This window comes from Capricornis sumatraensis, chromosome 2, assembly GCF_032405125.1.
Source record: "Capricornis sumatraensis isolate serow.1 chromosome 2, serow.2, whole genome shotgun sequence".
NCBI lineage: Eukaryota > Metazoa > Chordata > Mammalia > Artiodactyla > Bovidae > Capricornis > Capricornis sumatraensis.
Genome location: NC_091070.1, coordinates 76381142 through 76449944, shown reverse-complemented (window position 1 = coordinate 76449944; position 68803 = coordinate 76381142). Strand labels below are relative to the sequence as shown.

The 68803-nt window shown below is 46.2% G+C and overlaps 4 protein-coding genes across 6 annotated transcripts; 1 reads left to right on the top strand and 3 right to left on the bottom strand.

Moving 5' to 3' along the window:
• Window positions 1-486: 486 nt before the first annotated feature.
• Window positions 487-2411, bottom strand: TPPP2 (tubulin polymerization promoting protein family member 2). Its single transcript, XM_068966470.1, has 3 exons — window positions 2236-2411; window positions 1836-1989; window positions 487-675 (listed from the first exon to the last, which is right to left on the bottom strand). Exons 1-3 carry the CDS (start codon window positions 2406-2408, stop codon window positions 487-489), a joined length of 516 nt encoding a protein of 171 aa, XP_068822571.1. The 5' UTR covers window positions 2409-2411.
• Window positions 2412-7014: 4603 nt separating this feature from the next.
• NDRG2 (NDRG family member 2) lies at window positions 7015-14914 on the top strand. 3 transcript variants are annotated; one of them, XM_068963583.1, is made up of 17 exons: window positions 7015-7076; window positions 8058-8124; window positions 8847-8927; window positions 9259-9300; window positions 9681-9786; window positions 10002-10122; window positions 10304-10366; window positions 11230-11290; window positions 11485-11571; window positions 11752-11808; window positions 11983-12086; window positions 12552-12596; window positions 12884-12935; window positions 13320-13367; window positions 13624-13659; window positions 13813-13864; window positions 14105-14914. In XM_068963583.1, exons 3-17 carry the CDS (start codon window positions 8853-8855, stop codon window positions 14269-14271), a joined length of 1116 nt encoding a protein of 371 aa, XP_068819684.1. In that variant the 5' UTR covers window positions 7015-7076; window positions 8058-8124; window positions 8847-8852; the 3' UTR covers window positions 14272-14914. The 3 variants fall into 3 exon arrangements, with proteins under 3 accessions (XP_068819684.1, XP_068819685.1, XP_068819686.1); XM_068963584.1 differs by lacking the exon at window positions 9259-9300; XM_068963585.1 differs by lacking the exons at window positions 7015-7076; window positions 8058-8124; window positions 8847-8927; window positions 9259-9300 and having other exon boundaries at window positions 9727-9786; window positions 10019-10122.
• An 8031-nt stretch (window positions 14915-22945) lies between these two features.
• On the bottom strand, window positions 22946-25198 carry SLC39A2 (solute carrier family 39 member 2). The gene is made up of 4 exons (XM_068966562.1): window positions 25084-25198; window positions 24763-24893; window positions 24478-24528; window positions 22946-23578 (listed from the first exon to the last, which is right to left on the bottom strand). Exons 1-4 carry the CDS (start codon window positions 25196-25198, stop codon window positions 22946-22948), a joined length of 930 nt encoding a protein of 309 aa, XP_068822663.1.
• A 13744-nt stretch (window positions 25199-38942) lies between these two features.
• On the bottom strand, window positions 38943-45164 carry METTL17 (methyltransferase like 17). The gene is made up of 14 exons (XM_068965191.1): window positions 45084-45164; window positions 44782-44939; window positions 44565-44695; window positions 43610-43688; window positions 43274-43355; window positions 42885-42958; window positions 42336-42430; window positions 41941-42011; window positions 41641-41748; window positions 41298-41366; window positions 40552-40602; window positions 40227-40319; window positions 39817-40001; window positions 38943-39741 (listed from the first exon to the last, which is right to left on the bottom strand). Exons 1-14 carry the CDS (start codon window positions 45162-45164, stop codon window positions 39636-39638), a joined length of 1383 nt encoding a protein of 460 aa, XP_068821292.1. The 3' UTR covers window positions 38943-39635.
• Window positions 45165-68803: the final 23639 nt, after the last annotated feature.

Here is a 68803-nt window from a genome sequence, read left to right as displayed (position 1 = left end):
TCCCTGGTGTCTATTTCTTCCCCAACAAAACATGGACTGCAACAGACGAGGAAGGTGGAGGGACAAGGAACGGTCTCATTGCTAGTATTCGGGCCGTAGTATGTCAAATCGGGAATTGCTACTCCCCTTTGGGATGCTGGGGGGGGGATGGATACCGGTAATGTGTGAGCACAGCTAGCAAATACTTTTGCCTCCACAGCTAGTTTATCTCTTATCTCCAAATATATTCCTCAGCCATGGTCTTAGAAGCAGCTGTTGAAGGGGATGCTACCCAGTGATGAGGAGGCCAAGTAGAATGAAGGACGTGCTTCTGGGAAGTCCTACCCTTGGGTTCCTCGGCTCTTCTGTTTCTGCACCAAGGGTCCCTCATCCTTCCGCGGGTGGAAGACAGAGCTCGTGAACTGCTTGCTGCACACACAGATGTTTATTGTCCCCCCACCCCAAGCTCCCTGGTGTTCTAGATGCAGGCGAAGATGAGGCTACTTGCTAGTTGTTGCCCTTCTTATCATACGTGCCAGCACCCTTGTAGCCACTCACGTAGCCTGAGTTGTCAGTCACGTCTTCCCGTCCCGCGATGCCTTTCCCCTTGCCGCTCTCGTCAAAGCGCTCCTTGTGGGTGCCGGTGTACTTGCTGGTGTCCGTCAGCCGGCTCACCCCGCCCACTGTTGTCGCTTTCTGTGGGCCAGAGGGTGAGGGGCCTGAGCCTGCTCCCTTCCTTCCCCTCCACTGTCACAGCCCTTCTCTAGCAACGGCCTTAGAGAAGTTTTATTAGTTGTCCGAGCTCATGTTCAACCCCTGGCATGGTGCTGCTGCCTGCTTAGGGCTCAGGTGCAGATGAGAGGAGGAACTGTGATAAGAGCCATCCACTCGTGAGAAAGGAATCCGGGGCATGGGAATGAGTAGGGAGGTGTGTGTGTGTACTTTTCTGCTTCCAGAGAAGCTATTTTGACTAGGCTGCAGCAAGAGGACTTCAACCCCAGACCTAAAACACAAGTTCTGTCCTGCTGTGCTGTGCTTAGTCGCTCAGTCTTGTCCAACTCTTTGTGACCCCACGGACTGTAGCCCTCTAGGCTCCTCTGTCCATGGGGATTCTCCAGGCAAGAATACTGGAGTGGGTTGCCATGCCCTCCTCTATGGGATCTTTCCAACCCAGGGATCGAACCCAGGTCTCCAGCACTGCAAGCAAATTCTTTACCATCTGAGCCATCAGAGAAGCCCCTCTGTCCTGCTGGGAAGGCCCTATTTGAAACCCACAGTAGAAAGAGATTTTAGTAGAGAGGGGATAAATAGGGAACCGAAAGGTGGGTGCAAGGCAAGAAGTCGGATATTAGACCTTACATAACCAACTCGATGGACATGAGTTTGAGTGAACTCCGGGAGTTGGTAATGGACAGGGAGGCCTGGCGTGCTGTGATTCATGGGGTCGCAAAGAGTCGGACTGAGCGACTGAATTGAACTGAAGAGTGCGAAGAGGGTAGGGAGCAGGTACCACGTGCTCTGTGCTCAATGTCCCCCCAAAGCCACCTGGCCCTGGTGGCCTGGCCCAGATCCTGGATACTTGGGAATGAGTCTAAGTTTCACTATTAAAATAGGCGTGAAAAGAAAAATAAGTAAATAAATAAAATCGCTGTGGACCTTGGCTAAGTCACTGCTTCTCACAGTTTCCTCACTTCTGAAATGACTCGATGATCTCTAAATTAGTCTGTTTCAGTATCAACAGTGCCCGTCTCCCCACTGCTATTGAAAAGGGTTGGGGACATCGGTGCAGAGGAGGGGAGATGAGAGCAGGGACTCAGGAAGCAGCGTCAGGGTTAGGAATGAAGTCTGTCACTCACAGTAACACCAGTGGTAGCTGGGTCCTTGCCCTCCATGAGCTTATAAATGTTCTCCAGGGCTTCATCCGGGCTTTTCTCCTTGAATCGCTTCTGGCCCAGTTCCTTCATTGCTTCCTGGAACTGTTGGAATGTGATGGTTCGGGCATTCTTGGCCCTGGTCAGTAAGACAGAAATCCAGGAACTGGGGAACATGAAGTCATCACTTTCCAAGGCCCAGCCCTCCTCTTACTCAGACAGGGCCTCTACACACTGAATGTCTTGAGGTCAGGGACTAGCAGAGCCAGGCACCCAGTAGGTGCTCAGGAGACCCGCTACAAATGCTCTACTGCAGAAACCCTGCCACATCCCATGACCTTGCTTGTTCTACTCATCACTCCCACTCCTGTCCTTGGTCCCTTACTTGACTTTGCTGAAAACGATGTCCACGTCAGTGGAGGTGACTGTCTTGCCATCCATGATGCCACAGTCTTTGCACAGCTTGGAGAAGTTCTTGTTGTTCATTTCAGTGCCACTGGTTGAGGATTCTCCAAAGACAGCAAACCGCTGGAACGTTCTTTCTGCTTCTGATGCCATGGTCAACTGGAGGTGGGGGAGGACAGTAAGGGGGGAGGCTTGGGGGTGAGGGAGGAGGGGAGGGGAGGACTGAAGAGTAAGAATGACGAAGGTTACAGTAAAATCAGCATCAGCAACAGGAGCAAACACACCCGTCTGACCTACTGTTCTCAGTACGAGGGATACTAGTGTGGATCCTACACACTGAATAATCGCCACTGCCAACCACTTCCCCACCACTTCTGTGTACCTGAGAGTGCCCGGATGGTGTCTGACCCTAACCAGCCTCTGTAGGTAAGTGTGCAGATCTGTGGGAGCTGGCTGGCTGAGGAGCCGGGGGTGGGGGCGGGGAAGGTGGTGGTGGGGGCAGTGGGGAGGGGAGACAGGGGAGGACAGGGAAGTTTCTGTGACCTCAGCGGTGTTTATGTGACATCATTTCCAGCCCCTGTTACAGCTCTAATCTTGGGGGAGGGGTCTTAGGTCCCTACCTCACATGCTGCATTGAACACGTTACCAACCTCCTGATCTCTGCAAGTGACCAAGCTTCCCTCACTGGCTCAGCCCTGCTTGAACCAGTCCTCTGGTCCTAGTTAAACTGTCTTATGCTCTGTCCCTCAACAAAAGTTGAGGAAAGCTCAGGGAAGGAGTTAAGGGAAAGAGGTTGATATCAGTCCAGCACTGTCCTTTCTTTGTCTCCTGGCCGGGTTAATGACACACATGGAGAATCCCACTGGCTTTGGCAGACCAGGCTCAATAGGAACTTGAAATGGCTTCCAGTTTGGGCCCCACACGGAAAGAGCATGGGCCTTGGAGGGTCACACAGCTGGCTGGGTTAGGGTGAGGGTGAGCCTCAGACTCTCAAAATCTTCCAGATAATTTTAATTTTCTATGCAGGTCAGGGATTTTTTTTTTTTTTTTCCCATGCCACATGTCTTCTGGAATCTTAGTTCACTGACTAGGGATTGAACCTGGGCCTTCAGCAGTGAAGGCTCTGAGTAACTACTGGACCACTAGGGAATGCCCTCCCCTCTCTTTTTAAAGTAATGCTGTAATTTTATTCAGTTTTCACTGCATGTGTTGTGTCTTCCTTCAGAAGGGGTTTCTCTCTGGCCTTTTCTCTGGCTGGACACCATTTAGAGGAATGAACTTCATGGCTCCTAAAATAGAGCCACTAGGTGACTTCCCTCCCCATCCCATCTAATCAGTCACCAATTTCTGTAATTTCCCTTGTCTTATAAATCCACTCCTTCCTTTCCATTCCTTTACTCCCACTCTTTATTCAAGTCCCTGTCATCTCATATCTAGTTGATTATTCTGGCTTCTAAATGACCTCTTTCCTAAGTCAAATGCCTTAGCCTCAACCACTCCACAACCCATTTCTTCTTAACCCTCCACTCCCAATCAGATTATTTTCACAAAACAATTACTTATCCATTGCTCCTGATCAAGAATACTCTGGATCTTCAAAATTTTTTGAAGAGTCCACCCTTTTTACCTGTCATTCAATTCATTACCTTCACACTTGGCTCCAATTCACCTTACCAGATGTCACGTTTCATCAGTATTTGTGGCCATAATGACCTAATCACTCTATGCTGCAGAGGCTACCTGAAGCCTGGTAGAGACAGAATAACTTTGGAGAGGATTGAATCCAGGGATTTAAGTCCTAGATAAATCATTTGCTAGTGAGTGGCCTTGAGCAAGAGACTAAACACCTCTGAGCTTTAATTTCTTCACCTGTACAGTGAGGACAATAATATTTATCTTATAGTATTGGGGGGGTACTATGTGAGAATTACCTTCCACACAGTAGCTACTATGGAGTTCATCAAAGTAACTTGTGTATTTCTGTCCCTAAACTTTCCCTTATGGTCTCTCTGCCTTGATAGAATGCCCTCCTTCTCATGCAAGTACTGTACTGTACTTCTCATAGGATGCTTTACCCTAAGAACAAAACCCTTTCCTTCTCTGAATTATACTAAGATAATGGTTCTTAGCCTGTGGGCTGCAGCCTCTTTGGGCAAGGGTTTCTGAGTTATTGAGGGCCTGTGGAACCTATATATATATATATATATACATACATACATACACAGAAGACTGGTCATTGAGTAAATAATAAACTTTGCACATGTAGGTGCATACATGCATAGATGTTACAATTATCAGAAGACTGAACAAACTTACCTGAAAGTACTTGCTGAATTCACAGTTGGTCTCCATCAGGGGATTCTAAAATCATCATTTGGGAATAGAAGTCTCTGATCTCCCACTTGAAAAGGATGGGAAACTCTTACTATAGGACTTATTGTGTAAATAATTAATCTTATATTACATCATTCTGAACGTTTTCTATCTCTGTATCTTCTCTCAACTACTGGATCCTAAGCTCTAGAGAGGTATGCCTAGACTCATACTTCTTTGAATTCCATCTATACAGTGGCTTGTGCAGAGCAGGTCCTTCTTGTTGCCAACTGGAAGGTATAGTTTGAAGCTGCTTCTTGGCCCAAGAGAAGAAAGTTAGGGAAAATGTTCTTGTTGGGCCACTGACACTGGACCAGGCTGAGACCTGCCCTGATAAGGAGGGACCCCATCTTAGAGCAGAAGCAGCCTCTTACTGCCTGTGGCAGGTTGAGACCCCTAGCCTAGGAAGCAAACAGATCCCAGTGGAAATTTCCCGACTCCTGCCTGCCCTACGCCCCTGCGTAGGCCCCTTATCAGGTTCCCCCTGAGTCATCCTGACCCAGAGACGAATTTAGATGCTGGAACCTCCAGGTCCTTCCCTCCCCCACTCCAAGTAAGACCTACTTTAGATACATCAGAAGAGGCAGCAGGCAGAATTTCTCACTGTAGGCTCTCTTCTCCCCCAGTTCCAGCTGGGCTGGGAGAGCTCTCTTCTGTCCTATGCATTTTTATCTATGGTCCCAATTCCAGCAGGCATTTCCTTGTCCAGGAGAGTGTTAAACTGGCATCCAGAGGGGAGAGGGGACTAGGCAAGGAGCCAGGGGTGCCCAGCTTCTGTGTCAGTTTCTGGGTAAATGGTTATGAAGGGAGTGGGGAAGGGAATGGAGGAAAACTTGGGTGCCCCAAATTGGGGGGCCTAGAGGGAATCCTTTAGGTTTGGGGTTGTTAAAAGCTGGATTTGATTAGTCGGGATCTACTCTGGGTCACCTCCTCCCTCTTGGCCCCTCCTTTCCAATAGACCCTGCCAAGTGGGGATGAAAGGGGCATTGATGTTCCTTGGATGGGAGGGGGTGGTGAGGGTGATTGTGGGGGGTGGTTCCCAGGCAGGAGGGGGAAGGCAATTTAGGGGTCTTGGGGGGGCAGTCTGAGCTGGTGTTGCAGTTGGCAGCTCCAGTTCCATTGGCCATTGTTCCCAACTGGCCTGGTGCCCAGCCCCCGAAATGGCAACTCAGGAACCCGGCTGAAGGAGGATAGGGTGGGGACCTCTGGGGGAAGGGAACCTGGAAAGGGCGCGGGTGGGGAGAAATCCAGTCTGTGTCCTTTTGTGTAAGACAACTTTGAATCCCTTTAGCCTCATAACTATCCCATTCTGAGTGACTTTTCCCCGAGGGGCACAGGGAGGTGGGGCATATAGGTGGGGAGAGAGCAGGGTGAGTGAGGGATCCAGGCCGTCACACCCACCCAGGCCCTGAGAGACGCAGCAGCCCCTCAGAAACCATTGCCTGGGCTGGGCCAAGCGGGCCTCCTTCTCTGGGCCAGAATAGAAGGGGTTAGCACTGAAGCCACAGGGTCTCTTGGGTCCCAGCCCGGGACACTGCGTCCTCCCTAACCCCCCACCCCACTTCCACAGAGTTAACTCCACCCCTGTGCCTGTTTACCCAAGAGTCAGCACCCCTGGGGGTCCTGGCCCCTCCTCCGCCCCTCCTTGGGCCCTTGACCCGGGAGTCTCCGTTGGCCATCCTCTCCCCCCCCTCCCGCGATCTCCCTCTATTTATAGCGGCCCCCCGCATCCCTCCCCTCCCTCCCCGCCTTGTTTTCCAACTTCTCAGGGAGCAACCCGGAGAGCAGTCGCCGGGACACTGCAGACAGAGGAGGTACCAGGACCCTGGGCGCCCCGAAATTGTAACTCCCGCGCCCTCGACGCCCCCACCCCCTAGTCGGTGCAGGCACACTCCCCCTGTCCGCGGTCGAGACCCTCGCCTCCTCAGCAGCGGTCCTTCTTTAGCCTAGCCCTGTTTCCGGGCGGGTGGAGTCAAAACCGTGGAGTGCCAGCAGCCTGGCTCCGTCTCCCTTTTACCCGTTCCCACCTTGGAGTCGGGGCGCAGGAAGAGCCTGAGTGCTACAGGCAGGGCCAGATCACGGGTGGGGGCGGCGCTGAGAGCGGGCGCGGGGGTCCCCCACGGGACTAAGGGACCCCCCCCCTCCCACGCCCGCAGCCGCCCGGTTGCTGGGGGCGGGGGGCGGTGGTGAATGCTGTGGGTAGCGCGGGCAGTTGGCTTTCTTCAGAGTTCCCCTCGCGCCCCCAGCGCTGCCCCTCCCGGAGCTGTGGGAGGCTCCGGGCGGGGTGAAGGGGGGCGTGTTTACCAGGGGTCTGGGGCGGATCTGCGGGGAGCTGGCGGCCCGTGGGCGGGCCGGGGCGGGCCGGGGGCGGGTCTGCGGGGAGCCCAAGCCGGGGCGGGCCGGGGAGTCAAAGGCAAGTGAAGGTGGAAGCGGCCGCGGCGGCAGCAGGTAGGGGGAAGGGCGGGAGTGGGGCCGCGGGGCCAGGCTGGCACCGGGGTGTACCGGGAGGCGCTTGGATCCCAACCCCTCGGAGTGCACGGCTCGTGGGCAGGAGCCGGTCCGCAGGGCCGCGAGGCCGCGGCGCACAGAGGCGGAGGCTCCGCGGGCTGCAGGGCGTGTTTGGGGCGTGCACGAAGTTGAGTCCGGGGTCCAGGGCTCTCCGCGCCAGCCGTGCGAATTGTCAGCCTCCACGCGGATAGCAGCGAGGGGACTCGGAGGGACAGGTTCCGGAGGCTGGGCCCAGTCAGTCCCATCTGTCCTCCCCATCCCTTCCCAGCTGGCTCTCTGCCCTTGTGGGTCGTCGCGGCACGCTGGGGAGAGAATGTGGAAACGCCCCCCACACACTCCTTCTCCACTTTCGGGACCCACACCGAGACTGGGTGGAGGAGAGAAGCGAAAGCACGAGGCTTAAAAAAAAATTTTTTTTTAATGGTGGAAGAAACGGTCGTGCTCTGCCACCCCATCTCACTCGAGAGCTGTCAAAAATCTTGGGGATCCCTTAGTCCCCACTTTAATTTGCAAATAAATTGAGCGCAAAAGTAGTGACAGACGGAGCCAAGGTCACAGTGGGAGCAGCAGAGCCTGGGGTAGAATCCAGAGTTTCTGACACAAGACACGCTCTTTCCTCCACATCAGCACTTCCTTCTCTCCTCTCCCCGCCCCGCCCCCGGCCCCCGGCCCCCCGCCCCCCTTCCCCAAGCCTGGACTGATACCTGCTGTGTTGCCCGGCAGACCCCTCCAGCCTGTACTGATTCTAGCTGAAGCCTGGAGAAGACTTGTTCACTGGACTCGTGGGTACAGATTGGGAGGGTTAGTGACCTGGCAGGGATTGGTGACCCAGATAGTCCAGGTCTTGGCTTAGGTTTTCTGTCTCTAAAAGACCCAGGATCTGTCTCCCATGTCATTCACCTCATTGCCTTGTTTTCTCAGACCCCAGAGCCAGGAGGAGTGAGAACCCTGACCCCTAACCCTACTTCATCCAGCCAATAGGAGCCAAGTAAGTGACCCCACCTCCAGGCTGCTGGCCCTTGACTCTGCTGGTCTGCACAGGTGCTCTGCTCCTCACCGGCCCCAAAGGTTGAATACATGTTACTTTATTCGAAGTCAGGAGTCTTAGGAGGAAGGGAGGCATTGGGTCTGTTGGACACAGATGTCCCTTGTCCTTCTTTTCTGGTTTCCCCCTCCCCCTCTTGGTCATGTTACTCAGGTCATTTTTAGCCCCTTTCTCTTTGCGCTGCTGACCTTGGCGCTTTAGTCGAAGGTCACAGTCAGTGGTGAACTCTCGATACCCATCCCTTGGTATCTTTAGAGCACCCAGTCACTGAGCCACGAGTTTCACCCCCTACCTAACTAGGAGTGTGGGGTGGCCCCTAAATATAGCCTGGGAAACCCGAGCTGCCCTGCTGCCCCACCCTGATATTTCCATCCAGGATAGGGGAGGGGGTACGGAGGTGAGGTGTCGGTGTTGAGGGGTGTTGGGATGGCCGGGCTGAAAGGAAGTGGTGTCCTGAGTCCTCTTCCCCAAGCCCTCTTTCCCAGCTGCCTGGCCCTGCAGCCGGGCGTGCCGGACTGCCTCTCTCTGGGTCCTGGAGTAGTCTTCAGCTCCTGGGGCCCTCCGCACCCAGCACTCTCCAGTGTTGAGAGAGGAAGCCAGGGGTTGGGGGAGGCGTGCAGTGTGGGGGCAGCCTCCTCAGTCTCTGTGTTTCCTCACCCTGCCAGGTCACCATGGCAGAGCTGCGGGAAGTGCAGATCACGGAGGAGAAGCCGCTGTTGCCAGGGCAGACACCCGAGGTGGCCAAGGTTATCAGAGACCCCTGACTCCCAGGCCGGAATCCCAGACCTCCAAGCATAGCCCTCACTTCTTCCCTTCCCAGACTCACTATCACTCACACCCCCCTAAGCTCTCCATATCTCCCCATGTTATCTCTCCCCAAACACCACGACTGAGAGTCCAGGCTTCTTTCCTGTCACTATGCTAACCTTCATCCTCTCCATGTCTCTTTTTCGTCAATCTCTTTCTGTCATTGGTCTCCGTTGGCCCCTTTACCTGTCTTCCTTTCATCTGTGTCTGTCTCTCTGTGTGACTCTGCTGTGTGTTTCTGTGTGTATCTGTCTGTGTGTATCTCTCCAGGAGGCTGAGTTAGCTGCCCGAATCCTCCTGGACCAGGGACAGGTAACAGCTTGGGGCAGCCCAGGTGGGAGGAGGGGCTCTTCTCGCCCCAGGAAGGAGGGGCCCTGCCTGGTTTTCTTCTCTCTGCTTCTTCTCCTTCTATTCCAGTCCTTTCCTGTCCCCATCTCCCTGCTTTCCTCCCGTCTCCTTCTTTTCTCGGAGTTCCCTGATGCTCTTCGATCTTTCATTATTCTTTCCCACACCCTAAATCATCTTCCAGTGTTGTTTGTACCTAAATTCTTGCTGATCCTGCTTCTACTTTTTGGCTCCAGTTTCCTCTCTTTGCCCCACCCCTGCAACCCCCCGACTGTTACGGAGGTTCCTCTCGTGCCTCTTTTGCTCTCAGCCTAACTCCTGCCTGATGGTGACCTGTTTCCCTGCAGACTCACTCTGTGGAGACACCTTATGGCTCTGTCACTTTTACTGTCTATGGCACCCCCAAACCCAAACGGCCAGCGATACTCACCTACCATGATGTGGGACTCAACTGTAAGGACCTTCACTTCCTCTCCCATTTCTTTCTGGGAAGAGGCTGGAGGGGCAGGGGGAGGGGAAGGGCCAGTATGGGAAGGGAGCCACGTGGCGTGTCAAAGGGGTAGTTCTCTCCTAGTCTGAATGTGGCATGAAAGAAAGAGGGTGGATTCTGACCTGGGGACATTTTCCCCGTCTGACTCTACTGTTGGGGTGATGGGGATTCTCTTTAGATAAATCCTGCTTCCAGCCGCTGTTTCAATTTGCGGATATGCAGGAAATCATTCAGAACTTCGTGCGGGTTCATGTGGATGCCCCTGGCATGGAAGAGGGGGCTCCCGTGTTCCCTTTGGGGTGAGAATTAGCTCCTTCCCTCCTCATCAGGCTGTGAGGCACATGGCAGGTATGGAGTAGATTGGGTCAGGGAGGAGGAAGGGGAGGGCAAATGGTGACCCTGGGAGAGAATGAGTAGCGCACGGAGGCGGGGGCCGTGGGGGCAGGTTGGTGTTTTCCTTAACCTTCTTTTCCTCCCCAGGTATCAGTACCCATCTCTGGACCAGCTTGCAGACATGATCCCTTGCATCCTGCAGTACTTAAAGTGAGAGGCCTGGGGACCCCTCCGAGCCAGAGTTCTCTTTCCAGCACAAGGTGGCCCTTAGAACTCCTGAGCGAGTTCTGTCCGGACTAGATATTGTCTATTCCAGTTGAGAGGAAGCGGGTGGCTTTGGAAAGCTGACTTGAGTCAGCAGAGTAGCTCTGAGGGAGAAAGAGAAGAGAAGGGAGCTGTGTGCCTGGCCCTGCCTCAGGCTGAGGAGGGTCTTCTCTGATCTGGAAGCTAGAGAAGAAGAGGAGGGGGCGACATAGTCCCTGAGGAACCAGACAAGCCTGTCTTTCCCTCCCCCTCCCTGTGCCTCCTCCAGAGGCAGAGGGGGTGAGAGAAGGAAAAGAAAGCCAGGTGTGGCCTCTTCGGGGCATACTTAGTGCTGATGACACCTGGGCTCTGTCCTTGACTTGGCTTTTCCTGGGCATCAGGGCCCTGGGCAGCTGTGGTTCACCTCTTGGGCTCTTTCTCCTGATACTTCCTGTTGTTCACCAAACTTGTATCTTTTTTTAATATCTTGCTTTAAGTTCCCCCCTTCCCAGTTCCTCTAGAGGAACCAGGAACTAAGACAGAACTAGTTGAACTAGCTCCTGAAAGTTGAGAATGGACAAAGAGCTACATAGGAAACAGTGTCTAGTTGGTTGGCGTGTGGGTGTTTCTTTTCAAGACACTCACTCTCTCGGAGAGAGCTGGGAAAAGACTAGTGTCCATTTTTTAGCTCCTTAGCACCTTCTTTTTCAGCATCCCCCCAAAGGAAGGTCCCTTTCTGTCCTTTGTGCCCATGGCCTTAGGAAGGAGGAGTTTGGAGAGTCAAAGTTTTGGATACCCGGACCCTTTAGACCTACATTTATCTTTCACAGTTTCTCCACAATAATTGGAATTGGTGTTGGAGCTGGGGCCTACGTCCTGTCGCGATACGCTGTAAGAAATTAAAAAAATAAACCAGATAAGCAAAAGGCGGGTCCAAGGCCCAGGCAGTGTTTACTAGTGTGTGCTTGGGGGGAGGCTGTGAGTATGAGGGTGGGCAGCAGGCCCCGTGGAGCCTGGAGTGGGCAGAGCTCAGTGGGGAGGGGATAAGTCATGCCTGCCTCTGACTTCCCTCTGCTGCCCCTTAGCTTACCCACCCTGATACCGTCGAGGGTCTTGTCCTCATCAACATTGATCCCAATGCCAAAGGCTGGATGGATTGGGCAGCCCACAAGGTTTGGAGGGGCCTGTGCACTAAGATCTTGGGGGGCTTCCCCTTGTGTGGGTCCATTTAGGCTCTAACAACATAACTGGCTGGCCTGTGAGCTTCAGGGATGGGGGAAGGAGCAGGAAAGAAACTTGGGTCTCTACTCCTCATAATGTCCTGAGCTGTCTCACCTGCCCTGTCCTCATAGCTAACAGGCCTCACCTCTTCCATTTCGGAGATGATCCTTGGACATCTTTTCAGCCAGGTAAATGGTTGTGGAAGATGGAAGTAGAGGGAATCAGCAGGGACTGGAATGTGTGGGGTGATTTCCTTACTTGGGACTAATTTGGGGAGGAAAGAACGTTTGCCTCTTTGCATCTCGTAACTGTTTTTGAGTTCCCTTCCCAGCCCTATTTCTTCTCCCTCTATTTTCCTTCAGGAAGAGCTGTCCGGAAATTCCGAGTTGATACAAAAGTATAGAAATATCATTGCACATGCTCCCAACCTGGATAACATTGAACTGTACTGGAACAGCTACAACAAGTGAGTGGGCATGGGAGAGAATTGTAGAAGCGGGAATGGGGGTCATGGGAGGCGCAGAGGGCCAAGGGGAGGGGAAGCAGGCTGTGCGAGGTGGGCGGATTGTTGGGCAGTAGGGGGCAGCTGCAGGACAGATGGGGGTTGTGGAGGGGAGAATTCTGAGAAGCCGGCCCCCTCTCTCTTGTTACTTCCTTAGACTTTTGGATTCCCTGAAGTAAGATGATCTCCGGTCCTCGTGCCCTTCGTCCCCTTCAGTGCCCTCTGACCAGGGACCTTGGGCACAAGTGACCATAGGGCTCATGCTTGAGGCCTGTCTGCCACCTTCTCCTTCGGTTCTCACTTGTAATCACCAATATTCAACTCTAATTTAGGGGAGGAAGATTGCTTCCTCATGGGGAAGCTGGCTTACATATGTGTGGGTACCACTGCTTGCCTAAAGTTTCTACTCTTCTTTTAAACCCTCTTTAGTCGCCGAGACCTGAACTTTGTGCGTGGAGGCGATACCACCCTCAAGTAAGACTTTAAGGGATAAAGCTCTCCCGCTCTCCCTGGATCTTCCCCTACTAGATGCTTACATCCTTCAGAAGGAGAGTCTTTTGCCAGGGAATTTTCTTGTCACCTCCTCCCCTATCCTGTTTAGCAAACCACCGCCCTCTAGGTCTTACCCCTTTGAACTCTGTTGGTGGGGTCAGTGGGGTTCAGAAGGTTGTTTTCTCTTTGGAGCCAACTGCTCTTCTGGGAGGAGGCGGAGGAGGGAGTGCCAGGGGCTCACCACCTGCTCCCCAACACTGTGCCTCTAGGTGCCCTGTGATGCTGGTGGTAGGAGACCAAGCACCCCACGAAGATGCAGTGGTCAGTAGGGAGTCTTGGGCTGGGTGAAGGAGGGTGGCAGTCAGAGGGCTAGCTTGCCAAGAAGCAAGCTCTGTTGGGGACGGGGAGAGTAACTTTGGGGCATAAGAGGTTGATTCCTTACAAGAAGGAAATGGGCAGAGGCTTGATAAGAAAGGAACTTGGAGGACTCTTCTGGTGCTCCAGTGGTTAAAACTGCATGCTCCCAATGCGGGGGGCATGGGTTTGATCCCTGGTCGTAGAACTAAGATTCCATATGTTGTGGGTATGGGTGAAATAAAATTAAAAAAAAAAAAAAAAAGAATTGGATCTGGGCCCCTGGGTCCTTTGGTTGGGAGGGGCCACTGGGAGTGTGACTTCATTCATTCAACCTCCTCCCTACTCCAGGTGGAATGTAACTCAAAACTGGACCCCACCCAGACTTCTTTCCTCAAGGTCAGTAACCCTATTCCACATTCAGCCTGACTCTTGGCCCCTGGTCCAGAGCCATAGATCTTCTCCAGATTCAGCTGCTAGGCTGGCTTCCAGGGTCCTACATGGGAGCAAGTGGGTGGGCGGAGTAAAAGAAACAGAAAACACCCCATCGGCCTGGAGTGGGAAGCCTAGGGAAGAGGGCCCTCTTGTACCTCTCAGCATGGCTCATTGGTTTTATACGTTTATCGCTTTTTCTGGATGACTCTCTCCTGAACAGATGGCTGACTCTGGGGGGCAGCCCCAGCTGACTCAGGTGAGCGCCCCTGCCATTCGTGGGGTGGGATATTAGTGGCCCTGAGCTATACCCTTCGCTACACACCCCATCTCCAACCTGCCATGGCTATGGGCTACAGCTCAGTTTCTAACCTCACTTTGCTGTCTCCCTTTCCTCGTTTTACTTTCACAGCCAGGCAAGCTGACCGAGGCCTTCAAGTACTTCCTGCAGGGCATGGGCTATAGTGAGTATGGGGGTCAGAGGCTGTCATGAGGACAAGAGGTTGCGGCATAGGAGGAGGGAGGGCCACGGGGGCAGGAGCCACTTGAGGCTAATTCTTGGATTTACCACTGTCTGTCAAATCAAGCTCCTCGACCCCTGGCCCCATGTGCAACTCCCGTCTCCACCAAGCACCCCACTCTGAGTTGCCTGCTTCTCTCGCCGCCTCCGCTCTGACTGCTGGCTTTCCCTTCCGTCTCCGCAGTGGCCTCATCCTGCATGACTCGCCTGTCCCGGTCTCGCACGGCCTCCCTGACCAGCGCAGCGTCCATCGATGGCAACCGGTCCCGCTCTCGCACCCTGTCCCAGAGCAGCGAGTCTGGGACTCTCTCTTCAGGGCCCCCGGGGCACACTATGGAGGTCTCCTGTTGAGTGACCCTTGTTGCCCGGGTGTGGGACCCAGCCCTCACCTCCCCCAGTACTAACCTGGGAGGCGCACAGGGCACTGGGCCCAAGTGAGCACAGGAAGCTGGGCAGATCATGTGGGGAGATGACCTTGATCTTTGATTGCTACCCTAACCTTGACCTCTAACCTGTGATTTCCCTCAGCTCCTGGGAGAGATGTCCTAATATCTCTTAGGGACCCAGACCCCTAAATGATCCCTCTCCTTCATCTTGGTGTTAAGGCGGAGAAGGCATGCATCCCTGCTCCCTAATCTGGGTGTCTGTAGCTAAGGGACAAGAGGTTGTAGAAGCTGTCTGTGGTGACTCCCCCAGACTCTCCCTCCTTATCCCAGATTGCAAGGGTAAGGGGCTCCGGGCTGGGGCTCCTCTCACCAAAGCTGACATGGTGTCGCATTAATCCTTCACCTCTGAAGGGTGTGGGCCTAAATGAATGTGTGACAGGGGAGAACTGCTGGTGGGTTAGTGGTCCTCAGGACATGCCAGAAACGTTGAGTGTGGAAATGGAAGTTGGAATGGGAGGTGGTGGGCGGTGAACAAGTGTGACGGAAGGGCTGGAGCTGGGCAGTAGTAGGAAGGGGACTGGGGCCGCTGGCTGCTCTAACTTTGGTAGCTATCTAGACAGCGTGTGTCTAGAGGGGGGTGGGGGGGAGCCAAGCTGGGCATGGCTGCTTGGGGCTTGGCATGGGGGTGGGAAGGGCTGCCTTGGGGCTCTGACCACAGTGTGTTATATGTGGGGGGTACCCTCCTGTCTCCCACAACTTCTACTGTAACAATAAACTATAGAGGAATCTGAGCTCCATTATTCTTCTGGGTCTGAATATGCCTGCCTTGTGCCCCTTTTCTGCCTTTCCCTGCTCAGCCCTTACATTTCTCTTCTCAAGGTGACAGAACCACAGGAGAGGGCTTGTATAGCAAAAGTGTTAGTCACGCAGTTGTGTGCAACTCTTTGTGGACCCCATGGACTGTGTGTAGCCCTCCAGGCTCCTCTGTCTATGAAATTCTCCAGGCAAGGATACTGGAGTGGGTTGCCATGCCCTCTTCCAGGGGATCTTCCTGACACAGGGATTGAACCCCAGACTCCTGTACTGTAGGCAGATTCTTTACTGTGTAAGCCACCAGAGAAGCCCCTGTATAGCATAGACACACTATAAAATGTGACCTCGTGGTCACTGGTCCCTACTCCGATAGCATGGTATTGCCCTTGATATTGATAGGATATCCCAGTTGGGGGCCAGAGGAGGGACTCACATCTTAGGAGACTTCCTTATCAGTGGACTGGCCCACTGAGAAATGCCATAGGATTTTAGAGACATCACCAACGTCATGATTTAAAGAAGGAAGCATAGAAAACTGACACAAGTGTCCAGGGGCATCTTTTGACTCATTTTCTGGCAGGATCCTCCCTCGGGTTCTGTAGATTTCATTTTTGATTGATCAATACAGTCAGACCAGGCCTCATGCAGTTGCTAGCGAGGTTGATCCCAATCTGAAGACTCCTTCAGGACAGTTACAGCAAAAGAGAGGACTTCCTCTCAGGAATTTCTCCTCTTCTGTGAATCAGGGAGTTAATTAGACTATGCGTGTGGTTCTCTGAGAAGCTTTTCAAGTAAGAACAGTGATCAAGAGGACTTCCGATAGTCTGTGGCTGTTGCAGGCTGATTCTTATGCTCTTGGGTCACAAGAAGTACAAATGAGAAGGCACCACGTAGCGTTACTGGCAAGAGGATTGTAGATGGATTGTTACAAGGTCATTTGTTAGATTACTTCATATAATAGAAATGCCATAGGCAATTGCACTTTCCTCAGTGGAACTGAGCTAAGGACTAATGTAGCTTGAGATCTGGTGCTGACACATTGGCATCAGAGTGGAACGTGGAATGTATGCTTGAATCTTGAGCATTTCCTCACTGTCTCACACAGGGTGAAATCTATCTTCAATGCAGTAGGCCAGGATCAGAAGGGGGAAGTATTAGGTGACTAGCAGAGATACAGACCCTGGAGAAGGGAATGGTAACCCACTCCAGTATTCTTGCCTGGAGAATCCCATGGACAGAGAAGCCTGGCAGGCTGCAGTCCATTGGGTTGCAAAGAGTCGGACGTGATGGAAGTGACTTAGCATGCGTGCACGCACACAGAAATACAGAAGTTACAGAGCTGGCTATGGATGGTGAGGGTGTTGACCAACCACACACAGGGTAGACAGCAAGCAGGGCTTAAATGCCATGCTAAAGAAACAAAACAGCATAATTGGAACATTGGACCAACCAGCTCCTAGATAAACATGCAGATAAGGCAGAGAACTTACAGCCTTGACCAGCAATACCCATTATGGAAGGGAAGGCCAGTCTTCTCAGGACATTAACCTACAAAGATAACACTGTTATCAGGGTATTCTTCAGAAGAGGGAGTAAATTACATTTGTGTATACATATCAGAGAGTGTGTATCTGCCATGGAGGTGGGTGTGAATGGGTGGTGACTGTATCTCTCTCTGCTACAGATGTGTCTGCATCTTTAGGAAACCCAAGAATTAAGTAGAGGGAGAGATGCTGTCTGCTGGGAGCAAGGGAGAGGGGCTTTGCTGTCCTTGACTGACCTCTCTGCCTTGTTGGTCCTGTACACTCCAGGCTAGCCCATGGGGATGCAGTGCCCCCCTGTGGTTGGCATGGTTCTTCCCAACTTTCTTCAGCTCCCAGGTCCCTTCCAAAGTTTCCCATCAGTTCAGTTCAGTTCAGTTCAGTCGCTCAGTCGTGTCCAACTCTTTGTGACTCCATGAATTGCAGCACGCCAGGCCTCCCTGTCCATCACCAACTCCCGGAGTTCACGCAAACTCACGTCCATCGAGTCAGTGATGCCATCCAGCCATCTCATCCTCTGTTGTCCCCTTCTCCTCCTGCCCCCAATCCCTCCCAGCATCAGAGTCTTTTACAATGAGTCAGCTCTTCGCATGAAGTGGCCAAAGTACTGGAGTTTCAGCTTTAGCATCATTTCTTCCAAAGAAATCCCAGGGCTGATCTCCTTCAGAATGGACTGCTTGGATCTCCTTGCAGTCCAAGTGACTCTCAAGAGTCTTCTCCAACATCACAGTTCAAAAGCATCAATTCTTCAGTGCTCAGCCTTCTTCACAGTCCAACTCTCACATCCATACATGACCACTGGAAAAACCATAGCCTTGAGCAGACAGACCTTAGTCGGCAAAGTAACGTCTCTGCTTTCTAATATGCTCTCTAGGTTGGTCATAACTTTTCTTCCAAGGAGTAAGCGTCTCCCATAGCTCTTTGTGATTCTAGTGGTAGCTCTGGAGGGAAGGCCTGATACCGTGGTCAGCAGTGGTCTGTGGCTCTTGCCCATTCTCAAGATCAGAGCTTAGAGGAGAGGTGAGGGGACTTGATAGATGTCAAACCACAAACTACCGCTCTTTTGTCTTGGCTTCAGGCTTAGGGCTCTTGTTTCTCTCTTCCTCTTGTTCTCAAGGAATGTTTCCCTGACTTTAGGGACCGAAGCCCAAGACAGCTAAGCAAGGGTGCCATGGGAAGGAGATTAAAACTAGAACACAGTGATGAGAGCCCTTCAAAATTCCGGAACTGCTAAAGACATATGAAAGGGTGATTCTCTGAAGGAACACACAAAGCAGCGAAACTGCAGCGGGAGGATAGACGTTGAGCTTTAGAGAGCACTCCTCTAACAGGGAACAGCCAGAGTGGGAGACACCACCTTTCTACAGAGATTTTAGGACTAAAGTGGAAAGTGTGAGTCAATTCTGACCACAGGCCAGGGGTGTGGTCAGGGTAAACAGTGCCCAGAGCAATGTAAGTCACAACATGACCTTCTTTTCTCACCAACATTAGAATTTTCCTCCAACTGGATAAATATACAGCAAAAATAGAATGCTTCTTTCCTGTTTTTTCACTTTCAATGAATCTAAAGAAAGTAACTCAGGGACTTTCCTGGTGGTACAGTGGATAAAAGTCTGCCTGCCAATGCAGGGAAACATGGGTTCAATCCCTGGTCTAGCTCGTGTGCCACAAGTACTGAGTCCGTAGAGGCCAGGAGCTGAAACCGCTGAAGCCCACGTACCACAGCTCTTGCAGCCAGTGAGTTTAGGGCCTGAGAGCCACAACTACTAAGCCTCTGTGCTGCAGCTGCTGAAGCCCTCGAGTCTAGAGCCTGTACTCCGCAACAAGAGAAGCCACTGCAATGAGAACCCCGGGCACCGCAACTAGAGGGTCGCCCCTGCACTCTCCGCCGGAGAGTCAGAGAAAGCCCTCACACAGCAGTGAAGACCCTGCACAGCCAAACAAATAAATCTGTCTGTTAGCTGCTCAGTCGTGTCCGGCTCTTCGCGACCCCATAGACTGCAGCCCTCCAGGCTCCTGTGTCCATGGGATTTCCTAGGCAAGGATACTGGAGTGGGTTGCCAGTTCCTTCTCCAGGGGATCTTCCCGACCCCGGGGTTGAACCTGGGTCTCCTGCACTGCAGGCAGGTCCTTGACCATCTGAGCCACCAGGGAAGGCCAAATAAAGAAATGAAGTTATCACCTCCACTCCCAGTCTGTGGAGATTATTAAAGATGCCAGTTGTCAATTATTTCCTTTTTTTCAGTTTTTGTTGTTACTTTTTAAGTATAATTTTATTTATTTAAACAATCATTTAAATAAAGTTATATAAAAAAAGTAACTCACAACCAAAACTGAAATTAAAAAGGACATAATTGACAACTGTTTTTAAGCGTCTGCACAGACTGGGGGTGGGGGTGGGTGTCACCCCTGTCTGTACCCCTTTTTGCTTCACCTTTGCTGGTAACTATGGGCTTCTTCCTCAGGTTGGGGGCTGGGGCGGGGGGGAAATGTGAGGGTATCTGGCTGATTGGCACACTCATGTTACCAACACACCCCAATTAGCTGTTTCTTACTCTATCACCCAGAGCCAGGAGCAAGGGACTGTTTCCTTTGGCAAGACATTGGAAAACTGTCCTTCAGGGGAGGGGTGAAATGGCATGAATTGCCTCATGAGAATTAGTTCAGAGCGCTTTGGTTTTTGTTCCTGGGTGTATCTTGTTCACATGTGTTGTTCTCTGACTGGCCTCCCACCTGGCTCTGAGGTATTCACTGAATGATGTTCAGTATGCTCTTCCCCATCTCTGTTTTTTCATACAACAGCAATAGCTAAACCCAACCCTTAGCTCATAAGCAAAGGAAAGGTGGGGAGCTCCCAAGGATTACTTCAAAGAATTATTTATTGTTTTAATTTGTAATTAATTTATTTCTTGGCCACTCCATGAGACTTGTGGAATCTGTTCCCTGAGCAGGGATTGAACCTGGGCTTTGGCAGTGAAAGTAACCACTAGATCACCAGGGAACTCTCCCAAAGAATCATTTATTGGTACAAAAATGGAAAGCTGGCTCAAAGTGGGAAGCAAGTTGGAGGTTTCATTCTTTTGTTTCAGATTTTTTTTTCCTGTTTAAATATGTAAAAAATGGATGGCGTGGAGAAGACGGTTGAGGAAGAGACACAGAAAGAAAACTTGAGAAGATTTGAAAACTATTTGTATAAATCCTCTTGTGATTATTCCAACTAGTTTCTCCTCTTATTCACTCTTCCAACCTGTATATCTTCCCTCTGATTTTTATATTTCAACTCTCATGACTCTAATTTTCTTCGGTTACAATCTATCTTTCAAGGCTGTGTGAATCAGGGTTCACTCCTGAATCTGGCTTCTAGTCACCAGGCCCCAGTTAACTCAGCTCTCCCTCCTGTCCTATGGTTCTTATTCCATTCTTTCTCATTTCTAGCTCATTCAGAAATCACACTCATCTTCTGCTCCCTTAGAGCCTTTTCTGGCTCCTTGCTGGGGATTCAGAACTTTTGAAAATGATCAAGATTGTTCCTTTTCTTCATCACAGTGTTCTCTCCATGTGGCATTCCCTAGCTCTATTCCAGCTCTTGATACAATATGGTTCAAACTAAAGATGGTTCCTGGTTGGTAAGAATCTTGAGAAAGGAAAAGGAAATGGACTTTGGAAGGATGGCTGAAAGCGGAGGAGGAGAAAGGAAATCTAAAGGCCCGTGGGTTGGGAGGAAGAAAAAAATGCATGACCCACTCACGCTTGAAATCTCCAGCCTCTGCTCATTGTCGTCAAATGCTGATAGCATCAGTGACCCAGAAACGTATGGAGAGCCCTAGAGTCTAATGTACTCCTCCTCAAGCCTCCTTTCTGTAGTCATACAAATCCTCAGGACCAGAAATAGCTAACTTCCATATAATCGTGTCCCTTCCAAAGTCCTGGCAAGATCACTGGAGTTGAAGGCAGCAGAGAATCGATGTTGGGTGGAATGTCTTCTGTTTGCCCTTCCAGAGTTCTTTAGGACCTGTGCCTCACAAGGCTGACCTATGTGCAATCACCCGTAGACATTTCGTCCTTGGTTTCTGTTTGGGTATGGCCAGCAGGAGACACTGGCTGCCGGCCGCAGAGGAGAAGGAGAGTGAGGATATTCCTCTGACTTCCTCCTGGTCCCTGCAGTTTGGCTGTATCCCTGTACCAAGGCCACAGCTCTTATTGGACAGCCCTCTAGTTTCTGGTTGCTACTCCCTCTGTTCAGCCCAGGTAACAGCATTGTTATTACTCAGCCCCAAGCAATTGCACCATTCCTTGTTGCTCTGTCTAAACCCTGCCCACACCTTTCTATATACTCCCTTAATTAAGCTTGCCTCACTTATCCAGTATGCTCTCTGCTTTCTTATGAAACCCTGACGTGGAAGATGGGGAGGGAAAGGTAAGGTAGGAGAAGAAAAGCGACATCTTGAGTTTTTCTTAGAATCACAAAAACATGGGTTTGAAGCCCAGTTAGCTACCAAGGTATTTAACTTTTCTAGTACTTTCCTTGACTTACCATAGGGATAATATTTACCTGGTAGAGTTGGGAAGGTGAGATAATATATGTGAAAATAATAGAACAGTGCCAGATGCTCAGCATAGAAATTCTATCATTACTACATTGGAGTGTACTCCATGTGAGTGCAATTAATACCTAAGGGAAAACAAAATAGGATGATGCTTCAGGGAAATTATTTCCCTTGTTAGACATTTTTATTTAGCTTTGCCCGAGGCTTGCCTTCTCACTGATCCTTGTGAGTGTAAGCTGGGTTGGTGCGGAGTTTTGTGTATCTTAATTTACGGGAAAGGGAATGGGATGGACAGGAGACAGACTGAGACAAGAATGAAACTCAGGAGACCTTGTCTGTGTTCAGTCCAGTTAAATACCAAAAATATGAGAAGGAGCAAACTGGTGAGCAGTTGAGCACACAGGGCATACCTTCTCTTTCCCTATTTCCCCACTAAGTCTGATATATTCCTCCATCCCATGGGTCAGCGGCTGGGCAACGGTCATTTGCTCCCCCTCGGTTTTAGATAACGTATATGTCCTTAGCAGCTCTTAAGAGAAACAACACATTGTAAGAGTTACTCAAACTGAAAGGCAAACGGTCTAGAAAGGAGGGGCTGCAGCCATCGTGGCAGGTAAGGCAGGGAGAAAGAAAGTCATCAAGTCACGGTTTGAGCCCAGTAATCACCCCAGACATCTATCTGGCATCTCTCTCTCTCTCTCCAAATACACTGCTTCTTAATCCCTCAGCATGAGGCTGCTGGAAGGAGACAGAGACTCCAAGAAGAGCAAGAGTGTCCCTGAAGCCACATGGGGCTCAGCATGAAACAGGAAGCATATGGAAATAGCCTCCATTTAGCTCTATCTCAAGAGTCTGTTGGATACTTTGTGGGAGGCTGATAACAGGCACTGGGAGTAGGGTGGGTGTGGATAGCATAGGAGAAAAATCTAGATCCCTAAACCTCTTCTCTCTGAATGTGGGAGCTCTGGCTCAGTTTCTCAAATCTGTGCATAAGGAGGCTTCCCAGGTGGTGCTGGTGGTAAACCACACTCCTGCCAATGCAGGAGATGTAAGAGATGCAGGTTCAATCCCTGGGTGGGGAAGATCCCCTGGAGGAGGGCATGGCAACCCACTCCTGTATTCTTGCCTGGAGAAGCCCCATGGACAGAGGAGCCTGGCGGGCTATGGTCCATAGGGTTGCAAAGAGTTGGACATGACTGAAGCAACTCACACACACACATACACACACACACACACAAAGACATGCATACGTGCATAACGTGGTAGTGAGTTGTTGGAATTTCAGCAATGTTCCCATAACTGGAGGGGCTCGGCCTGCAGCTGACAGAATGAATGACTGGGGGCCCAATTCCAGAAAACAAGACCGTGTCCCACACTCACCCTTCCCGCCTGCCACTCCACCACCTCCTGACCAGGCACCTCCTAGGCAACCCAGAGAAATGAAGCACAGCACAGCTGAAGGGGAAGGACAAAATGACATTTTATTACACATAACAGCACAGACGGGACAAGAGTCAAATCCTCTCATTTATAAGTGCTCAACCAAAACAACTTTTTCTCAGTCCTGTATGAGAAATGGCATCTCACGTGGTGAAAAGTTGGGGTCCAGGTTATGGCACAGTGCCTAGTAAATGTCACTGTGTCTCAGGAAAGAAATGTCAGAGGGCGAAGTCATTTGAGCAGCTTCTTCTGGGAGTAGGGAGGTCATCTTGGGTCCATCAGAAAAGTCAGGAATCTCTCAGGCCCACAAGGCAATGACAGCCATAAACGCAAAACCAGCAGCTACACAACTCCACTTAGCCAGAGGGGCTTCAGGACTTGCAAGCTCCCGGGGCAGAATTTCCAGGAAGGTGACATACAGGAATGTACCAGCTGCCATGCCTTCTAACACAGCCTGTGCCAAACCTTGCCCAGCTTTAGAGTCTCCTTGAGGCACGGCCAGCCCTATGGCTAGGCCCAGGGGGGACATGAGAGCTAAAGACAGAATGGAGAGCACGGCCCAACGTGATTCAGTGCCTACCTGCACCAGCCGCAGTCCTACGCCAAACACCACGATCCCCTTGTGAGCCAGGACAGCAAGACAGAGCTGCACAGTCGATGCGACTGTGAGCTGGAGCCCCACAGCTAGACCTTCAAACACGGAGTGAAAGGAGAGTGAAAGCAAGAGGATGAGCGCTCGAAAGGGACCCCGTGAGGGTGAGGGTAGAAGTCCGTGGCTGTGAGGTTCAAGCTCATGAGCTGTACCCAGTTCCTGCTCCTGCACTTTGGGTGTTTCAGCAGTCCCAGGACAGCACTGCAATGCCAGCGACTCCAAAAGGAACACAAGGAAGAAGCCCAGAGAGATGACGAGCTCTCCGTAGGGATACTCCATCTGGTGGGAACAGAAAGCTGTTGTGAGATGGCAAAGTGTGCTGCGCTTGTGCTCAGTCATACCTAACTGTTTGCGATCCTCTGGACTGTAGCCCGCCAGGTTCCATGGGATTTTCCAGGGGTTCTTCCCCACCCAGGGATCGAACTCGAGTCTCCTGTGTTGATGGTGGTTTCTTTACTGCTGAGCTCTGGGGGAAGTAAGGAAGGGAAGAAATTGCACAGGATTGGGACTGGGCTGACGGAGAAGGCAATGGCAACCCACTCCAGTACTCTTGCCTGGAAAATCTCATGGATGGAGGAGCCTGGAAGGCTGCAGTCCATGGGGTCACAAAGAGTCGGACACGACTGAGTGACTTCCCTTTGACTTTTCACTTTCATGCATTGGAGAAAGAAATGGCAACCCACTCCAGTGTTCTTGCCTGGAGAATCCCAGGGATGGGGGAGCCTGGTTGGCTGCCGTCTATGGGGTCGCACAGAGTCGGACACAACTGAAGTGACTTAGCAGCAGTAGCAGCAGCAGGGACTGGGCTGAAGAGAATGGGAAGTGTGGTAACAGAACATAAAAAGGGGAACGAAGCCAAGAGGAGACATGGACGTTTGACCACAAGAAAACCTGAGGAAATAAGGGAAAGAAAATCAATAGGGTTAGAAATACGGGGAAATGATATGAAGCATATCAAAGGGTCCAGAGAAAGAATGGAAGGTTAAACAAGAATTCTCTCTGGGTTTCATAAGCCCAGAAGGATTGAGTGGCTCCACCTTTCCTTGCCAACAACAATGTTAGAGCTGAGGGGCAGGAGGAATTCTTAGAATTCCATACATAAATCCTCAAGGTCTGGGCATGAAAGCAATCTCTGGTTCTCCTTACTGTCCAGGTAAGGGATGGTGGGAGACACTTACATAAGCTGAATCAGCATCATCATCAGAATGCCCCTCACTCTTTGTCCTGTTCTAGGGAGAAAAAAAGCACAAATTAGATGAGGGAAAGCAGCTCAGCATCCTGTTCTGTGCTGTTGGCTCTACCACTTTCCTTCAAGGCCAATCTGACCTGTTTCCATCACTCCACACAAGAGCCATCATTTTCCTCGTCATTCCTTCTGTCCTTGACCTTGTCACTTTCCGCCCTTTCTTCTCCTCGTTCTGTTCATCATTCTGGCCTCACGGCCTTGGAGGTCTGATGCTCACCTGTATCACCAAGTTCTGGATCTCTGACTTAATCCCCTCCAAGGCTTCAGCAGTCATGTGCATGAACCCCGCTCCCAGGAAAACACCAGCAGATGTGCAGCCCAGGAAACTGAGGATCCGGCGGTGACAACCTAATTAAAAGCAGGAGTTACAATCCAGTTGGCAAAGAGGAGATAAGAAGAAGGTGACCAAGGAGCCACGGGCAGCACTCAATGTCCCAAGACTGGGGATGATGAGAGAATCAGAGCAAGATATCAGGACAGGGTGACAAGGCTGAAGTCAGACTTAGGTTATGGGGACAAAGATGTGATAGGGCTATACCTGTGGCTGTAGCAGTCTGGAACCACTTGAAGCAGATGGGAATAAGGCCACACACCAGAGTGAGCACCAGCAGGGCAAATAGGCAGCCAATTTTTGCTCCTAGTAGTGGTTCCATCCTTGTGGTACAGGGTTAGCCGAGGCCTCAGAAAGACAAGTGGAGTTATATATAGTCTTTGGAGCAGGAGGGGTGTCTCAGGTGGTCAGAGACGGAGTGTTCACTCTCCTGAGTTCCAGGAGGCTATCAGAAATCCTCTTTCTGGTCTATGTTGCCTCTTCTTGTGTATCCTTACATAGGAAGCTTGCCCAGCCCGTTTCTCGCTCTTCCCTTACATGCAGGCCCCTCCCCTGGCTGACGCCTTCCTGAATTTAGAAACCAGAAACTCCAGACTCTCTGCCAGGCATGGCCTGGTGCAGTGTCTTCTCCTCCTCAATGCTGTGACTAATCTTGGGGCTGTCGAGTCAGTTCTGGCCTGGGGCTGTTCTAATCCAGAGTGTCTATAGTAGCTCTCCCTAGCTGTTTTGTCCTGGGGACAATCTGATCTTGCCTCACTCAGGACATTTGATCTAAGCCTTTCATACCCTGTCTACTCCGCCTCAAGTCCTTTAGGTTGCTCTGTTGATACCTGAACTGCATCCTTTCAAAGGGGATTTGGGGCCACTTGGGATAAGAAGGGGAGAAGGAAATGGCACTCCACTCCAGTACTCTTGCCTGGAAAATCCCATGGACAGAGGAGCCTGGTAGCCTGCAGTCCATGGGGTCGCTGAGAGTCAGACACGACTGAGCGACTTCACTTTCACTTTTTCCTTTCATGCATTGGGGAAGGAAATGGCAATCCACTCCAGCGTTCTTGCCTGGAGAATCCCAGGGACAGGGGAGCCTGGTGGGCTGCCGTCTACGGGGTCGCACAGAGTCGGACACGACTGAAGCAACTTAGCAGCAGCAGGAGTAAGGAGGTGGGGCTGGCAAGTAGAGCTGCCACCACACTGTGACAACTAGTAGAGGAGGGGGACTCCCCTATCCCGTCACTCCAGGCATGGAAATGTCTAGAAGGAAGTTGAGATGTCTAGTATTACAATAGTGATACTGCTACAACTTTGACTATGCCTGTTTCCTGATATAAATTATAGAAAAGGGACTGAGAGTTTTAAGATGAAGGAAGTTGCTCTAGTTCTGAAACAGCAAGGCCTAGGGGAAAACAGAAACGAGCCAAGTATACTGAAGGCTCCTGCTTGGACATGTGAAGATGGAGATGGAACATTGAGGCCTGAGGGGAACCGACTCTTGAGGCAAATGTGTATGAGGTTAACTCGGAGGGAGTTGAGAAAGCTGAAAGGGAAGAAGGCAGAAAAAAAAATAGAAGCCAAGCAGCTGTTGATTACCCTGTTCAGGTGGCCTGTGTAACAATCCTGAGACCTGTTGAGCCAGTTCTCAGGAAGCTGGGGGTGACTTTCCCCGTCCCCCCATTATCTGGTGGAAGCAGCAGGATTCTTCCAGGAGAGGATGAGCTGGAGACTTGTGTGGGGACCACTGAAAATCTGAGGATTCTCTTCATTATAGGATAGGCCATGACAACAGACCTCTATACCTTTTAAGAAATCACCAGATTCATTTCCATTCTTTGAAAACTTTTTATTATTATTAAAGCTTCAAGTGAACACAGGTATATAGGGGTACTGTTGCTGAAACTTGTCTCTATTCACCAGAGTGAACAGAAACATAAAGACAGAGTTTTGGGTGAAGTATAAAAGAGAAGTTTTTTTATTGTGCCAGGCAAAGGAGGCCACTGAAGGTTAATGTCCTACAGACTGTGCCCTCCCTCGAAAGAGAATAGCAAGTGGTCTTATAGTTTGAGGGTGGAAACCAGGACCATAGATAAGGATCAGGGTAGATCAAGCTTGCATTCTTCACTTCTGGAAATTTTCAAAATTGTCAAAGCTGGTGTTGTTAGGTGGTCCTTGAGATGATCACACCAGGGATGACCTTCTTTCTGGAACGAATGATGCTCACAAGGGAAGGGAGTTTTAGGGAATATTTTCTTGGAGAAGTAAACACCAGGTGCACAGTACAATTCTAGCTAGAAGGCAATCATTTGAGAAATGCAATTAAGAAAGAAAAGCAGCTGTGAGAGTGTTGCGGTCTTTTACAGACTAGGACCTGGGGACTGGAGTCGACGAAAAGAGAGAAAGAGAGAGAAAAAGCAATATCCCTCGGGCTACGTGGAAAACCAATAAAGTCCATACACAGGACTTGTACCACTCACGAAGGCACAGGGCATCCTCTCAAGGAGGTCTTGAAAGCTTGGGCAAGAAAGTGAGCTCAGTAGGTTTCCACGCTCTGAAGAAGTAGCCAGAGATAGAAAGAAGGACGTGGGGGACCCAAGTCTCTAGTGGAACAAGGGTATTTTATTAGCATGCTTATATATCTTCAGTAAAATGATAAGTCAGCCATTAAAAAGAATGAAATTCCACCAGTTGCAACTAAATGGATAGTCTAATAAGTACAAGGTCGCTGAAGAGAGTCAGTGAAGGGAGTCACTTGAAGCGAATCCAAGCAGGTGCTCTTTCTCATGATCTCAGTCCTGAGAACTGCATGCAGCTCTACTCATTCCTGTATCCCAGGAACTGATAAGTCCTTGAGACACAGCACACAAAGGAAGAAAATACAACATATTGGATCCCTTAAAGTTGACCGTCCCCTGACAATTCCCCCTTTTTTTTTCATAATTGGAGGCGACTGTAGATACTTTTGTGAAAAAGGCCCTGACCAAAAGAGTTTGTTTAGTTTGAACAATTTTAGTTGAAAGGCATCTGTATACTACAAATATAACCATCAGGATAATTATCAGCGTCATAGCTCCAGATCCAATACTATGTATAATGCTTTGAAATCATCCTCGAGGGTCTAGCCCAGTTAATTAATCAGCTAGCTGTTCAGCTAAGATTTCCAGATTTTTGGAAGAGGGTAGACTCTTAGAGAAAGTTTCAAAGATTTCTTTTTGTAATAATTGTACATTTAAAGAAGCATTATCATGTAAGTCTTGCAAATGAAATTTGATTTGTTCCCAATTGTAGGCACTATAGTTGAACGGAATGGGCGTAATACAAAATTGAGTAGAATTCCAGTTACATTTTAGTATAGCTTATTTTTGCAAATCTATTAGTTGACCTCCAAGCTATTGGATGGCTATTTTTATTTCTTGTATTTCATCTTGAATTTCCTCATTTATCTGAGTCTGAGTGGTCCACATAGTATGAGCATCTTTGGTCCAATTTTGAATAAAGCTGTGTGTTTGAATTGAGGTTTGTAAAGCAATGCCTGAGACAGTGGCAGTAGTGCAAATGGCTATTAATCCCCAAATGCCAAGAATTAACCATCTAGTGACTCGTTTAGATCGTCGAAATGATTTAGTAAGTAGCTGGGAGGCAAATCCTGCTATGGGACCCTCTTCCCAGGGTCATTGGAGATCTATTGGCAACCATGGATGAAGAATCAAAAGGGAATTCATTTTTCAAAGAGACAGAGGAATTAAAACAAGTATACAATTTGCAATCTATAGAAGTCACAGAACATAAAGTCTTATTAAACTGCAAGTTCCCTACAGCTATAACAAAAGGAAGGGGAACACAAGCTTATATGAAATATGAATGATTATAACGAAGGGAATATTTACTATGCCTATGACTGGTCCGCATAAAATATCGATTCCAAGTTCCAAGTTCTTTGGTGCTTGTGGCAAGTTTCCAGATGTCCCATTGTTCAGGCCCAATCCGTTTATTGAGGATGATTCGAGGTTGAGGGGTGCCATTCCACCGTCAAGCCAGCCAAGAAGTCCTTTGTTAATACTACGAAGTCCATCAGAGTATTAGTAACCTTTTATGCTACTTGAGTGGTATAATCATATACAGTGCTGTTAATATCATCTGAGCAGTTAGACAACTACATACCATGGGGTCCCCAGTGATCAATGCTGTAATTGGCCACAAACATTAATTTTCCTGATTTAGCCTGACATTTGTGCCAATGAACAGGAGTATGTTTAAAGTATTTATATGTAAACTCTGCATAATGATTTTTGTCCTTTTCCTAGAGTTTCAGTAGTGTTGACATGGTTCTCATAGAAAGAAAGGGCAGTAAACAGTCCAAGCAATGTCCAAAAGTTCTTCTTTGGAGGCAGAACGAAAGCCCATGTTTGTCGGCTAACGTTAATGCATAATTCTGTTGGACCCATGCATATAGGAAGGACTTCATACCCTAGAGAAATATTAATTAATCTTCCTTTTTTCTCAGGATGAGAGGGCCCCTCCAAGCTCCAAGGAGGAGGCATATGTACTGAGTCATTGGTGGATACGATTGGTCCTTTATCTGTCCATTTTATAACCTGCAGTAAAGGGGGCTTGGGTATATAGGCCCAATAAGTATGATTAATTAATTCAGCTTGAGCAGGGGAAGAAAAAGCAAGCAAAGCAAGCTTAGCAACAAAAATATTTTCTGGATTCTGAGGCATTTCCTGTTGATAAACCAGATTTTCAGCTTGATTAGTAAGGGTTTTTATTTGTCCCCAAGTAGGGAGATCATCGGAGATGGCGATGGCACCCCACTCCAGTACTCTTGCCTGGAAAATCCCAAGGACGGAGGAGCCTGGTAGGCTGCAGTCCATGGGGTTGCGAAGAGTCGGACATGACTGAGCGACTTCACTTTCACTTTTCACTTTCATCCAGTGGAGAAGGAAATGGCAACCCACTCCAGTGTTCTTGCCTGGAGAATCCCAGGGACGGGGGAGCCTCGTGGGCTGCCATCTACGGGGTCACACGGAGTCAGACACGACTGAAACAACTTAGCAGCAGGGAGATCATGAGGTCGATGACATCGAGGGCAGTGCTTCTTGGAGAGTTTTAGAGCCGCCATGGCCTGTACTGGAATTTCTTCCTCCTGGAGGTTTTGTCTTTTTGTCTTTATTTTGAACACCGGAGGCTCCCTTGGGGTGGATTTTCCAAAGAGGAAGCCAATTGAGTTTGTTGGATCCATCTGGAGAAATACAAGCATACCCCTTTCCCTGTAAGATTAATTTCCCAGTAAGATTAATTTCCCAGATTTCCATTGTTTAGTCAGCCCATCTTGATACCAAATGGGCAGAGGAAGAGAGGTATCCTGTAATCCTTCAAAATGTTTTTCTGCTCTTGTTAAGATATCTCCCTGTGGTAAGTTTAAAAAATTTACTAGAGCTAATCAATGAATATAGTAAATTTGCAGGATATAAAATCAACACACAGAAATCCCTTGCATTCCTATACACTAATAGGAGAAAATAGAGAAATTAAGGAAACAATTCCATTCACGATTGCAACGAAAAGAATAAAATACTTAGGAATATATCTGCCTAAAGAAACTAAAGACCTATATACAGAAAACTATAAAACATTGGTGAAAGAAATCAAAGAGAACACTAATAGATGGAGAAATATACCATGTTCATGGATTGGAAGAATCAATATACTGTAAATGAGTATACTACCCAAAGCATCTATAGATTCAATGCAATCCCTATCGAGCTACCAACGGTACTTTTCACAGAGCTAGAACAAATAATTTCACAATTTGTATGGGAATACAAAAAACCTCGAATAGCCAAAGCAACTGGAACTGGAGGAATCAACCTGCCTGACTTCAGGCTCTACTACAAAGCCACAGTCATCAAGACAGTATGGTACTGGCACAAAGACAGAAATATAGATCAATGGAACAAAATAGAAAGCCCAGAAATGAATCCATGCACCTATGGACACCTTATCTTTGACAAAGGAGGCAAGAATATACAATGGAGAAAAGACAATCTCTTTAACAAGTGGTGCTGGGAAAACTGGTCAACCACTTGTAAAAGAATGAAACTAGAACATTCTCTAACACCACACACAAAAATAAACTCAAAATGGATTAAAGATCTAAACGTAAGACCAGAAACTATAAAACTCTTAGAGGAGAACATAGGGAAACACTCTCTGACATAAATCACAGCAGGACCCTCTATGACCCACCTCCAGAATATTGGAAATAAAAGCAAAAATAAACAAATGGGACCTAATTAAAATTAAAAGCTTCTGCACAACAAAGGAAACTATAAGCAAGGTGAAAAGACAGCTTTCAGAATGGGACAAAATAATAGCAAATGAAGCAACTGACAAACAACTAATCTCAAAAATATACAAGCAACTCCTGCAGCTCAATTCCAGAAAAATAAACGACCCAATCAAAAAATGGGCCAAAGAACTAAACAGACATTTCTCCAAAGAAGACATACGGATGGCTAACAAACACATGAAAAGATGCTCAACATCACTCATTATTAGAGAAATGCAAATCAAAACCACAATAAGGTACCATTTCAAGCCAGTCAGAATGGCTGCGATCCAAAAGTCTGCAAGCAATAAATGCTGGAGAGGGTGTGGAGAAAAGGGAACCCTCTTACACTGTTGGTGGGGATGCAAACCAGCACAGCCACTATGGAGAACAGTGTGGAGATTCCTTAAAAAACTGGAAATAGAACTGCCTTATGACCCAGCAATCCCACTGCTGGGCATACACACCGAGGAAACCAGAATTGAAAGAGACACGTGTACCCCAATGTTCATCGCAGCACTGTTTATAATAGCCAGGACATGGAAGCAACCTAGATGTCCATCAGCAGATGAATGGATAAGAAAGCTGTGGTACATATACACAATGGAGTATTACTCAGCCATTAAAAAGAATACATTTGAATCAGTTCTAATGAGGTGGATGAAACTGGAGCCTATTATACAGAGTGAAGTAAGCCAGAAAGAAAAACACCAATACAGTATACTAACGCATATATATGGAATTTAGAAAGATGGTAACAATAACCCTCTATGCAAGACAGCAAGAGACACAGATGTATAGAACAGTCTTTTGGACTCTGTGGGAGAGGGAGAGGGTGGGATGATTTGGGAGAATGGCATTGAAACATGTATAATATCATATAAGAAATGAATCGCCAGTCCAGGTTCAATGCAGGATACAGGATGCTTGGGGCTGGTGCACTGGGATGACCCAGAGGGATGGTAAGGGGAGGGGGGTTCAGGATGGGGAACACGTGTATACCCGTGGCAGATTCATGTTGATGTATGGCAAAACCAATACAATATTGTAAAGTAATTAGCCTCCAATTAAAATAAATTTAAATTTAAAAAATAAAAAAAATAAAAAATTTCAAACAAATAAAGCTGTATTAACAATAGTTATAGGTTTAAATAGTATCTTACATTGAAATCTAGTAAAGTCTGCTTTGGATAAGGAAGATAGAAGTGTTCCTGTGTATTCCCCTTTTTTAAATTTTTTTATTTGTAGTTTCAGTGTGTGATGTGCTCGTTCAACTATGCCTTGTGCTTGTGGATTATAAGGAATACCTGTAATGTGCTTAATAGAAAGTGATTGTAAAAATTGTTTGATTTGCCTAGAAATATAGGCAGGGCCATTGTCTGTTTTTATAGAACTAAGAATTCCCATTACTGCAAAACAAGCTAATAGGTGAGTTATAACGTGCTGTGTAGCCTCACCTTGAAGAGATGTGGCCTATATAAAAGAAGAATTTGTGTTGATATAGACATGTAGGAAAGAAGATGGAGAAAGTTCAGGGCAATGAGTTACATCCATTTGCCATAATACATTGGGTTGTAATCCTCGAGGATTGTCACCCTGTGTAATGGGTCGAAGATGTAAGGGTTTACAAGTAGAGCAATTATTAATGATTTCTTTAGCTTGTTGGTACGGAATTTTCAAAATTTGGTGCAAGGAGCCAGCATTATTGTGTAATAGAGCATGTTGTTCCTCGGAAGTAGCAAAAGAATTGTTTATCAGCTTGTTCATTACCATGAGTCATAGGGCCAGGAAGGTAGGAAAGTGTTTGAATATGTAAAATATAAATGGGAGAAGTGCAGTTTCTAATAATAGATTGTAGTTCAAAAAAAAGCTGTTGAATAATAGGTTGATTGGAGTTTATAGTGGAGGTTTCTATATTTTTTTAATACAAAAGCTGAATATAAGGAGTCAGAGACTATATTAATGGGGTAAGGATGTAGGTGAATAACTTGAATAAGAGCATATAATTCATTTTGTTGAGCAGAATGAAAGTTAGTACAAAAAGTTTTATGTTCTTTGAGAGACCAGAATGAAGCTTTGGCGTTTTTAGTCCCATCCATATAGAAAATATCAGCTTGAGGTATACATTGCGAGCTGATAATGCGAGAGATAAATTCAGTATTTTTGAAGAAATTCCAGAGCTTGTTAGAAGGATAACGAAATGAAAATTCGCCAGAATATTCCAGAAAAGCTCTTTGGAAATCGGTAGAAGTTTGTAATGTGTTCTCAAATTGAGATTTATTAATGGGTATTACAATTTTATGAGGATCAGAGCCAATTAGAGTTTTGGTTCTATTTCTTCCGTTGATAATGATTAGAGCGATTAAATCAAGGTAGGGTGTAAGTGACTTTATTCCTCTAAAATGGGTATAGATCCATTCTATTGGGTGTTCTTGTTGGGCAAAAAGTCCCGTGGGAGAATGGAGAGGGGAGTATAAATAATTCTAGAGGTAAATCAAGTCTAAAGCGAGTAAGAAACTGTTTTTGCAACTTATTTTGCACCAGAGTTCCTCTCATGCCTCTTGAGAAAGTGAACAGTTCAGTTCAGTTCGGTCGTTCAGTCGTGTCCGACTCTTTGCGGCCCCATGAATCGCAGCACGCCAGGCCTCCCTGTCCATCACCATCTCCCAGAGTTCACTCAGACCCACGTCCGTTGAGTCCGTGATGCCATCCAGCCATCTCATCCTCTATCGTCCCCTTCTCCTCCTGCCCCCAATCCCTCCCAGCATCAGAGTTTTTTCCAATGAGTCAACTCTTTGCATGAGGTGGCCAAAGTACTGGAGTTTCAGCTTTAGCAACATTCCTTCCAAAGAAATCCCACGGCTGATCTCCTTCAGAATGGACTGGTTGGATCTCCTTACAGTCCAAGGGACTCTCAAGTCTTCTCCAACACCACAGTTCAAACGCATCAACTCTTCAGTGCTCAGCTTTCTTCACAGTCCAACTCTCACATCCATACATGACCACAGGAAAAACCATAGCCTTGACTAGATGGACCTTAGTCGGCAAAGTAATGTCTCTGCTTTTGAATATGCTATCTAGGTTGGTCATAACTTTTCTTCCAAGGAGTAAGCGTCTTTTAATTTCATGGCTGCAGTCACCATCTGTAGTGATTTTGGAGCCCCCAAAAATAAAGTCTGACACTGTTTCCATTGTTTTCCCATCTATACAAGGGTTATTTAAATTAGGATCTCCTTTCAAAGTATTAAATAGATTAGTCAGTTGATAATTAGCAATGCCTAAGGGAGCACGTCAAGGCTGTTATTTAACTTCTATGCAGAGTACATCATGAGAAACGCTGGACTGGAAGAAGCACAAGCTGGAATCAAGATTGCCAGGAGAAATATCAATAACCTCAGATATGCAGATGATACCACCTTTATGGCAGAAAGTGAAGAGGAACTAAAGAGCCTTCTGATGAAAGTGAAAGAGGAGAGTGCAAAAGTTGGCTGAAAGCTCAACATTCAGAAAACTAAGATCATAGCATCTGGTCCCATCACTTCATGGCAAATACATGGGGAAACAGTGGATACAGTGGCTGACTTTATTTTTGGGGGCTCCAAAATCACTGCAGATGGTGATTGCAGCCATGAAATTAAAAGACGCTTACTCCTTGGAAGGAAAGTTATGACCAACCTAGACAGCATATTACAAAGCAGAGACATTACTTTGCCAACAAAGGTCCACCTTGTCAAGGTTATGGTTTTTCCAGTAGTCATGTATGGATGTGAGAGTTGGACTGTGAAGAAAGCTGAGCACTGAAGAATTGATGCTTTTGAACTGTGGTGTTGGAGAAGACTCTTGAGAGTCCCTTGGACTGTAAGGAGATCCAACCAGTCCATTCTGAAGGAGATCAGCCGTGGGATTTCTTTGGAAGGAATGTTGCTAAGCTGAAACTCCAATACTTTGGCCACCTCATGCGAAGAGTTGACTCATTGGAAAAGACTCTGACGCTGGGAGGGATTGGGGACAGGAGGAAAAGGGGACGACAGAAGATAAGATGGCTGGATGGTATCACCGACTTGATGGACGTGGGTTTGGGTGATGGACAGGGAGGCCTGGTGTGCTGCAATTCATGGGGTCACAAAGAGTCAGACACGACTGAGCGTCTGAACTGAACTGAAAGAGGGTCTAATCTAATTTATATCACCTGAAAGTTTTTGAAAATCATTCAAGGTTGAGAATTTATCAGTGCGAATCTGTTTTAGTTGGGGAGCAATATGTTGTCTATTAATAACATTATCGTAAGTAATGGTAACGTGTAGAGGTTGGAATTTTTTCAGGGGCAATGATTAATCCAGAGTGTTTCAAGCATTGTTGAGCAGTATCAAACATGTGTTGAGTTTCCAAAACAGATGGAGCTGAAAACAATACATCATCCATATAATGAATAACAAGAAAGTTAGGAAATTGTCTTCTTATAGGTTCAGGGCTTTGGCTACATAGTATTGGCACATGGTGGGAGAATTCATCATCCCTTGAGGCAATACAGTCCATTGATATCGTTTATGAGGCCTGGTGTGATTAGGATAAGAGAAAGTAAATCTCTCTCAGTCTAGAGGGTGTAAAGGGATAGTAAAAAAGCAATCCTGTAAATCTGTAATAATAATATGCCAGTTTTGAGGAATAGTGGTAGATGATAGAATTCCTGGTTGTAATGCATCCACAGGTTTCATAGATGCATTAACTTTTCTAAGGTCTGTTAAGAGACGCCCTTAGTTAGATTTCTTTCTTATACCAAAAATAGGAAAGTTCCAAGGGGAATAAGATTCCTCGATATGTTTTAATTTCAATTTGTCCAAATAGGCTCATCATTCTTCCAAGTTATTTTAATAATTGCACTGTTTGTTAAATGAGCAGTGGCCCCTAGGAAAAATGTGGAATATATATTTGTGCTTGCCATTGTATAAGTAAATCTCTATTAAATTAAGGGCTACATCTATCACATAAGGTTGTAATGTTGCTGGTTGGCCTTCCGGTCCCTCACAAGGATAAATTTGAGTATTTTGATACAGACTTCTTGTTATTTTGGCTTGAGAAACTCCTGTAATTTGGCAAGAAATTCTCTGTATAGGCCAAGATTTGGGCCATAAATGTTTGGAAATAACAGTAATATTGGATCTAGTATCAAGACCAGAAAATCTTTTGCCATTAATTTTGATATTTATATTTGGTCATACATATTCAGGTATTATTGATGTCCATAAGGATTGTTTTTGATCTGTATTGCCAAGTCCATCTGTCTGTATGCTGTTAGAGGTGTTAATAGAATTCTAAAGTAAAAGAAGTAGTTGGGCAATTTTGTCCCCCTTTTTGAATTGCCATAGTGTCTGAGAAGACATCATAATTTGAATTTCTCCCTTATAATCTAAATCAATTATTCCAGGGTGAACAGTAATTCTTTTAGAAGTCAAACTAGATTTGCCAAGTAAAAGGTCGAAGGTTTGTGGGCATAGAAAGGGTATCTGCCTCATTAGTTTAAGCGGGACCTTATATATTTCTCAACTAGCTGCTGAGAATAGATGAAAAGAATACCTCAACATTGTAAGAGTTCTATTAGGCCCTTTCCCAAGACATATATCCTGAGATAACTTTGGCACAAGATTAGCCAGGGAGAACAGGTTCCAGACAAAGTCTCTGGGCAAGATATATTGTTGCTGTGTAATAAGGGGTACAAGTCTTGAGATATAGGTTCCCAGGAAAGATTTGTTATAATTAAAATCATTAACATAGGGCCTAGGAAAAGCATTTCCATGAGTAAGACATTGTGCTGTGTAATCATCAGCTCCGGACCTAAAGAAAGCTCAGTTCTCCAGCAAGATACATTGTTGCACAAGGCTTAAGGAAAGCATGAGTGGGAATGTTTGCCTCTTCCTTACAACAGAGTCCTGGATTGTTTGCCTAAGCTTTAACTCTTTCATTTTGTCCTGCTTTTAGGAGAATATGGTTGCCAGGGAAAGGGGTGAAGAAAGTGTTCTGTAACTTCTTCCTGATGGGAAGGGGTATAGACCCTAAAATTTTGAGGCAATATATTCTCCTTGTCCTCATATGGAGGGTCTCTGATCCAGGGGCCCCAAGGCACTGGAAACTGCAGGAGCATGAACAATCATTTGTAACTTGAATGCAGTTACTGATATAAAAAGCAAACAGCAAGAATAAGATGACTACAATTATAGTCAAGATAGTTTTCCATCAAGGAGGGCTTTGTATTTGAGCTTCTATAGAATCAAATTACCTTGTATTGGTTAACATTTCAAAAGTAATTTGGTTTTGGACAGTGCCAGCTTGAGCGTTAGAATTGGCATCATCTTGGGCCATATCCTGAAACCACACTCTCCACTGAAAATACTCTCCTGGTTTAAGAAGAGCCCTTATCAAAAGCTGCCAATCAAGGAACAAAATTTCCAATAGAAGATGCCATAGCCTTTAAAAGTTCTTTAGTAAAAGGTTAATGAAGGCCGTACATAGTTACAGCCTTTTTCATTTGTTGCATGTGAGAAAAATCAATGCCTTCATATTGAGGTATTATTTGCCCCTGGGCATTATTAACATTTCTTAACACAGGAAAAGCAGAAAAACCACTGGCCTCAGAGACTCAAGACTGCAAAGTCAGCAACACAGAGAGCCTCTGTCGTGAAGGAGAATGAGTAGTTTTTTCTCATAAATACCAGTGTGTGCTAAAGGCTTATCATTATTATCCAAAAAAGCATTATCAGTTTTAGTGTCAAAGAGAGCCACATTATCAGCTTTAGTGTCAAAGAGAGCCTCAAAAAAGTCATTGTGGGTCATTTTGTCCTTAAATTGAAGGGACTTTCGGTTTTGTGCCTATTGAGAGAGGAGGAGCACTTGGGGCCACCAGAACAGGGCTAGTAGGAAAATTCTGAAATATTTTATGTTCTAATTGGGCCTTCTGAAAAGTTTCATCATCTAATTCATATTCATGTAACAAGTGTTCCGCCTGTTGTCGAATATCAGGAGGGCTAGAATTATCTTGAAATGGCAGAATCGCAGCTTTAATGAGTCCATAGGGGCCAGAAATCTATTGGAATATTTTTTCCCCGTTTAGTGGCTTGTTCCAACATTCTCTTTGACTTGGTGCCAAATTTCTAAATCAAAACTGCCTTCATCAGGGAACCAGGGATCATGTTCAACCACTGTTTGAAGGCATGCCTCTATGCATTGACACAAAACCAAAAGTCTTTGAACCTTAAATGATGAAGTAAAGTAGAAAAATGGTGGGGCTTTCCAGACATTTGTCCCATAACTCCGCACTTACCGACCTCTGTAGGTCCCAGTCACTCCATCCTGTTTGCCAAGGGTGAATACCATGTCCATGTTTCGGGTGCCATTTGTTGCGGTCTTTTACAGACCGGGACCTGGGGACTGGAGTCGACGAAAAGAAAGAGAGAAAGAGAGGGAAAGGGCAATATTCCTTGGGCTACGTGGAAAACCGATAAAGCCCATACATAGGACTTGTACCACTCACGAAGGCACAGTGTGTCCTCTCAAGGAGGTCTTTAAAGCCCAGGTGAGAAAATGAGTTCATTAGGTTTCCACGCTCTGAAGAAGTAGCTGGAGACAGAAAGAAGGATGCGGCGGACCCAAGTCTCTAGTGGAGCAAGGGTATTTTATTAGCATGCGTATAAGAAATGCATGCTTATATAGATAGCTTCAGTAAAATGATTACTCAGCCGTTAAAAAGAATGAAATTCCACCAGTTGCAACAAAATGGATAGTCTAACAAGTACAAGGTCACTGAAGGGAGTCACTGAAGGGAATCCAATCAGGTGCTCTTTCCCATGATCTGAGACAGAGAAGTCCTGAGACAGAGAAGGCGATGGCACCCCACTCCAGTACTCTTGCCTGGAAAATCCCATGGATGGTGTAGCCTTGTAGGCTGTGGTCCATGGGGTCGTGAAGAGTCAGACATGACTGAGCAACTTCACTTTCACTTTCATGCACTGGAGAAGGAAATGGCAACCCACTCCAGTGTTCTTGCCTGGAGAATCCCAGGGATGGGGGAGCCTGGTGGGCTGCCGTCTATGGGGTCACACAGAGTTGGACATGACTGAAGTGACTCAGCAGCAGCAGTCCTGAGAACTGCATGCAGCTCTACTTGTTCCTGTATCCCAGGAACTGATAAGGAACAGAGTCCTTGACAAATGGCACACAAAGGAAGAAAATGCAACATATCGGATCCCTTAAAGTTGAATGTCCCCTGACACGAGAAGATGGCCGAGTAAGCTCAAAGAATATGGTCTACTGTAATGGAGAATATTTGAACTAGTTTCTTTTTTTTTTTTTTTGCCGTAACAGTAATAGCACTCCCATCCTGGACACCAGGTAGCTTCAGCTTCGGCCGTCAAGATAGAAGAAAACACTTGTCACACATCTGTTGTCAACTCTCAGGCGCATCTTGAGCAGGAGATGGAGAAAGTTCTGATGGTGTGATCACAGGTAAAAGGTCTCCCCAGGAACTGACCCGGGCACAGCGATACAAATCCCTACAGAAAAGAGAGGGTCAACGTTGGCTGCAGGCTCTCGCTGCCTCCCACTAACTCTGGTCACACCCTCCACACCTGCCATGTCTGCGGGCCGTGATCACAGCGTGCTGCATATGCCCATCTGGACAGCACAGGTGACAATGCACGTGGCGTGGCCGTTTAAGAACAGGCTGAGTGATTCGGGGCCAGCGATTGGCCTCCTCTGGAGATCCTCGGGCAAGGATTACCAAGGAGAACTTTTCTTCTTTTGGCTTCTTGTTCTAAGACAAGGAGACAGAGATAGCTTGCGGGAAAAGATGAGGGAAAACAAATTTCTTCAAACCTCATTCCTGTGACTCTTCTCATATTCTATAAGTCATATACATTCAGACCCTAAAACCTCCAAGCATTCTCTGGAATTTCCCAAATCCTCCCATCTCTGAATCTTTTTCACTGTGCTTTCCCAGGCTATTTTCTCCCTACCACAGTATTCTCAGAGTACATACCCAGCTGAAGGGGATGGGATGGTAGGCCTGGGAAAAGCTACAGGCCAGGGGCTTAGAGGCTGTCAACTGGGGACATGGAAGTTCATGCGGACACTGTGAACACAAAGACATGAGGTAAGACAAGAGAACCACAGATCATAAAACCTAGAAACTACGACTAATAGAGTCAAGAAGGGCTAGGGATAAAGGAGCACAGAGCAGATGAAAGGGCAAGCCAGGGGAATCACTGAGGAATCAAGAGTAGAGGATGGTGGCTAGCCCTCTTTTCCTGGCTAGCCCTGAGTTCAGATCTTTGCTTGCAGGGAAAGGCAGAGGTAATACTCACTGGGGCAAAGACAAAACCAGGTCGAGGGTCCAAAGGTGACTTTTCTTTTCTCTGAAATCAAGGGAAATGAAAAAAATTTTAGGCTGGGCTGAGGGGTCTGTTCTAACTCAATCTCTGCACTCAATAAATTGAGGATTCCTCTAACATTCAATTCTGGTAATTATTAACTATGTTCTGAATTAAGCTGGCTGTTTCTCTAATACTCCAAACAAAGAACTTTCTCTTTGCAGCTAGAGAAAGGCAGAAACTTGGCACATAGTATGGTGCTTTCCCTTGTCAGTAACCTTCACTCTCAAAAAAAAATCCCATTTCAAGACAATGAAATTTGCGATTATACACTGGTTCATACGGTCTTAAACAGATAAGGTTCTTAGTTCAGAAGTGCCCTGGATCAGGGGCTGGCAAAAAAAAAAAAAATTTTTTTTAAAGGTCCAGAGACTAGGCAAAAATCTGTTTCCTACTGCTATCTGTATGGTGAAAATAGCCACAGGCAACAGACCTATAGCCACAGACACATGGTTATAGATGCACAAATAAGCACTGCTCATATAAAAACAGGTATGGATCTGATCCATAGGCTGGAGTTTGCCAACTACTACCCTATATCATGACTTCATGTGCTTACTATCTCCAGAGTCATCCTTATTACTATATGCCAGTCCCTTCAGTTTTCAAGGGAGTGCCAAGAACTGGTGAGAATAAGTGGGGAAAGGAGGGTAAGGTGAAAGAAGGAAAAAGAACCTTACATTAAGGACCAGGTCCCTGGCGTCCATGAGAAGGGAGTGCCCAGCTTTTGTTCCATTCTCTACCAATACCTGATTACAAAAGGGAAAGTAAGAAGCCTTGAATTACATGAAAACATGAATGTCAGTAGCTCTGTCAGAGCATTCCCAAATAGAATAGGGATTCTACATGACACGGGTATTACATACATGATGCAGATGGAGACCTGAAAAGAGGGACAAAGGGATCTATGTAGGATGAAAATGGTTAAAAACGAAGACAAGCTCCAATGGGGACAAGGAAAGGCATGAAACAGACCCATGAAGCTGCTTAAAAACTTGAAGGGAAAAAGGGGCTTCCACTTACCAGAAAACGACCTGTCTTGCGCCATAAGGTTTGGACCACGTCAGTGCGGTCGGCCTTGCTGGGCAGTTCACTGAGAGAAAAGGCTGCTACCACCACATCGAATTGCACCTGGTGCACAAGACGAGGAAAACGACCGACCTTGACATCTCCGTCTTTTAAAGAGTACAACAAAGGTCTATCCCACTAAATTTCTTCTGCTTTCTTTTACTTTCTAACATTCAATGCTAGGTTGTAAAGCCAGGACCACAGTTTTCCATCTGCATACTCCACATCTGGCATACTTTCAACACTGCCACTTGCCTTGGGTGATACAGGTAGAAACTGTCTGAAAAAGACACCTGGAACACAAGGCATCCCAGATCCTGAACCACCTGTGGAGGAAAGTAGAGATGTGGCAAATATGACTGTAGGTATAAACTGAAGGGACAAAATGCTAGCTGAGGATGAGATGCAACAGAGTAGACAACTGAAAAAAAGGGCAGGGGGAATACTGGGTCATTTGTCCTGTTATTCTTACCCTACCCATCCATAGTCCAACAGGGGCCTCCAGCATCTTCAACAGGGTCATTGTATCAGACCCATCTTTAACTTTCCGGCCTCTCCTCTACTCCCCAATAAAAGACCCTTTCTGGTACTCCTTTGCTTTGCAAATGCCTTCAACTTTGGAAAAACCCTTCCTTACATTTTGTCCTCACCTTTCAGCAGCTTTTCTGCCAATTCCAACATGGCAGCTGAGCTGTCCACACACATATACTCACGTAGGCTCTGACCCCAAGTACTATGAGCAGCCCTAAAGTGGCAAAAAATAAATCTTCAGTTCTTACGACAAAGTTATTCCTACAAGAGACCCCTCTGTCCCTAACCCAACCTTGGGGAAACAGAGCGCTATGTTAAAATAGTTGGAAAAACTAGCAATCTTATTTTCTTGTTTCATCTACAACTATTAAGAAGACTCAAAAACTACGTGAACACACACACAAAAATCTTGCTGACATGTTAATCCCTGTCCGAGATCAAATTCCTTTCCTTTTTTATCCTTCTAAATGTGGGTTTTTTCACTTGACATTAAGTTCTGACCCTAATTTATATACCTTCTCATGCCTTGTCTAATCTGAGGGAAGAAACACATCAGTTCCAATTTTCCTCTTCTTCCTTTGGTTCTCCAGTGTCTTGATATTGACGTGGCATAAGCTAGCTCTAACTCTCTAGAGTTGGAACTGACAGAGACAGAGAAAGATACTCACCAGATGACAGAGCCAGTACCCGAGCCAAAGTCCATCAAGGTTTGTGGCTGGAACTCTGGAAGGCGAGCTTGGATCTGAAGAAATATTCAATACCCCACAGTGGGGAAGACAGACACTTATTTAGGGTCTTGGTAAACATGAATTAGGGGACCGCAACAGAGGAAACGAGCCGTAAATGTCAAGATTCAGTGTAAATGCCTTATAGAATAGAAAGCTCTTAGAACAGTGATTCTAAACCTTTTTTTTTGGGTCAAAAATTCCTTTCAGAGGATAAAGAGAACCTCTCGAAAAAAATGCACATGTAATGTCCCAAGAATCTTGCCCCAGATTACTTTATGAAAAAGGGAACTGATAGTAAAGTTTCTGGTTGGAAGTTGAGGGAATTTCACCTCATGGAAAGCTCTGGAAACTGCTGCAAAGCCACCATCCAGTCTTGCTGCCATATACACCAGGCTCAGTCCCTCATTGTAGCTGCCAGAAAAATCAGACATACCACTGGGAATTAATCTCTATCCTGCAGCTACCCTCCAGACTTTTAGGAAATGAAATCTTTGCAAAGGGCTCTTCCAGCTCAACCCTTTCACTGATCAATACAGACAAGTCTTAGGGAGGCTTATAAACCAGATTGCCTTTTCACACACTAAATGGTGTAATTGTATTTCCCCAACTCTCCTTCTCAAAAGCCAAACTTTTCCTTCTTCTGCAGCCCTTCTAGTCTCCCTTACCTCAATTCTTGCCAATGATAGGTAGTTCTGCGCAAGGCACGCAGGACTTCTTCATGATGTTTCTCTGTCTGACATGAGTCTGGGGTAAGAACAAGCACTGGAAGTAAGGACCTAGGAAGAACAGGGCTCAGATACAATATCTGAATTTACTGCCTGCCATTCCCTACCAATTCCCACATGGAAAATGCTTAAGAGAGAAGCCAAACTAGAGAAGAGTTTCAGGTAAGAATAATAATGACCACCACCACCACCATAGTATATCAGATAATATATTGCCTCTAACAGCAATTCATTCAATTCAACCAACTTTATCTCACAGGTTTTGTTCTGTATTAAAAGCAAGTGTAATAAAAAGTTAAAGGATAGGATAAAGACAGTACTTTGTAGATTTCTTCACTTCCCCCCAATTTAATAATGTGATGTCTCCAAAGTTCCTATAGGAAGGAAAGGGGCTTGAAAAACTTGTCTTACAATTGTGTTCAGTTCAGTACTATTTTACCTACGGAGTGCCTACTACGAACCAGGTACTACAAGAAGTCAGGGAATACAAAATGAACAAAAGGCAGGCCTCTTAATAGGAAGGAACTCACAATCATGAAAACAACTTGACAAACTAATTTTCCTTTCCCTGTAGTACTGGAGAGGGACTTTATTTTACCTGAACAAAAACTTAAGACGGTCTTAATCCAGTGGACTTGGGGAAAAAAAACAAAGATCTAAATTTTTACAGTAGACTGAAGCACTCATTGATCTTTACTAAAGCCCTGAATTTAGTAGGCAATCTCTGAAATTACTTATCTTCTTTTAGAAAGGCAACATTATGAATAACTACTCTGGTTAGAAAGTCAAATAAGAAATTTTAGTATCTATTTAAGAGGCTGCAGAATTATTACTAGCTCTTCATTTCCCTCTGCTCTTTCTATTTGGCTTACTCTTTATTTTTGAAAAGACCTACCTGCGTTTTCCAGGATTTTTTTCTCAAGAAGAACAGCCCGTCTTTGTAGCTCCTCTGGCTCTACAGGTAAATGCCGGCTCCAGAGATAATTGGTTAGGGCTTGCACCTGTTTCTCCATATTGGGCATCGAGCTCTCTATGGACCAAAGATGCAAAGAGGAATCACTTGTACGCAGGGTCCAATCTTCGCTTCTTGAGCTTCCATTTCCCATCTTTACTCACCTAGCAGCAGTAACTGCGCGGCTTCAGCCAATCCTTGCGGCAGCCGCACGCATGACAGCTGCAAGATGCCAGGGTGCCGGCGATGGGGCCTCTTCCCCAGGAAATCGGACTTGTTATCCACGTGGGATACGCCGGGCACAAGGGCAGCAAGCGCCTGCAGAAAAAGAAAAGCTAATGGGGGGCACAGAAGATGGCTGCGGGAGGCTAAAGGAGGAGCTGCCGAAAGCGCACCTCCTCGGAGAGGAGCTGTTCTTGAGGTCCAAAGCTTCTTTTGAAAGCAGGGAAAAGAGGTACTCACTCGGAACTGGGGCGCTATTCCAAAGCTGCGGCGCCATCTGCCTATTGTCAGCAGATACCTCGACCCTCTAACGGTCGCCATGGCGCCAGCGGTGAACCGGAACCGGAAATTTAGGTGCAGTGTCTGTCACTCTCACTAGCTGCAGCGAACATCCTGCGCGAACATTGGCGCCGGGTAGTAACAGCCAATGCGGAGAGCGAGTGCTTGCTAGTAGCCAATAAACAATCGATCTGTAAATCGCCTTGGAGGCCGTTTGTGCACCTCAATTCCAGCGTAGCTAGCCGGAAGCTAGGTGACTTCCACGCTGCGTTGTGATTTGTCTCCGGCCTCCAGAAATCGGAAGGGCGGGGTTAGGTAGGTATGGGCTGGCCCTATGCTGGGTTCCCCAGAAACGCGTCACAGGACGGCAAAGAATTTGTGTTTGTATTAACTACCAGTGTTCTTTGTTTTACCTTCTGGAGAACACTGAAGTCTTGGAGTTTTTACCTCCTGTGTGAAATGGAGTAAAGTAAAATATAGTCGCTCAGTCGTGTCCGACTCTTTGCGACCCCATGGACTGTAGCCTACCAGGCTCCTCCCGCCATGGGATTCTCCAAGCAAGAGTACTGGAGTGGGTTGCCATTTCCTTCTCCAGGAGAGACTGCAGTAATGGGAAGATGAACAAGGGAAGCCAGATTTAGGCGACCAAATTGATGGAATAATAGATAATAGATTTAATGTTTCTTACTTGTTAGTTTCTCTTAATATTAAACCAGTACTTTTAAGCCAGGTAAATAGCTACCATGAGAACCTTATGTGACAGGTAGTGTGGCAAGCGCTGTTATATGGTACTACCTTATTTAGTCCCCATACTTCTAAAGGATAGATTTTGCACCCAAGGAAAGTGAAAGTTCAGGTGGCTAAATATTCCACTTGAGTTCCAAGAGCTTGTTAGGTGAGAACAAGTTCTAAACCTTGGCAATCTAAGTCTGATCTTCACCTTTAAACATATGCTCTGCTGGTAGTATTGGTACATAGAATGCAAGTTAGCAAGTGCCAGTTTGTCAAGTGCTGATGACAAATTGGTAATTTCTATCTGGGGGCTTCCCTGGTAGCTCAGTTGGTAAAGAGTCTGCCTGCAATGCAGGAGACCTGGGCTCGATTCCTGGGTTGGGAAGATACCCTGGAGAAGGGAATGGCAACCCACTCCAGTATTCTTGCCTGGAGAATCCCATGGACAGAGAAGCCTGGGAGGCTACTGTCCATGGGGTTGCAAGAGTCGGACACGACTTAGCAACTAAACCACCACCGCCATCTACATCTATGAGGATTAAATGATGACCTGCTGTAGCTGCTGACCTGTAGCATCCTCTGAAAGGATTTCAGGGTGGAGATCAGGAATGAGGCACTTTGTGCTCTGGGAAAAACTGCCAGAAAAGTCCATATATTTTCAGGAGATTATGAGCCCAATTTTTGCATTTTCTCATATCTAGAAAAGCACCAATATCTTTCATGGTGATGTGTGCTCCTCATGACTAGCAGTAACCTTCACATGACTAGCAGCAACCTTTTGCAAAAATTTGTGCTTGATTGCATGTATTCCCCCACCTTCACCAAAATCACATATATACGGACCTTCCCTCGTGCCTCTTCAGAACAGTTTCTCAGAGCTCTCTGAAATGCTGTCTCCTGGCCTCTAAGTTCTCATCTTGCCCCCAAATAAAAGTTAATTCACAACTCATCACAGTCTGTGATGCAGGTCTGACCTCTGTGAAAGATGGAGGAAAAGAAAACAGGTTGGATAGGCACAGTTCTAAAAAGGTTCAGCCAGGCTAATGGAGAGTCTTTGAGCTCAAGATGGCTATCAGAGAAGTTGTGCTTCTTGAGAAATAGGCCTGACTTAGTATCCAATCTACACTCAGTCATTGTCTGAGAGCAGCCTATAAGAAGTATAGCAGATTCACAGGCTGGCAGTTGGGGTCATCAGTTAATTATGATTACCACAGCAGGAGATCTGAGTAGTGCATTTTCACACTTGCCCTAGAACCACACAGATCTGCTTTGACAGATAGGTTCAAGAGACGATTCCTTCAAGCTTTGTATGGGACTCCATTTTTGAAGAGAAATTTAGAAGAAGGAGAGGGAAAATATAGTCACTGTTACTACGGTTGATTTCAGGGCTGCAGCTATCCTCTCCTTCCTTTACATTCATTCTCATTCCCCCTTCCCTCAGCTGTCATAGTGGCTTGTCTGGTATTAGGACCCAAACCCTCTATCCTGAATGGTCCAAACCCTTCATAGTCATATCTTTCTCCAGCTGACATTGTAGTACATATAGACTCACAGTTACATGGAAATGCTGGGAAGCACCCAAGTAGATCACTTTGGTTCTGCATGAATTCTTCTCTGCTCTCATTGTGTAAAAAAGAGTCCTACCTCTTCCTTCTAATTAGTGTTGCTTATCCCTGACAGCAGAGAAGGCAATGGTACCCCACTCCAGTACTCTTGCCTGGAAAATCCCATGGATGGAGGAGCCTGGTGGGCTGCAGTCCATGGGGTCGCTAAGAGTAGGACACGACTGAGCGACTTCACTTTCACTTTTCAGTTTCATGCATTGGAGAAGGAAATGGCAACCCACTCCAGTGTTCTTGCCTGGAGAATCCCAGGGACGGGGGAGCCTGGTGGGTTGCTGTCTATGGGGTCGCACAGAGTCGAATGAATCGACTTAGCAGCAGCAGCAGCAGCAGCAGCAGCAGCCCTGACAGTACGGTAACTCCTCATCTTCTGCTCCCTAGGCCTAAGAAATCCAAAGTGTCATGGCAGCAGCTGTAGATTGTAGTTCAGGGAGACCCTTGATATATCCCTTGTCAAGAGTGCATCCTTTTTGGGGAGCTGAACCTTTGACTTGACAGAGCCCAGCATTACAGAGATGAAAGCATGAAATTTCCATGGGTCAGAAGGAGTGATGGTAAAGGAAACCATTCCTGCTTCTACTCCTTGGTTATCAGATCTATGTAATCATCCTATTGGGGTATCATTTAGAGTTTTCTGATTCAATACATAAACTGCATCCTGAAGGATGGTACCCCATCTTTTCATATGTTCCCTCCAAGCTGTTGTTTCAGCTGTGCCCTTAGAGAGTCAGCCTGTAGCTTTCCCCTCTCCTCCCCTCCCTTCCTCTTCCCTTCCCTTCCTTTTCCTTTCCTTCCCTTGTCAGCAGAGTTGGACAAAACTTAGCCACTCAGTTCAGTTCAGTCGCTCAGTCATGTCCGACTCTTTGCGACCCCATGCATCGCAGTAGGCCAGGCCTCCCTTTCCATCACCAACTCCTGGAGTTCACCCAAACTCAGGTGCATCCAGTGATGCCATCCAGCCATCTCATCCTCTGTTATCCCCTTCTCCTCCTGCCCCCAATTCCTCCCAGCATCAGGGTTTTTTCAAATGAGTCAACTCTTCGCATGAGGTGGCCAAAGTATTGGAGTTTCAGCCTCAGCATCAGTCCTTCCAATGAATACTCAGGACTGGTCTCCTTTAGGATGGACTGGTTGGATCTCCTTGCAGTCCAAGGGACTCTCAAGAGTCTTCTCCAGAACAACAGCTCAAAAGCATCAATTCTTCGGCGCTCAGCTTTCTTCACAGTCCTACTCTTACATTCATACATGACCACTGGAAAAACCATAGCCTTGACTAGATGGACCTTTGTTGGCCAAGTAATATCTCTGCTTTTCAATATGCTATCTAGGTTGGTCATAACTTTCCTTCCAAGGAGTAAGTGTCTTTTAATTTTATGGCTGAAATCACCATCTGCAGTGATTTTGGAGCCCAAAAAAGTAAAGTCTGACACTGTTTCCACTGTTTCTCCATCTATTTGCCATGAAGTGATGGGACCAGATGCCATGATCTTAGTTTTCTGAATGTTGAGCTTTAAGTCAACTTTTTCACTCTCCTCTTTCCCTTTCATCAAGAGGCTTTTTAGTTCCTCTTCACTTTCTGCCATAAGAGTGGTGTCATCTGCATATCTGAGGTTATTGATATTTCTCCCGGCAATCTTGATTTCAGCTTGCAACCTAGCCGCTGCTGCTGCTGCTGCTGCTGCTGCTAAGTCGCTTCAGTCATGTCTGACTCTGTGGGACCCCAGAGATGGCAGCCCACCAGGCTCCCCCATCCCTGGGATTTTCCAGGCAAGAACACTGGAGTGGGTAACCTAGCCACTAAGCAATAACAAATACTGATGCTGATAAGGGCCCTATGGGACTCCTGGGTAGAAAGCCTTTCTGTGTCCCCCATTTCTTTGATTATAGGAAATAGCCTTCATTCAGCCTCCATGAACTTCCCTGAGTTCCAATGGCCAGAATCAGCAGTTCTAATTAGGGAAGGGAGAAGATGCAAGATAAGGGAGAAATAGTCAAGAGAAACAATAGTGCAGCCTTGGGGCAGGGTCCTGGTTCCCTATCAGAGGATACACACAATAATATCTTTGAGTTGTTTTGCAGATACTGAAACCCCCTCCCAGAGGAAGAAGTTAACTATCAACAATGGTATGCTGCCCAGATAAGAAGCATGTAGACCTCAGACCAGTTGGAACTGGAAGGCTGATGATGTTGACTCATCCTTACCTCACTACCAACCCATTAGAAGAATGCAAACCTGTCACTGCCTTGATCCTTATCACCTACTTGACTGTAAGACTTCTCCCTATTCCCCAGGGAGGAGAGCACAGTGTTTGAGGTGCTAACCTACTGTGGTCCTTCTTTGCCTGGCAGGGAAATAAAGCCACTCTATCTTTTTTCTCTATAACTCTATCTCTATATTTCTGTTTGACATCCGTGCACAGAGAGCCAAGATTTTGGCATCAGTACCAATTAATGCTTCACATTAGTCCTTTGTTTTCCTTTAGAAGTAAGTGACACTGTTGAAATAACTTCAAAAGAAATTAAGGGAGTTCTTATGAACTATGGTTAAAAATGGAAGGTGGTAGTTTAGCTACTTCTCCTTGGTTATAACCCTCCGTATCTTTGCTTTTACTTATCAAGCCTGTAGAGCCACCTGATGATGACTGCACTAACTTTTCATCTTATGATATATGACTTCTGTCTTCCCCAGATTTGATAAATTATTTATCCTCACACAATTCACTGATGCAGGCCACATAGGAGGTCTCAAGCCATAGTCTTGATGCCAAAAGCAGTGTCCTTCTTCCTCTTGCACTGTCCCTGGTTATGATGGTAATGAAAGTGGGATCTCACTGTGGTATCTAATTGCCTCAATAGAAGGATTTTCTTTTCTTAGTTAAAATATGCCCTACTGAATTAGTTTGAGAAATATCCAAGATGTGTGGGTAAACTGAGTGAAACCCTATGGGGCTCCTAGGCATGGAGGCATTTTCTATCTCCCATTTCTTGTAGGCAAGATTCCAGCCCCATGTCTTCCTTGAGGTCCAAATGGCAGATTCAAACAATTGCTAACCAAAGGAGAAGCAGTCAAGAAACCCCCTGAAGCAATCAATATTAACAGGACCAGAGATGCTGGTCTCAAGATTAGGAGACTGACCATTTGAGACAAGATTAAGGGAGTGCAGGCTTGTTGTTGTTGTTGTTCAGTCGCCAAGTTGTGTCTCCTTGTGACACCATGGGCTGCAGTGCTCCAAGCTTCCCTGTCTTTCACCATCTCCCAGAGCTTGCTCAAACTCATGTCCATTGAGTCAGTGATGCCATTCAGCCCCCAAATCTCATACTCTGTTGGCCCTTTCTCCTGCCTTCAATCTTTCACAGCCTCAGGGTCTTTGCCAATGAGCTGGCTCTTTGCATCAGGTGGCTAAAAGTATTGGGCTTCAGCTTTAGCATCGGTCCTTCCAATGAATATTCAGGGTTGATTTCCTTTAGGATTGACTGGTTTGATCTTCTTGCTGTCCAAAGAACTCTCAAGAGTCTTCTCCAGCACCATAGTTTGAAAGCATCAATTCTTTGACACTCAGCCTTCTTTATGGTCCAACTCTCACATTCGTACATGATTCCTGGAAAAACCATAGCTTTTACTAGGGGAAGTACACTGACTGAAACTGCCCATCCTGGCCAGGCACCATGGTAATCGTTTGCATGAGTTGTTTTCTGACAGGAGGTCCTGGTAAGGAACATGGAACAAATAAGCCACCACTAACCAGGAGAGTTTGGGAAAGGTCAAAAGGAGACACCATGTGTCAGATCACCTCCCAGAATCCTTCTGGCTGGCATCCATCTTGGCTGACTGATGCATGTGCCACCAGGAAGGACTCTGAGTCAGAATGATTGGTCAAAGACAACCCAGAAACTAATCTCATTACCATAAAATGTGAAACTTTGAGCCCTGTGGCAGAGCAGGGGTTCCCTTACCCTACTGCTCTCCACCTGGGCACCCCTTCCCAATAAAATCTCTTGCTTTGTTAGCACATGTGTCTCTTCAGACAATGTGTCTCCTCAGACAATTCATTTCTGAGTGTTAGACAAGAGCCAACTCTCGGACCCTGGAGGGGTCCCCCTTTCTGCAACATATGGACCTTCTTCTTAATGCACTGTTTAGGTTTGTCATAGCTTTCCTTCCAACGAGTAAGTGTCTTAATTTCATAGCTGCAGTCACCATCCACAGTGAGTTTGGAGCCCAAGAAATTAAAATCTGTCACTGTTTCCACTTTTTCCCCTTCTATTTGTCATGAAGTAATGGGACCAGATGCCATGATCTTAGTTTTTTGAATGTTGAGTTTTAAGCCAGCTTTTTCACTCCCCTGTTTCACCCTCGTCAAGAGACTGTTTAGTTCCTCCTCACTTTCTGCCCTTATAGTGGTATCATCTGCATACCTGAGGGTGCTGATATTTCTCTTGGCAATCTTGATTCCAGCTTGTTCTTCAGGGAATTCCTTGGTGGTCCAGTGGTTAGGACTCTGTTCTCTCATTGCTGAGGGCCCAGGTTTGATACCTGGTTGGGGAACTAAGTTCCCACAAGCATGGCAAAAAATAGAAAACCCAGCTTGTGCTTCATCCAGCCCGGCATTTTGCATTTTGCATGCATTTTGCATACTCTGCATACGAGTTAAATTATCAGGATGACAATATAGAGCTTTGACATAGTCCTTTTCCAATTTTGAACCAGGCCCTGCACACACTCTAATCTTGTCCGGGACCCAAGCCTTGATCCATTGCTATAAAACTTCTCATGAAATCCTTCTCGGTTGGGACACATAGTTTTTGAGGGCAGGAACTCACTGTGTCTCCCTTTGCCTGGCAGAGCAATAAAGCTATTCTTTTCCACTTTAGAACTTTGAGATTTGATTTGGCACTGGTGTACAGAGAGGCTGAGCTTTCAGCATCATGGGGACAAAATTTCTAAAATGCAGATGACTGTCTGATTTGCTCACCACTGTATGCACAGCACTTAGAATAGTGCTTGTTACATCAAAAGCACTCAGAAAGAAATGTCAGTTAAATAACTATTAGTATTCTAAGAATGACTCTGTTGTCTTCATATAAGAAAGCTGAGTGCCAAAGAACTGATGCTTTTGAACTGTGGTGTTGGAGAAGGCTCTTGAGAGTTCCTTGGACTGCAAGGAGATCCAACCAGTCCATTTTAAAGGAGATCAGTCCTGGGCGTTCTTTGGAAGGAATGATGCTAAAGCTGAAACTCCAGTACTTTGGCCACCTCATGTGAAGAGTTGACTCATTGGAAAAGACGCTGATGCTGGGAGGATTCAGGGCAGGAGGAGAAGGGGACGACAGAGGATGTCTGGATAGCATCATCGACTCGATGGACGTGAGTTTGAGTGAACTCCAGGAGTTGGTGATGGACAGGGAGGCCTGGTGTGCTGCAATTCAGGGGGTCAGAAAGAGTCAGACACGACTGAGCGACTGAACTGAACTGAACTAAAGAATAAAAAGTTAACTAAAGTATCATTCTCTTGGTGTCCACATGGTAATTTTTATTTTTTCAGTGGAATGAGATGGATTATTATTGTCTGTACTCCTCTTTTGGGCTTCCCTGCTGGCCCAGTGGTAGAGAATACACTGGCCAATGCAGGAGATGCAGGTTTGATCCCTGGGTCGGGAAGATCTCCTGCACTAGGGCAGTGGAACCCACTCCAGTGTTTTTGCCTAGGAAATGGACATGGCAGCCCACTCCAGTGTTCTTGCCTATGGGCAGAAGATCCTGGCAGGCTACAGTCCATGGGGTCGCAAAAGAGTTGGACAGGACTTAGTGACTTATAGCAACAAAATATGTCCCTCTATTAGTGGTCTACTTTTCCTACTTAGGAATTTTCAGAATGCTTCTTTTGTTATGTTTTAGACATTCTTTTTAAAAGCAATGGTTGGAATTGCCTATGGTGAGAATCTATGAGGTCTACCTATTTCTAAAACCAGTTCCCTACCTCCTGCCAAAGAAATATTTCTTCTATCTTTGATTATTGATTCTGTGTCTTGTGCTTTATATTCATTTTTGGAATCTCAGTATGTTTTAATTCTCTAGGGATCTCTAGCATCATCTTTTTCTTCCCTGCTGTGGTTAAGAATGGTATCATTACCAACTGAATTAACACCTTGTTCTAATGTTTAGATATTTAGGTTTTTGGCATTTGACTGTGCTTTGAAAACTGTACTTTCTACAGCATGGAAAGGGGGAGTTATTAAAAAAAATATGTATTCTAAAATAGAGATTTGGGGCCCTTTCAGGTTAATAGGTCCTATTAATAGATTTGGGAGCCAAGTTAGATACTGAACAAGTAGACAGGGTACATTTCTACTGGTTCGACTTCCGTGTTGCTGGAATATAATTTAAATGTGACCCTGGGCTCAGAGTGATTCTTGCCCCAGGGAGGGAAGGCAAGACCAAGAAAATTCTCTAACAGTGATAAAGATTCACTGGATTGACCAAATTGAGTTAGAATAGATTTCTTTACATCTCTCTTAAGACTTTGAAGGATTCAGCAGGCCAAGAACTACAAGAAAGGATATGTGTTTTATTCTGAGTAATAAGATTGAGTATAAAGCCCATAGGCTTCAGGATTTCAAAGTACAGACAGTCCTAAGAGAACATATTTATGACACATCACATTCACTTTATTAAGGCAGCATTTACATTTATTTCTGTCAATTAGCTAAACGGGGAGTAAGCGAATGTGTAGTATAGGAAAACAGGAACAGAGACACCAACCTAGAAACAATGTCTTCATCATGCCAGTGTTTTCATGCATTTCAATGCTGCCTAGTGACTGCTGCATATCAGTGACCTCCACCTGCAAGATTTTCTCCCTCACTTTTGCACAAGAAGGCTGAGTCCCTTCAAAGACTAGTGGTCATGGTCTGCAGGAAATCCGACTCAGCTCTCTCCATTAGAAGTAAAGGGATATTGGAGCTCGATTGCTCAATATTCAGAGATGGTGTGGCTTCCCAGGCTTATATGCTAAAACTCATACCAGGGATTGAGGGTTAGTGCAGACAGCTGGGAACCTGACCCTAGATCCTCATCAGTTCTTCACAAAAACTGGATGTTTGCATTACTTATTTCAGATATAAACACAATTTCTACTTTTAAAATTTTCTCTCAAAGGCAGATTTAAAAATAAGATTTACATACATATAGTTATGAGATTTAAAAATAACAATATGTTTATAATTTGACAAGGTGAAGTAAAAGCTCTTGGTCAAAACAATTCACTTCAGTAAGGGGTGAAGCATCCTTTTAAAAATACCTAAACAAATCGCTTCCCAGATGGCTCAGTTGTAAAGAATCTGCCTACTAACGCAGGAGACATGGGTTTGAGCCCTTGAGAAGATCCCCTGGAGGAGGGAATGGCAATCCACTCCAGTATTCTTGCCTGGGAAATCCCCTACAGAGAAGTCTGGTGGACTACAGTCCACAGGGTTGCAAAAATCAGACGTGATTGAGCGACTGAATACAAACAAGTCTCACAAATCACCATATATGTCCAATATTAGTTGGCTGGCATCCATCTGATTTGTCCCATGTGCTTTAGAGTTATAAGCAGTCTCCTACTGTTACTCAATCTTTTCATCAACTGAGGACCACATCCTGGGCTGGGCAGATTCCTTCAAGGGAACTGAGTTCCTTTCCTGGTCATCAACCTAAAGGAAACCTTTATGTTTTTTTTTGTTTGTTTGTTTATAATTAAATATTCATTTTTTAATTTTTTGTCCATGCCAGGTGGCATGTGGGGTCTATTTCCCCAACCAAAGATCAAACCTGTGTCCCCTACATTGCAAGGCAGATTCTTAACCACGGGAACACCATAAAAATCCATAAGAAGCCCTGGTATTTTTAAGCTGTAGCAAAACAGGCAAAGCTCTCCAACAAGCATCAGCCTTGACTGGCAATAGCTGTTGTTCATTAAGATAGGTCTTCTCAGTACATTTACCTACAAAGGTAATGCTGTTATTAGGGTAATCTTTGGAAGAGGGAGTACATACAGCTATGTGTACATATGTGGGGGTATTATAGGACCCTTTCCACCTTTTTGGACAGCAATACCACAGAAATGAGTAATTGCTTCCACAAGACTCTTAGACAACTAACAAGGCCCTACTATATAGCTCACGGAACTCTACTCAATACCTTGTAATAACTTTAAGGGAAAATAATCTGAAAAGAAATATATATATAGAGAGAGATATTTGTATAACTGAATCACTGTGCTGTGCATCTGAAACTAACATGATATTATAAATCAACTATACTCCAATTTAAAAAAAATGAGTTATAAAGATGTAATGAACAACAAAAAAAAGACTTTTAGGTAAGCAAAAATTTTTATTGAAAGAGATAGCTTGTGCATAAAGGAGAAGATGAGGGGAAAAGTGTCAGTTCCCTGAGTAGAAGGGGCAAGTTGTTTTTGTAACAAAAGGGAGGAGGGTTTGTCTGGTGATCACCAGTAATCTCCAGAAATCATGAAACTTGTTTGATCTGCAGCAGGTGGCTCCAAGATAGCTATCAGGAATAGGAGTGCTTCTGTGAGCAAATAGAAGTACATGATAATTTTCTGTAAGAAAGCACCAGAACAGATAAGGTTAAAATTTATGGTTGAGTTTCTTGTCTTGTGGCAACTAAGTATACTCATTAGTGTAACAGAAATAAAGGTAATCTTTTACTGCTGTGAGCCTGATTTTTGTCTCTGGAACTCAGGCCCCTAGAGCCTTTGTTTTCTTAGCTTCCCAAGACCATTCACTAGTCCTTTTCCAAAATGGCTGTACTTTTGTCTTCCTGTCTCTAGAGCATGTGTGTGTATCCGTCGTGGAGGTGGAGCGTCAATGTGTATCTGTCATGGAGGTGGAGTGTGAATGGATGGTGACTATGTGTGTCTCTCTCCTACAGATGTCTCTGCATCTATAAGAAACCCAAGAGTTAGGTAGAGGGAGAGATGCTGTCTGCTGGGAGCAAGGGAGAGGGGCTTTGCTGTTCTTGACTCACCTCTCTGCTTTGTTGGTCTTGCACACTCCAGGGTATGCCATGGGGATGCAGTGGCCCCTGTGTTTGGCATTGCTCTTCCTAATTTTCCTTTCCAGGTCCCTTCCTAAGTCAATCCTGAATCTGACTTCTCGTCACCATGCCCCAGCTAACTCAGCTGTCCCTCCTATCCTTTCTTATTCTGTTCTTCCTCATTTCTAGCTCATTTGGAAATCACATTCATCTGCTCTCTTAGAGGCCCTCCCTGGCTCCTTTCTGGGGATTCAGAGCTTTTGTAAATGAACAAGATTGTTCCTTTTCTTGACCCCAGTATTCTCTATATGCAGCATTCTCTGGCTCTGTTCTAGCTCTTGATACAATATGGTTGTATACAAGCCTGGTGTGCTGCAGTCCATGGGGTTGAAAAGAGTTGGACAAGACCAACCAACTGAACTGAACTGAAAGGTGGTTCCAGTCCTGGTTGATAAGAATCTAGGGAAAGGAAAAGGAAATGATCTTTGGAAGGATGGCTGAAAGCAGAGGAAAAGGGCAATCTAGAGGCCCCTGGGATGGGAGGAAGCAAAAAAATGCATGACCCACCCATGCATGAACTCTCCAGTCTCTGTTAATTGTCATCAAGTGCTGATAGCATCAGTGACCCAGAAACATATGGAGAGCCCCAGAGTCTAATATACTCCTCCTCAAACTTTCTTACTGCTGCTAAGCAGCTTCAGTCGTGTCCGACTCTGTGCGATCCCAGAGATGGCAGCCCACCAGGCTCCCCCGTCCCTGGGATTCTCCAGGCAAGAACACTGGAGTGGGCTGCCATTTCCTTCTCCAATGCGTGAAAGTGAAGTCACTCAGTCGTGTCCAACTCCTAGCGACCCCATGGACTGCAGCCTACAAGGCTCCTCTGTCCATGGGATTTTCCAGGCAAGAGTATTGGAGTGGGTTGCCATTGCCTTCTCTGAACTTTCTTACTATAGGCATATAAATCCTTCATACCAGAAATAGCTCTTTAACTTCCATATACTCACGTTCCTCCAAAGTCCTGGAAAGAATACTGGAGTTGAAAACATCAGAGAATCAATGGAATGTGGAATGTCTTCTGTTTAAAGGAAGCAGGGCACAAAGATTGACCTTCTAAAGGCATAGCTGAAAAATTTTTTTTGCCTTCATTTCAGCAAAATCTCTGTCCACATTTTTACATAATTTATGTCCTCTGGACAGCAATAGATGTCAAATTAGCCAGACTTTCTTGAATTATAGTTATTGGTTTTTTAAAGTGAATTTAATTGGAAAATATTTTGCTCTGTTAAGTCCATGAAGGTGAAGGTGAAGTCACTCAGTCGTGTCTGACTCTTTGCGACCCCGTGGACTGTAACCTACTAGGCTTCTCCGTCCATGGGATTCTCCAGGCAAGAATACTGGAGTGGATTGCCATTTCCTTCTCCTGGGGATCTTCTCAACCCAGGGATCGAACCCGGGTCTCCTGCATTGCAGGCAGGTGCTTTAACCTCTAGCAACTGGTATTATCAATACAGTTCTTAAAGTAATAGTTAGATTTGGAAATGAATTGCTGGTTTTACATATCATGTTCTCACACTGTAATGGGGTTGCATATGTTAAGTTAACATTATTATATTGTATTAAGGATTATTTTATTATATAAAGTACTATATACCTTATATCACAACTTTGTTACTATATCTTAAAGCAGTATCTAGATACACAGAGAATTATAAAGAATTAGTATCAAGTTCACACATGTTGTCCTAACCTACATATATACAAATTTAAGAGTAACGACATTGTTGGCTATTGCAAACTGTGCCTCGGCTGCAATGAACAACTGTTAGGGATATTGTGTTAATTTTTGAGTACCTTCGGAACTATGCATTGAAACATGAAGGGAAAAAAGAAAATAGGTACTTGGTACTAGGATACGTCACGGTATAAAAATGTATTTCGAGGGTTACCCTTGTGGCTCAGTGGTAAAGAATCTGCCTGCTGGTGCAGGAGATGTGGGTTCAGTCCTTGATCTGGGAAGATTCCACATGCTGTGGAGCAAATAAGTCCGTGTGCCACAAGTACTGAACCTGTGCTCCAGAGCCAGGGAACCACAACTACTGTGCCCACGTGCCCCACAAACTGAAGCCTGTGCGTCCTACAGACCATGCTCTGCAACAAGAGAAGCCACCGCCACAAGAAGCCTGCACACTGCAACTAGAGAGTGGCCCCCACTCTCTGCAGCTAGAGAACAGTCTGCAGCAATGAAGACCTAACACAGGCAAAAATAAATAAATCTAATATTATTTTTAAATGTATTCCATTCATGCTCTCTGAGAGGAAGAATTTGACAAATTTGTCTTGTTTTTCTTTTAGCCTATATGCTTCTGCTGCCTAGTCCTCCCTTGTACTTGGAAGCAATGTCTGGCGGAGGCACAATCTACAAGCAGTCTTGTCACGTAGACACAGTCACCTTTAAGGGTTTGCACAAGAGATGTGGGAGGTGTTTCCCCCTGTCTTAGAGCCATGTTAGTCCTGGAAGCAGAAGTTCAGAATGATTTTAGGTTGCAGAGGATCCCAAGTGACAGAGGCACCTCTGTATTCTATAGTAAACTTATTTATTTGTCTACATTAGTTACATATGGGATTTTCTTAAATGTGAGACCCAGGAAAGGGACTCCTCTTTCTTGGGCCAATGGGTAGTTCTGGTACCTTCAGCACTTAGGCAAAGTCAGGTATATAGTCATAGCAGATTCCCAGTAAGTATCTGATCAAAAAATTTTTGAGTGAATTGGATGAGTTCCTGAAAGAGATGTGTTGCTGACTCTCTGGATCCTCTATAGTTGGTAATTTTTTCTTTCTTTTTTTTTTTAAAAGAAGCATTTCTTTAGAGTGAGGAGGAAGACAATGAGGACAGATCAGAGGGAGAATATTTTCAGGGAAGGAAAAGTTTAGAATTGTCAGCCAAGAAGAGACTAGTTTAGAAATGTTCTCTAAACAAAATACAGATCAACTCTTGGAGTTGACTTTGTATGGGCATAAGGACAGTAGTTTCTACTTGAGCCATGAAGGCGGGGCCCAGAGTTCAGACTGAAAGAATGCTGTTTCTTTAGAGATCAAGGGATAAACAGTTCTGGCCTAAACTGGTGGCTCAGATGGTGACTGTAGCCACAAAATTAAAAGATGCTTGCTTCTTGGAATAAAAGCTATGATGAACCTAGACAGCATATTAAAATGCAGAGACATTACTTTGCCAAGAAAGGTCCATATAGTCAAAGCTATGTTTTTTCCAGTAGTCATGTATGGATGCAAGAGTTGGACTATAAAGAAAGCTGAACATCAAAGAATTGATGCTTTTGAACTGTGGTGTTGGAGAAGACTCTTGAGAGTCCCTTGGACTGCAAGGAGATCAAACCAGTCAATCCTAAAGTAAATCAACCCTGAATATTTATTAGAGGAACTGATGCTGAAACTGAAGCTCCAACGCTTTGGTCACCTGATGCAAAGAGCTGACTCATTAGAAAAGACCATGATGCTGGGAAAAATTGAAGACAGGAGATGAAGGGGACAGCAGAAGATGAGATGGTTGTATGGCATCACCAACTCAATGAACATGAGTTTGAGCAAGCTCCGGGAGATGGTGAAGCAAGGGGAAGCTTGGCGTCCTGCAGTTCGTGGGATCACAGAGTTGGGCAGAACTAAGTAAACTGGTGGGTCAGATAGTAAAGAATCCACCAGCAATGCAGAAGACATGGGTTCGATCCCTTGGTCAGGAAGATCCCCTGGAGAAGGAAATGGCGACCCACTCCAGTATTCTTGCCTGGGAAATCCCATGGACAGAGGAGCCTGGCGGGCTACAGCCCATCGGGTTGCAAAAGAGTCAGATATGACTTGGTGACTAAACAAAAGCAAAATGGAGACTGGCAGTATGTGCGAACTTTGAAATGAACTGGAGCAGGCTTCAAAGTCTGAATGGTGGGTGAGACGGTTCCATGCCAAATTCCTTAATGCTTGCTATCATGTATCAGAGAGGTATAGGGAGGGAGTAAAATCTCAGACCACATTTTTTGGAGAAAAAGACTGTCCTTGAAATTTACATGACAACAACTTAAACAGCTGATTGTAAATCTGGCTACGAAGTTTTCGGGGTGGGTATGCCCTTGACCTGTGCTCTGGCAGTATTACCTGCTTCGTGCTCTTGCTTTCCCTCTCCATCTAGAGGTTTAAGAGAAGACGTTCTAGAGAACAGACTTTGCAAATTTCAAGGGACAGACAGGATGGATCTTTTTCTTGTGCTTTTCCAGAAATTTTAGGCATCTGCTGAAAACTGTCAGACTATATTTCTTTCTTTTTTTTTAATATTTAAAAATATATTATATTATTATATAATTATTATATTATATATAAATAAACATATTGTTTATTTATTTATAGTTGCGCTGGGTCTTCGTTGCTGCTTGAGGGCTTCTTGCAGTGGCTTCTCTAATTGCAGAGCACAGGTTCCAGGCTCACCAGCTTCAGTAGTTGCAGCATGTGAGCTTAGTTGCTCCGAGGCATGTGAAATCTTCCGGGACCAGGGATTGAACCCATGTCTCGTGCATCGGCAAGTGGATTCTTACTGACTGTATCATCAGGGAAGTCCCAGACTGTATTTCTTATCTGTAGCGTCTCAGTTCAGTTCACATGAGTCCCTCAGTCATGTCTGACTCTTTGCAGCCCCATGGACCACAGCACGCCAGGCTTCCCTGTTCATCACCAACTCCCAGAGCTTACTCAAACTCATGTCCATAGAGTCGGTGATGTCATCCAACCATCTCATCCTCTGTTGTCTCCTTCTCCTCCCACCTTCTATCTTTCCCAGCATCAGGGTCTTTTCCAGTGAGTCAGTTCTTCGCATCAGGTGGCCAAAGTATTGGAGTTTCAGCGTCAGCATCAGTCCTTCCAATGAATATTCAGGACTGATTTCCTTTAGGATGGACTAGTTGGATCTCCTTGCAGTCCAAGGGACTCTCAAGAGTCTTCTCCAACACCACAGTTCAAAAGCATCAATTCTTCTGTTTAGCTTTCTTTATAGTCCAACTCTCACAACCATACATGACTACTGGAATAACAACCATAGCTTTGACTAGACGGACCTTTGTTGGCAAAACAATGTCTCTGCTTTTTAATGTGCTGTCTAGGTTGGTCATAGCTTTTCTTCCAAGGATCAAGCATCTTTTAATTTCATGGCTACAGTTACCATCTGTAGTGATTTTGGAGCCCCCCAAAATAAAGTCTGTCACTGTTTCCATTGTTTCCCTATCTATTTGCCATGATCATGAACCAGATGCCATGATCTTAGTTTTCTGAATGTTTAGTTTTAAACCAATTTTTTCACTCTCCTCTTTCACTTTCATCAAGAGGCTTTTTAGTTCTTTGCTTTCTGCCATAAGTGTGGTGTCATCTGCATACCTGAGGCTATTGATATTTCTCCTGGCAATCTTGATTCCAGCTTGTGCTTCATCCAGCCTGGCATTTTGCATGATGTACTCTACATACAAGTTAAATAAGCGGGGTGACAATATACAGCCTTGACGTACTCCTTTCCCAATTTGGAATCAGTCTGTTGTTCCATGTCCATTTCTAACTGTTGCTTCTTGACCTGCATACAGATTTCTCAGGAGGCAGGTCAGGTGGTCTGGTATTCCCATCTCTTTAAGAATTTTCCAGTTTGTTGTGATCCACACAGTCAAAGGTGTTGATGTAGTCAATAAAGCAGAAGTAGGTGTTTTTCTGGTATTCTCTTGCTTTTTTGATGATGCAACTCCTATCAAGAAAATAAAGTCTGTAAAGTGGAGAATCTTAACTGCCCTGGGCCTTGTAACAGACTTAGGTTGTAAACTACCCTCTGAGGCCCGTTGATATGGATCTATGGAAGTTAGGAAACAAATCCTTTATTCATCTATAAGATTGGGCCAGTGACTCCTTGCTCAAGGGGAGAAAGAAATTGGCTGTAGCTTTGGTAAGTTGTCAGAGAAAGTGATTACTAAGACATAAAGAGACAGTTCACAATAGAAGGTCATGGTTAGTCAGATAAACATTGGGGAAACTAACTTCACTAGTAAAGAAAAGCATGTTAAAACAATAGAATAGAGACTTCCCTGGCAGTTCAGTGGTTAAGACTCTGTACTTCCACTGCAGTGGGGATGGATTCCATCTCTGGTAGGGAAACTAAGATCCCCTCATGCCTGACAGTGTGTCCAAAAAGCAAAAACAAAAACAAACCAAAAAACCCCTCAAAATTGGGATGATTTTTTCCTTATAAACCAGCAAAGTTGCAGTGAAACTTATATTCCATAGCAGATGGCATTATAAATAGGTGTTAATTTTTTGGAGGGCAGTTTGCAATATGCTGCTGCTAAGTCACTTCAGTCGTATTCAACTCTGTGCAACCCCATAGGCGGCAGCCCACCAGGCTCCCCCGTCCCTGGGATTCTCCAGGCAAGAACACTGGAGTGGGTTGCCATTTCCTTCTCCAGTGCATGAAAGTGAAAAGCAAAAGTGAAGTCGCTCAGTCGTGTCCGACTCCTAGCGACCCCATGGACTGCAGCCCACCAGGCTCCTCAGTCCATGGGATTTTCCAGGCAAGAGTACTGGAGTGGGGTGCTGTTGCAATATACCAGGAGCCAAAAGGAGTGTTTTTGGGTCCTTTGATGCATTGATCCCAATTTTGTTATTCTATAAACATTTATAGAGTCCTTGTATGATAACATTCAAGACAGAAACATCAGAGATTAGTGTTGCATATCATGCTCTTCTCCGTCTGCAGTGTGGGAGACCTGGGTTTGATCCCTGGCTTGGGAAGACCCCCTGAAGAAGGGAAAGGCTACCCACTCCAATAATCTGGCCTGGAGAATTCCATGGACTATCCATGGGGTCGCAAAGAGTCGGACACGACTGAAAGACTTTCACTTCACATTGTGGCCTTCAGGAATTGTCAGTCTGCTGGGAAAAAAAACCAGTAAGCCAATCATCATAATATAAGCATGAATGGGGGAAGATATGAGCCCAACCACAGGTCTGGGAAGTGTATGGGAAGGGACTGGAAAGTTTTCCTGCTGAAGATGTCACCACACTGAATCTGGGAGGATAAATAATTACCCCAGAAAATCATGTGTTCCAGGCAGAGCCAGACTAGGACCTGGAGTTGGCTGTTCCTGATTCAACATGACTAGAGGGTAGGACTAGAAAGGATTTCAGGAAGTTATGTAACCATTCTCAAGGCTGACATTAGAAAAAATGTTTACACTTGACTTTCCCTTGACTCTGGTTTTTATTTTCTTTCCCTTGACTCTGGTTTTTATTTTCTACCTAGAGGTACACATTCAACCCTTCAGTTCTCTGGGATAGACAGAGGCAAATAGGCCACCTTGGCTACAAATTCCCCTGTAGTAGCAGCTGGCAAGCATGAATTGCATTCCCTGGGTCCCTTCAGCATAATGCAGGACTTCAGTGATCCCTAAGTCCCTAATAGGAAGCAGAGGCGACTTCTTAAGTAGGAAAGCTGGAGCCACAGGGCACAAGACAGGCAAGACTCACATGATCCTTTCCCTTCCCATGGCAGTTTAATCTGGCACGAGGCTCCTGATGCCTTGGTAGAGCAGAGTCAGGCCACAGTACAGGAGGAAATGATGGAAATATAGGCTAATTGTCTCTGGAGAAGGACAGACTTATTTCTGCTCACCAGCATTGCCAAGAGTGAGATGTGTGTGTTAGTTCCTCAGTTGTGTCCGACTCTTTGCCAACCTTATGGACTGTAGCCCACCAGGATCCTCTGTCCATGGAATTCTCTAGGCAAGAATGCTGGAGTGGGTTGTCATTTCCCTTCTCCGGGAGATCTTCCCAACCCAGGGATTGAACTTCGGTCTCCTGCATTGCAGGCAGATTCTTTACTGTCTGAGCCACCAGGGAAGTGGACAAGGGTGAGATGGGAGACCTTTTAGAAGAGCCAGAAGTCAGCAGACATGACTGAAAGTCTGAGAATTATAACCTAAAGGAAAAGTTAAAGGCTTGGAGAGGGTAAAGTTTTGCAACACTAGAAAGAGTCAACATATAGTTTGTTTCTATGTTCCACCTCCTCCAAAACAAGAACAAGCTGAATAGGGTCATAATTGCAGGTCCCAAAGGCATGCAGACCTATGAGAAAGTACTCTCAAGCAGTGACCGTGTAGATGCCCGAGCAGAAATCTGGGAGACCAAGAAAGAGCTCTACAAATAGGAGAAGCCCTGTCATCACCCCATCACACCGTAAATGGCTAGGTGGCTGAGATGTCTGTTTTAGGGACTCAAGTAAAGATTTACTTAGCAAGAGCTATGCAACATGTATCATAAGTGAAAGTGTATCCTTTACTTCAATTTTCCAGATGAGGGATAACGATTCTTGTCTATAGGCCTGTGGCAGATCAGAATGGGGTCTGAACCACAGGAGAAGCCCTGAATCTAAGAATGAGGCCAATCAGGGCTGAGTGGTCAGGTTGAAAGAATCAGCTAATAGGAAAGCAGACTTGGCTGAGTGAAGGGATGACCCAGCAACCAGGCTGCAGTGCGTTAAGGCTGATGAGGCACTTGGAGAGCTGACCCGGAGTGTGGACTGTGAAAAAAGAGTCTCAGAACCCAAGCTCTGGCCCTCGTGGTGAAAGGAGAAGAGTACTAGGGCTTTTCTTCAGGGAGCCTGGGAGGGCATTCGAGGGGGCAGGACTGCCCATACGGTCAACATCAGTTCTTTTCCCCAGATCTGAGCTCTTCCTCTTGATACTTTTCATCCTCAGGCCCTCTTCTTCCCTTCCAGCTATCTCTGAGAGCCTCTTCCTCACTGGGAATCTATGAATATTCTTTTCTCTAGACCCATTGATTTCCTGGCTTCAAATTAGAGAGCCCCAGAGCTATTTAGGGGAGAGGACAGTCGGTCTAGAGGCTGGCTTGTTGCTCAGACTGGGTTGCATTTGGCCAAAGGATTTATGCTCCCTAGTTAGGCTCTCTTCCTCTTCACCACTGCCCTTCCAGATGACATGAACAATCAGACTCCTTTCCCATATAACCTGTGGCAACAAAGAGGCTCAGGGAGAGGAGAATGATTATCTGGGGAGCCCAGAAACTACCCTCCAGTCCATGCCTGGGTCTGATTTCCCCAAAGACCCCTGGCCTCCTGCTATATAGTCTCTGCATATATTGCTTGAGGTCCTATTTGAGTGTCAAGACTGAAAGTCTCAACTTTCATCTCTGGAAGATAATGGGACAGTGCTCTTTCCTCAACCCCGGTGCACCCAGTTCCTCCCCACCCCCCCACCCCCTGGTGATATAACAATGCACCTTGGAAGGAGAGCCCTTCAACACCTCTCCAGCCACAGATTCCTCAACCTTAACTGCGAGAACCTCAGCCCGGGGCCAAGTAGAGGGGGCTGCACACATGAGATCAAGACTGGAGGGGAGGACTCTCACTCAAGGGGTGGTAACAGCTGTGACCCTTCTGTGGTCCTGGGGAGAAGAGTGGGTAAGGGGGTGAGTGAGGTAGTTAGAAATAAGTCTAGGTGAGCATGAGAGGAAGTGGAGACTGCTCAGGCTTTCTTAGTTTGCAGCATGAGGCAGGTTTCTATTGGTGGGGAGCTTTATTGAATGTGAAGGGTTCATCATTATTCTAGGCTGTCTCTCACTTTTTAGCTGACTTTTGGCAGGTCACAAATGTCAGAGAGTCATTTATCTCTTTATAAAATTGGGTTGTAAAAATGCTTGCTTTAACTCATAAGATGGTGGTAAGGATCAGATGGGGTGAAATGCTTTGTCATCCCTGCAGCACTCCACAATGTAAGTTATGGCAATTACTGAAGAGGGGTTAGGTGAGGATCATAGATCCTTTGGGATAAGATGGGACCTCTGTACCAGGTCTGGGGGGGGGGGGGACCTTGGCCCTATCCGTGTGTGACAGCTCCCCCCACCTCAGTTCCTTGAAGAAATCTAGACTCCAGCACTATGATCAGAAATGTGCTGGGCCACAGACTTCCCTGGTGGTGCAGTGGTTAAGACTCCTGCGATTCTACTGCAGGGGTTGCTGGTTGGATCCCTGGTGGAGGAACTAAGATCCCATGTGGCCAAAAAGTTAGGGGGAAAAAAGCTGGGCCAGATGGGAATACAGGAAGGGGAAGCCCCAGAGAAGAAAAGAAAGGAGATGGGTCACGTAGAAGAGGGTGTGGCCAAGTGAGTGAGCTGATGCAGAAGAGGAAGTGTCAGAAAATTCCCTTTGAGAGTTGTGAGAACTTGTAGCACTACATTTCTTAACTAGGAGAAGGGCAGACACCTTGTCTCTGGAAAGAGACTAATCGTAACAGTGTGTCCTTCATGGAAAACACAGTTATCACATAGACCCTTCTCCAGGTTTCTGCTGCTACATCAGACTGTTTTCTCCCAGATTCCCCAGCATCCACAGGAGCGCCCCAGGTCCAGAATCCCATGTGGGTCCAGTTAGTAGCACCACGTGATGATGCGGCACAGAGGGACGGTCTCTAGGGTCTGCAAGTCCCTCAATACCTTCTTTCACCAGAGCTTGCAAGGGATGAATGACATGCAGCGCCAAGCCTACCAGGTGCCTGAAGGAATGACTGGTACGTCCACCTCTGAAAACTCATCACCCAGTACATGGTCTCTCTGGGGTCCTGGCCCTCTGACTCTCCTTAGAGGTCTAGGATCTGGTCCTGGTATATTCGAATGGCCTGTGTGCTGAACCAGTAGAGTCATCAGTCATCAGCTGGCCTCCCAGGTCACCAGGTCCTCATGGACGCCCTGAGGATCTCAGCACACCAGCGCCTTAATTGGGGTGCCTTCGGTGGTGCTCCCTCTGGTTAGACTCCTTCCCCGAATTTGCACCTCTCGCTGACCCGGCCCACCGTCTCTCTCACTCTCAGGGCGCCTCGTGCGACAGGGAGTGGGGTGAGGAGACATGGACGCACGACGGGAGAGGGGTTATGCTGTCTTGGGCAGGCGTGATTGCGCTTCCTGCCAGATGAGCGCAGGGGCCCCGTGACATCCTAGGCAGACACCTGCTTCTTTCCCAGCTTTTCCTTGGTACTCCTTTCACCTGGGGAATCTTCGCAGGTTCGCAGCGCATGGGGGTGGGAGTGAGGCAGCATCTACTTCCGGAAGCCCCAGGGTGATGCTGAGTGATGGAGCTCTTTTGTTCACGAAACGGTTCTTATAAATCTATGATCCTGGCTGGCAGCCTTTCTGGCGGCTCCACCCTCTTTTCCCGCTGAGGCGCCTCTCACTGCACAAGCCGGCAGGGAGTCCTACGTTGCTTACTACCCGCGAGTCAGCGCAATAGAGCAAATTTACCCTTTGGCTCTGCTTAGCAAGGCTGAGACCGGCGTTATCTTTTAAAAGCCTTTTTGAGCTCGAAGGGGAACAACAGAGAAATAGACCCATAGTATTTAAATATCTTAAAACAGATCAGCTGCCAAAGTACAAGATTTTCATCCTTCCGCAGCGACCTGGCTCCAAGCTCTGTCTCATTCTACCTCCTGCTGTGGTCTAGTCAGAGTTTTTCAAAACAAAGAAAGGCAGCAACAGACACAACTATTGAGCATCCCTTGTTACCGTGTGCCTCTAGCAGTAGAGAGAAGATGGAAGAGGACCAGGGGAGCGGGAAGAGAGCTCAGGAGAGCGCTTCTCTTTTCTGCTCGGAGAGCAAGGGTTCTCTGCGAGGGTCTGTCTCTATCGTTCGTGTCTCTGTCTCTGCTAGTGCAGCGCATATGGTAAAAATAAAAACTCAAGCGGCTTCTCTGGTGGCTTCAGTGGTAAAGAATTCACCTGCCAATGCAGGTAACACAGATTGATATCTGGTCCAGGAAGATCCTACATGTTATGGAGCAACTTAAGCCCCTGGGTCACAGCTATTGAGCTCGTGCTACAAATGTTGAGCTTGTGCTCTAGAGCCTGAGAATGGCAACTAAGGATCCAGCAGTTGGAAACCGCTCAAGCTGAGTCCTCTAGAACCCCTGTTCTGCAACAGGAGAAGCCCCTGGAATGAGAAGCCACATACTACAACTAGAGAGTAGCCCTGACTCATTGCAACTAGAGAAAAGCCTGCGCAGCAATGAAGACTCAGCACAGCCAAAAATAAATACATAAATTATATATATATATATATATATGCTCAAACTTACTGTTGTATATCCACTGGAAAAAATATCTTCCTCTAATATTTGTCTTTTAGGCACTAGTTTCTTTTCTAAAAGCAACAAGTATTCAGTTTCTTTGTATCCTTTCACAGTCTATACATAACA

What these genes read in the sequence shown, in the direction of transcription:
- METTL17 (XM_068965191.1), bottom strand. Translation starts at nt 45,164, where the DNA reads ATGGCGACCGTTAGAGGGTCGAGGTATCTGCTGACAATAGGCAGATGG. An exon ending in GAATAGCGCCCCAGTTCCGA is followed by an intron (nt 44,940 to 45,083) that starts GTGAGTACCTCT and finishes CTTTTTCTGCAG; the next exon opens with GCGCTTGCTGCCCTTGTGCC. An exon ending in TTTCCAGAGCTTTCCATGAG is followed by an intron (nt 42,959 to 43,273) that starts GTGAAATTCCCT and finishes ATATTTCTTCAG; the next exon opens with ATCCAAGCTCGCCTTCCAGA.
- NDRG2 (XM_068963583.1), top strand. Translation starts at nt 8,853, where the DNA reads ATGGCAGAGCTGCGGGAAGTGCAGATCACGGAGGAGAAGCCGCTGTTG. An exon ending in TCCTCCTGGACCAGGGACAG is followed by an intron (nt 9,301 to 9,680) that starts GTAACAGCTTGG and finishes GTTTCCCTGCAG; the next exon opens with ACTCACTCTGTGGAGACACC. An exon ending in CCATGATGTGGGACTCAACT is followed by an intron (nt 9,787 to 10,001) that starts GTAAGGACCTTC and finishes GATTCTCTTTAG; the next exon opens with ATAAATCCTGCTTCCAGCCG.
- TPPP2 (XM_068966470.1), bottom strand. Translation starts at nt 2,408, where the DNA reads ATGGCATCAGAAGCAGAAAGAACGTTCCAGCGGTTTGCTGTCTTTGGA. An exon ending in ATCGTTTTCAGCAAAGTCAA is followed by an intron (nt 1,990 to 2,235) that starts GTAAGGGACCAA and finishes CTTACTGACCAG; the next exon opens with GGCCAAGAATGCCCGAACCA. An exon ending in CAGCTACCACTGGTGTTACT is followed by an intron (nt 676 to 1,835) that starts GTGAGTGACAGA and finishes TCTGGCCCACAG; the next exon opens with AAAGCGACAACAGTGGGCGG.
- SLC39A2 (XM_068966562.1), bottom strand. Translation starts at nt 25,198, where the DNA reads ATGGAACCACTACTAGGAGCAAAAATTGGCTGCCTATTTGCCCTGCTG. An exon ending in CCAGACTGCTACAGCCACAG is followed by an intron (nt 24,894 to 25,083) that starts GTATAGCCCTAT and finishes GCTTTTAATTAG; the next exon opens with GTTGTCACCGCCGGATCCTC. An exon ending in TCCAGAACTTGGTGATACAG is followed by an intron (nt 24,529 to 24,762) that starts GTGAGCATCAGA and finishes TTTTCTCCCTAG; the next exon opens with AACAGGACAAAGAGTGAGGG.